Raw genomic sequence first — 72,089 nt, 5'->3', positions numbered from 1 at the left:
ACTCTATTTGTTTTCATTTTTGTACATATACTCATCCATGTGAGCATGCTTAGTTGGTTCATGTGAGGTATATGTTATTTGAGAAAGTCTAGTAGTTTATGATCTCTCATGTTTAGCTCCAATCTATTAATATGAGTAGCATGTCATAGATGTTTGTTTGCATTGTTTTATTCATAAGTAAGTATGGCATTGTGGTATCCTCCTCTGAATAATTCATTTATATCGACTTGGCACATGCTCACGCATGCATATGACTGAACAAAAAGTCAATTAAGCCTCGATGATCTATATTGCTTCAGAGTTCTTGTATCACTTTTATGCCTCCGTTAATTTATTTTGCCGCAAGCATGATTATGACAGTTACTGCTCTCTTGATTTGTCGCTCCCTAGTCTATTGCTAGCCTTCACTTGTACTGAGCGGGAATGCTGCTCGTGCTTCCAAACACCTGAAAACCAAGTTATTCCAGAGTGTCCACCATAAATACCTATGCATGGCATTTCAAACCATTCCAAGTAAATTCTCATGCGCTACCTTTAAAACCTTCAAAATGCTTCTCAATTTGTGTTTATGTTTCATAGCTCATGAGGATGTATGTGGTGTTTAGCTTTCAACCTTGTAATTTACTTTTGACGGACTCTCATATGGACTAGTGGCACATCCGCTTATCTAATAATTTAGCAAAAAGAGCTGGCAATGGGATTCCCAGTCCCAAATTAATTAACTTAAAAAGACACTCCTCCATGGTTTGTGATTGTTGGACGGCACCCGAAGGATTCGGTTAGCCATGGCTTGTGTAAGCAAAGGTTGGGGGGAGTGTCATCATCATAATAAAACTAAAATAAAAAGGCACTCCTTCATGGTATGAGATTGTTGGCAGGCACCCGAGGATTCGGTTAGCCATGGTTTGTGAAAGAAAGGTTGGAAGGAGTGCCAAATAAATATGCAATAATTCATGGGAGCCGCTCTTGAAAGTCCGGTTGGCGAGGTAGTTAGTGTACCCATTACCATTCGTTGACAACAACAAACACTTCTCAAAATAATTTTTCTCCTGTCTTTATAAAAATGAAAAGCTCTAGCGCATGTTAATCCCTGCTTCCCTCTGCGAAGGGTCAATCTTTTACTTTTATGTTGTGTCTCCATTATTTCTTTGAGCACTATCTTGAGAGCACAACTGTCATTCTTAGTATAATATGCTTGTCTCAAAATATGATTGATTGTGGTATAACTTTGATGCATTTATCTTTTGACAATCACTACTTCTAGTCTTTCTATGAACTCCAGAGGTGCCCGGGCATTTATGTTTTGCCAATCAAATACAGGCAAGCGAGATACCACTTTATCATACTCTCTTATGAACATTGCAATTCTGCTTATATACATGATTCATGATGCTTATTATTAATTGTTGGTACCTCTCCATGATTGACATAGCTGTTAGATGATCTTATTTGCATGTATCTCATTATGAACTGCTTAAGTATTAGCCATTGCATGAGAATATATACATCATATGAGCAAATGTGTTCGTGAAAGTTCTTTTATCGCTCAGTTGTTAACTGAATTGCTTGAGGACAAGCAATAAGCTAAGCTTGGGGGGAGTTGATACGTCCAAAACGTATCTACTTTCCCGAACACTTTTGCTATTGTTTTGCCTCTAATTTGTGTATTTTGGATGCAACTAACACGGACTAACGCTGTTTTCAGCAGAACTGCTCTGGTGTCTCGTTTTTGTGTAGAAATCCAACTTTCGGGAAAATCCTCGGAATTTATGCAGAAGGCCCTATTTTCCCAGAATAATGACGGAGCCAGAAGGACAATTAAGGTGGAGGCCTGAGGGCCCCACACCATAGGGCGGCGCGGCCCAGGGGGGGCCCGCGCGGCCCTGTGGTGTGGCCCCCTCGGCCGGCCTCCGACGCCCTCCTTCGGACTATTTATCGGCCTCGACCTAAAAACGCACGGGGAGAAGTCGAAGTCGCCAGAAACCCTCCAGAACGCCGCCACATCGCGAAACTCCGTCGCGGGAGCCAGAAGTCTCCGTTCTGGCACTCCGCCGGGACGGGGAATTGGAGGAGATCATCGCCGCCATCACCGCCATCACCTCTACATCAACCAGCCATGTTTCCCCCATCCATGTGTGAGTAATTCCCCCGCTGTAGGCCGAAGGGGATGGTAGGGATTGGATGAGATTGGTCATGTAATAGCATAAGATTGTTAGGGCATAGTGCCTAGTGTCCGTAATTGGTACTTTGATGATATTGTTGCAACTTGTTATGCTTAATGCTTGTCACTAGGGCCCGAGTGCCATGATCTCAGATCTGAACATGTTATTGTTTCATCATGATATTCATTGTTTATGGTCTTACCTATAAGTTGTATACACATGTCGCTGTCCGGAACCGATGGCCCCGAAGTGACAGAAATCGGGACAACCGGAGGGAATGGTAGCGATGTGAGGATCACATGTGTTCACGGAGTGTTAATGCTTTGCTCCGGTACTCTATTAGAAGGAGTACCTTAATATCCAGTAGTTTCCCTTGAGGCCCGGCTGCCACCGGCTGGTAGGACAAAAGATGTTGTGCAAGTTTCTCATTGCGAGCACGCACGACTATATATGGAACACATGCCTATTGATTGCTTTGTACTTGGACACCGTTTTATTATTATCTGCAAATGCCCTGCTATGATTGTTACATGAGTTTCTCTCATCCATGCAACGCCCGTCATCCGTCCCCGTGCCTACAGTATTTTAATCCTGCTGTTTACTAAAATCACTACTGCTGTCTTTGTTACTCTGCTGCTGTTATTTCACTACTGCTACTGCTATAAACCTGTTACTACTGATAAACCCTTGCGAGCAAGTCTGTTTCCAGGTGCAGCTGAATTGACAACTCCGCTGTTAAGGCTTCCAAGTGTTCTTTGTCTCCCCTTGTGTCGAATCAATAAATTGGGTTTTACTTCCCTCGAAGACTGTTGCGATCCCCTATACTTGTGGGTCATCACCACCACAGCCGACGGCCGGCCTCGTTGAAGTTCGAAGGAGGCGGGCCGCCTTCCTCGTGCCTGGCAAGCGCCCTCTCACGCCGATTGATGAAGAAGCTTTCCCAAGTCGGGCTGTAGTCGGGATGCCACTGGGGATTCCTCCGCTGCTCTGGCGTGAGCTCGAAGTAGTAGTGGTTCGTGATGGCCATCTCGCGCACCACACCTAGAGGGACTGGAGGGACTGGTACGCCTCCGACGCTTAGCAACCAGCCGGTCGGGACGCGGTAGCCCGGCGGGCAGGGGTAGTTCGAGGCGCAAAGCGCCTCCGCCTCCCGGGGGGTTAGAGATACGATGGAAGCCATGGGAGAGAATGATGAGGTTTGCAGATATGAGTCTATATGTGATATGTAAATGGAGGCCAGGCCTACATATATATAGTGAAAAACTGGCGGGAAGACAGAGGCGGGAACCGGTGGAAAGCGCGGGAAGAAAATAGGCGGGAAACCTTTAGTACCGGCTGGTGGGTGCAACCGGTACTAAAGATGGTTTTTCTATCATGTAACAAAACTGTCGGTGGGATAAGGACGCGTGGGTAACCTTTAGTACCGGTTCATGTCTGCAACCGGTACTAAAGCTGTCGGCGGGATAAGGACGCGTGGGTAACCTTTAGTACCGGTTCGTGTCTGCAACCGGTACTAAAGCTGTCGGCAGGATAAGGATGCTCTGCCTATAAAAGGAGCATCGATACACCATGGGAAGCAGCTCAACAAGCCAACATGGATGGAGAGTTTCATCACCATGGATGGAGGAAAGGGTTGGGAAATCTCCCGTGGCGGAACTTGTCGAAGATGCCCTTGGTGCACACGCCCTATGGCATCTTCGGAAGTTCCGCCTCGGAAAAATTTCCCTGCAAGCCCGTGGAAGACTCCATCTCCTCTAACAATGTTGGGGAAAGGGTTGGGAAATCTCTCGTGGCGGAACTTGTCGAAGATGCCCTTGGTGCACACGCCATATGGCATCTTCGGAAGTTCCGCCTCGGAATATTTTTCCTGCAAGCCCGTGGAAGACTCCATCTCCTCTAACAATGTTGCGGAAAGGGTTGGGAAATCTCCCGTGGCGGAACTTCTCGAATATGCCCTTGGTGCACATGCCCTATATATGGCATATTCGGAAGTTCCGCCTCGGAAAAATTTCCCTGCAAGCCCGTGACTTAACTAGTAAAACAAGCCAACCATCTCCATTGTTAATATCTTACATACAGTAACATCATTACACAAAAGTGATTTCCATATTGAGATACACAAGTTATGATCCCTATATGTAGCTACCTAGTCTTCTGAGTTTTCTTCGCCCGTTTCCCTTTCTTCTTACTGCGACGCAACCATGGACAATCTTCATTGTTTAAGATGATGCTTGGGTCAATTTTTACCTTGAAGGGTGGAATATCGTCAAACTTATTATAATCTTCTGACATGTCTGTCTTGTCCTCTACTCCCACGATGTTTCTTTTTCCTGAAAGAACTATGTGCCGCTTTGGCTCATCGTATGATGTGTCCTCTTGCCTTTCTTTTCTTTTTTTCGGTTTTCTAGACATATCCTTCACATAAAAAACCTGAGCCACTTCACTGGCTAGGACGAATGGTTCGGTGTCGTACCCTAGATTCTTGAAATCCACTGTAGTCATTCCGTACTGCGGGTCTACCTGTACCCCGTCTTTCAGGTTGAACCATTTACACCGGAACAAAGGGACCTTGAAATTAGGTCCATAGTCAAGTTCCCATATCTCCTCTATGTACCCATAATATGTGACCTTGTTCCCATTGCCATCTTCTGCATCAAAGCGGACACCACTGTTTTGGTTGGTGCTCTTTTTGTCTTGGGCGAAAGTGTAAAATGTGTTCCCATTAATCTCGTACCCTTGAAAAGTCGATATAGTATAAGATGGTTGCTTGGCCAACAAGTACAGCTGCTCGTCATCGGTGACATTCATGAGAGGTGTTTGCAACCAACCGCCGAAAGTCTTCATGTGTTCTCCATCAATCCAATCTTCACGTTGCTCCGGGTATTTAGAGCGTAAGATCTCCTTGTGTTCCTCTTTGTACGGAGCCACCAAGATGGAATTATGTAGAACTGTATAGTGTGCTTGAGTGAAAGAATGTCCGTCCATACACGTTGCTGATTTCTTTCCTAGTGTGCCTTTTCCACGCAGTCTCCCCTCATAGCGCGATTCAGGAACACCGATCGGCTTAAGGTCAGGAATAAAGTCAACACAAAACTCAATGACCTCCTTTGTTCCATAGCCCTTGGAGATGCTTCCTTCTGGCCTAGCACGGTTATGAACGTACTTCTTTAAGACTCCCATGAATCTCTCAAAGGGGAACATGTTGTGTAGAAATACAGGACCGAGAACGCCAATCTCTTCGACCAGGTGAACTAGGAGATGTGTCATAATATTGAAGAAGGATGGTGGGAACACCAACTCGAAGCTGACTAGACATTGGACCACATCCTTCTGTAAATTTTGTAGAGTAAGTGGATTGATCACCTTCTGAGAAATTGCATTGAGGAACGCACATAGCTTCACAATGGGTACTCGAACATTTTCCGGCAGAAGCCCCCTCAATGCAACCGGAAGTAATTGTGTCATAATCACGTGGCAGTCATGAGACTTTAGGTTTTGAAACTTTTTCTCCGACATGTTTATTATTCCCTTTATATTCGACGAGAAGCCAGACGGGACCTTGATGCTACTCAGGACTTCAAAAAAGATCTCCTTCTCCTCTTTGGTAAGAGCATAGCTGGCAGGACCTTGATACTTCTCTGGATTCAGGTTGTTTCCTTCGTGGATACTTTGCTGGTCCTGCCGTGCATCCGGTGTATCTTTTGTCTTCCCATACACGCCCAAGAAGTTTAGCAGGTTCACGCAAAGATTTTTCGTCACGTGCATCACGTCGATTGCAGAGTGAACCTCTAAGAATTTCCAGTAGGGTAGCTCCCAAAATATCGACTTCTTCTTCCACATGGGTACGTGTCCGTCAACATCATGCGGAACAGATTGTCCGCCGGGACCCTTTCCAAAGATCACTTTTAAATCCTTGACCATATCATATATAACTTCCCCATTAGGGCAGGTAGGCTTCGTTCGGTTATCTGCCTCACCTCCGAAATGCTTTCCTCTCTTTCTTACGTGATGTTGTTTTGGAAGAAATCGACGATGCCCAGGTACACATTCTTGTTTCCCAAATAATTACTATCAGTCTCACCTAAACAGTGTGTGCATGCATTGTATCCCTTGTTTGACTGCCCTGAAATGTTACCAAGAGCAGGCCAATCATTGATGGTTACAAATAACAACGCTCGTAGGTTAAATTCCTTTTGTTCGTGCTCATCCCACACAGGTACACCTTCGTCACGCCACAACTCTAAAAGTTATTCAACCAATGGCCTCAGGTACACATCAATGTCGTTGCCGGGTTGCTTCGGGCCCTGGATGAGCACTGGCATCATAATGAACTTCCGCTTCATGCACAACCAAGGAGAAAGGTTATAGATACATAGAGTCACTAGCCAGGTGCTATGACTGGAGCTCTGCTCCCCGAAAGGATTAAAGCCATCTGTACTTAGACCAAATCTTAAGTTCCTTGCGTCATCTGAAAATGACTTGAACTCTCTGTCGATTTTTCTCCACTGCGACCCGTCAGTGGGGTGTCTCAGCATCACATCTTTCTTACGGTCCTCTTTGTGCCATCGCAACAACTTGGCATGCTCTTTGTTCTGGAACAAACGTTTCAACCGTGGTATTATAGGAGCATACCACATCACCTTCGCAGGAACCCTCTTCCTGGGGGTGGACTCACCCTCAACATCGCCAGGGTCATCTCGCCTGATCTTATACCTCAATGCACTACATACCGGGCATGCATTCAAATTCTCGTAGTCCCCGCGGTAGAGGATGCAGTCATTGATGCATGCATGTATCTTCTGCACCTCTAATCCTAGAGGGCAGACAACCTTCTTTGCTTCGTACGTGCTAGAGGGCAACACGTTCTCCCCTGGAAGCATCTTCTTTATTATTTTCAGCAACTTTTCAAATCCCTTGTCAGAAGTACCATTCTCTGCCTTCCACTGCAGCAATTCCAGCGTGGTACCCAGCTTTTTCTAACCATTTTCGCAATTTGGGTACAACAGTTTGTTGTGATCCTCTAACATTTTCTCCAACTTCAACCTCTCCTTTTCATTTCCGCAGTTCATCTTCGCATCAAGAATGGCCCGACCCAAATCGTCGTCCGGGTCATCAAAAATCGGCTCATCGAAAATGGGCTCTTCTTCAGCTTCGTCTTCCCCCATTCTACTACCACCGTCCAGTGAATAAGGGATAGTTGTCACTATCCTCTTCTTCTTCGTTGTCTTCCAATATAACCCCTCTTTCTCCGTGCTTGGTCCAACAATTATAGCTGGGCATGAAACCATTCTCCAGCAGGTGGACGTGAAGGGTCTTCGAGGTAGAGTAATCCTTCATATTCTTACAGGAACTACATGGACAATACATGAAACCATTCGACCGCCTGTTTGCCTCAGCCACGTTGAGAAAATAATGCATGCCAGTAATGAACTCGGGATGGCACCGGTCACCGTACATCCATTGTCGACTCATCTGCATTTTATATGTATATCAAAAATCATTAAAATCACAACATCATGGATATATGAGTGACCAACTTAATTAATATTCAAGTTCATCACATAAAACTAATTGTTTTTTATAAAAGAAGAGGGGCTCACCGAGGTGGTACCGTGCCGGCTAGGGGACGACGCTGGCGATCAACAGCGGTAAGGACGGGGATGATACTAATTAAAACCTACAAAACATACCATAATTTCAGCTCAAATTGCATATAAAAAAATAAAATCACTAACTTAGGCATTTCATCGAACACCTTGCTTGCACTACAAAAATAGTACGAGTTAAAACTACCAAAGAACTGAGCTAAATTAGGAATGCCGGAAGGAAGGATGATATTGCTAACCCTTGGATAGATGTATGCCATTAATCTTGTTAAAATGGTGGAGAAAAATAAAGATTATTGGAGTGTGAGAGGTGGAGAAAAATTTAGAGTGTGAGGAAGAAGAGAAAAATGAGAGCCAGCAGGGGGCTCGGGAAGGGATCTGGCGATTTGATATAGCTGGGTACCCTTTGGTACCGGTTCGTGTTACGAACCGGTACCAAAGGTCCAGCCCGGGCCCCACCACGCGTCTGAATTTTGGCCGAAGACCTTTCGTACCGGTTCCTAACACGAACCGGTACGAAATCTCCTCACGAACCGGTACCAAATCTCCTCGCCCGCCAGAGCCCTTGAACCGGTGCAGATGACCCCATTGGTACCGGTTCGTAAGGGAACCGGTACCAATGGCTTAGATGGATGAGAGGTTTTCTACTAGTGATACCCTGATTCACTCATCAATGGGAAACACCAGACCTAGTAATAAACAAATCAACAGGCCAAGAGCACATTAGTGAGGGTATGACACTTTATACACCCCTCATCTTCAGAGTATACATAATCGATTGGAGCTTTAATCTACACAAACTGGCATTACCGGCATATATACTCCGTAAAACGCTCAATCCTCTATGCCCCGACCGGCTGCGGAGAGATTGAAGCGCCGAGTAGAGCCAAGCCGCAATGGTACATCGCACCACAGCGCCTGGCATGCATGCTTCGCCGGCTCGAGGCACCGGTACCAGATGGCGGTATCCAGTCTTTCTTGGCGGGCCGAGTCCACCGGCCTGACTTGGCATACCATACGCAGGTGCTGCACCCAGAACTTGAACTCTCGGAGCACGTCGCCGCCTCGCCGGAAGCGTCAGCAGTATCACCGCCTCAGAGATTCGTATTTGCTAGGCCTCCTTGCTTATGTTGCCGATGCCGAGATGCTCACTGCTCTCCGCATCGCCTGCAATTTTCAAGGCCTCGGCGGCACCAAGGCCGGCCGGCCGTGACCAGCTTACACTGCCTCGCTCTGGATGCACGTACGCCTCGCACCCAGCCATGCATGCTTGTCCTCAACTCCTCATCTTGGGCCAATTCCACCATGGACCTTGAGCAGCACCCTCCTGAGACGCCCACCACCCATGAGCCAATCGATCGACTGCCACGCAACAAACGAACAAAACACGACCTGCCTCGGAACCTAGGGGTGTCGTGCAATCCAGAACTTCCTATCGAGCAGCATCACTGGTCCCGGCTCTGTGCGCCCAATATTGTCAAACGCTACACCGGAGAGCCCGTCAACGGCAATCGGCAAGCCCTCGGTGGCGCCACCATCGCAGCCCGCAGAGCTTCTCCACATGGAAGTTACGCCTCCACGAACTTTCTCTCGCTCAGATCCCATCACAAAAGTCAATCGATTTTTGGCTTGCTAGCGCTGATCGTGTTACGATGGCTGGATATAATTTGAAGATTGGAGATTGTAGAGGAGGGGTTGCTCGTTTCCTGGCTATATGAGGACGCGGCCATGGCGTGTGGCGTGTGGCGTGTGGCTCATGGATTCGGTTCGGGGACGGAGCCGGAAGCACGTACGAAGCTTGGACGGATCGAAGGAGGAAAACGCGATGATGAACCTAGGAAAAAGATTGAAACGTTTTTTCACTTACCAGGTGGCAGTGGTGGGTAATTTTGTACAACTTTGAGGGCAGTTTTAAGTTGAACGAACGACCGAGGGAGAAACCCTTTTGCTTTTATTATTAGGTATAGATATATGTAGTTACACCCACGCGTGTTTCTCATAATCTAGAGAGTATCTATCATACCAGAGAGTATGTACATGTAGTATGAAGTATATATAAGATTATTTTTGGAAGTATATATACTACTTTGTAGTTAGTATGTACATTATTCGCAAAAAAAGTTAGTATGTACATTTTTTTTACGTAGAATCATTTTTTACGTATACATATCCATGTATTTCGGATATATAGTGCAAACTATGGGTTCCCTTGCATTTTTCTCATGAAAAACTTGGTTTGGAGTATCTTAGATATAATATACGAAAATACTGAAACCAATAAAGTATATTATATACTTCCGTATGGTAGTATATGAGACGTGGGTGTAGTTACACCCAGGAGTAGGAAGTATTTATCATATATATATATATATATATATAGGATAAATACTTCCTACTCCTGGGTGTAGTTACACCCATATCTAATATACTACCATACAAAAGTATATACGATACTTTATGAGTTTGAGTATGTTCCTACACTATATCTAAGATATTACAAACCAAGTTTGGTGAAAAAAAATATAAGTGAGCATGTAGTTGGCACTATATATGCGAAATACATGCATATGTATACCTAAAAAATTAGTCTACGTAAAAAAATGTGGATACTGCTTACAAAGTATTATATATACTACCAAAATAGTTTTATATACTTCATACTATATGTACATACTCTTAGGTATGATAGATACTCTCTAGATTATGAGAAACACGCGTGGGTGTAACTACACCCGGGTGTAGTATGAATATGCCCTATATAGGATATATATATATATATATATATATATATATATATATATATATAGGTCTGCTATTCTCGAACCAGTTCGAGAATAACTATTCTCGAACCTTTTCTGAACTTCCCGCTGCAGGGAAGTGAACTTCCTGGCGGAACACCAGAATTTCATGTGTTTTGGCGGACAGTATTTTGCGGCCAATTTTCGAACCTCTTATCGGAATGACGCATATGATATGGCGTTGGAAAGATATACAAATTTCGCATCTTTTTTGTTTCTATTTGTTTTCGAAATCATGTATGATTTAAAACTAATTTTAAATATGCCAAACTATGTTTTCACGGATTTCTCGATTTTACTGAACTTGTTTGGCTCTAGTTTTTAAACCATTTGTCGGATTGATGGAAGTGATATGTCGTTGGAAATATATTAACTAGGCGAAACTTTTTCATGTTGAACATTTTACCAAATTCATCACGCTTTAAGAGCAGATTTGAAAATGGTTGTTCCCATTTTTCCAAACTTCACGTTTTTTCAACGGTTTCTTAGGTTGTAATTTTTAACCGCTTGTCGGATTATTACAAACGATATGTCGTTGGATAGATATTGATTAAGCGAAACTTTTTCATGTTGAACATTTTTCGAAATTCCAAACTGTTTAAAATTAATTTCAGAAATACCCACAATCGGATGCAACGCCGACTCGGAACATTTTAAAATTGTCTCACCTAGATTGATTAAGTGTGGCATGTCACCACCCTGGAGTATGAATATAGTCATATCATTGCCAATTGCATGGGGTGGCGGTCGATTTAGGAAACCGGAGGCTGTACACAAGATTTTCATGTATATGATTTCCGCCCAGGAAATGAAGACTAGTTGAACTGCCCTGAATATGAGAGTGAACTTCTCACGACATGCTAGTGAACTTCCTGACGGAGTATGTAAATTGTCGATTTTCCTTTCAGCTTTTGTGATAGTTTTCAAACTTTCGATCAAAATGATACAAATTATACATCGCTGGAAAGTTATGAAAAAAGTGCAAATTTTCATATAGAATATTTCCAAAATAGTTATGGTTTAGGAGCAGTTCAAAATATACTAAAGTATGGAATTTTCAAACTTCTTTATTTTTATTCTATTTCTCTTAGTGGACTTTGATGTTTTGTATATCAAACCGCGGAAGCCTAAACAGTGAACTTCATTTCTTTTTAAATTTATAGGAAAAAGATACATGTGCTTTACATTAGATATTTTGAAGCACATGGTAACAGGATGCGTAGTACAAAGTGTAGACTGACATACGTACATACTGAACTTTCACACATATATAAAGTGAGCTTCCAGAAACAAATTCGACAAAAATCTTAATAATAAGGGATCTTCACATACATGCAAACCGAAGTTCCTAACAAATAAAGAGGAACTTCACAGAATAATATCAATATACAAAACAAATAGCTAGCAGCATCACAAAATACAAAATATCAATATACAAAACAAACTTCCAAACTAAAAATAAGCTAACTTCATATGGGGACGAGGTGAACTTCTTTTTCTATTTGAAGCGAGTGAACCAATCGATGCAAATATAGTGCCCGTGTGCTGCAACACAATTTACAAAAAAAGAATGAACTGCCAAGAGAATAAAAGTGAACTTGAAGTTACAGAGTGAATGTGCTGCATAAATAATCATCCAAGAAAAACAAAACTTTCAGCAAACACAGTGTACTTTTTGGTACTTAAAAAGTGAACTTGTAAAATTCATACAATGAACCGCATCCATTCGGTCTCAACACTAAACCATTAACAAAGCGAGAGAAACAAAACAATAGAAAGACAAATCTGGTTCACATCACTTATTCAATTTGTCAACCAAAACTATAAATTGAGATCTCTCTGAACTTCAAAGCTATAGCTTTCCCGACTTCACAATTCTGTCTCCCAGGGCTGCACAGCTCCAGCGTTGAGGGCAACTCCTCAGTGAACTGCTGCACAGCATACGTGAACTGATGCTCTGTAAAATGTGAACTGCTGAGCTCTAAAGAAAGGGCAGAGTACGCTTGGTCGAGCTTGAGGCGGCACCTGGTTGATGCAGCGGCTGAATGCTTACTGGACAGTGGACACTAGACCCCTTTATTCTCCCAAGCTAGCACCATCGCACATGAAACTGCAATATAAAAAGAACTACATCAGGCTGATTACTAGTATACAAACATCAATGCTGGTTAGCAAATAGTTGCTCACATAAGAGAATTTTGGAACTGCTGTTTCATCTATTCCAGAGATGTGAACTTCATGAATTAGGAGAAGTGAATTACAAGGTTTAGAAGAAGTGAACTTCACCCATCGTCCTTGGCATTGGTTTGAGATAATTCGACCCAAAATTAGTTGCTTCAGATAATTTCATTTGACCAATATCTCGCTGAATCCTTGGCATTGCTACTGTAAAGCAAGTGTCAAGAAGGTTTTAAGTTCTCAAGGGGTTGCTTAAACTGAATGTACATTAGAGGAAGTGCGGTGAATGTAAGGATGTACCTACCTGCCCCATTGTGGACTCCCAGAGCGCTGCCTCGTGGACTCCTGCTGTGTTGGTGTAGACTGCCACAACGGGGTGCTATTGTGGAGAGGCACAGCCACGGCGAAGGCCCAGTGGTATTCCGCATAGGCTCTGCGGCGGCGGCTGGTTGTGGTGAACTTCAGAGTTCATCCCTACTTCACTACTTATCTGAATTTCACAAGTTCATCATCGTTCCTGCTTGATTACTCGCATCTCAGCAATCATGTCATATCCCCGATATGCATTGTGCACTCTGTATATGCACATGGTTTGTTGTACCTGGACGGATCATGCCATCTTTCTTACCATGGATAAATACCTGAAAAGGAACAACAAAAGCAAGTTAAAACAGTTGACTTTCTTTGTAAAGAAAAGGAACCTCTACTTCTTTTTATAGCCAGACATGACATCAGCACATACTTGTACCATATTATTCCTAGTTCTGATTCATTTTTTCCATCAAAAAGAGAGAGCAAATACAGAGAAAAGAGAGAACAAATACAAAGAAAAGAGAGACAGATGCAAGGACAATATACAGCTGCACTTCACAGATGCAAGGAGTTGCATTTTCAATAAAAGTGAACTTCACATTATGGACAAGCTAATTTGCTTTTTAAATAAAAGCGAACTTCAAAATTTTGTGCTTATGTGGACAAGCGAACTTGCATTTTAAATAAAAGTGAACTTCACATTTTAAATAATAAAAGGGAATTTTACATTTTAAATAAAAGCTAATTTCATATTTTTAAACAATATGTGAACTTCCAGGTTTGAAAATAGTGAACTTCATGACAACAAAATTGAACGTTTTCCTCGTGGGTGAATTGAACCTTTTTTGCCGGAAAAAATGAACAATGGATGAACTAAATAATCAAGTAAAAATATGTGTGAACTTCATGAATTAGGAGAAGTGAACTACAAGTAGCACTATGTTCTATTAACAAATTAAGCATGTCCGATTGGAACTGTTTCTACCAAACAAACTGAAATTTTGAACTTCAGAACATGTGTTACAACTACCATTTTTTGAGAAGTTAACTCACTAGCTAACTTCAGAGTACCGTGATACAGTACAGTCTGCTCAAGAATTTCGGATTGCACAACTGAAATAGAACAAAAGCAAGCACATCACTATGATTTTTTAGCTATATGAATCTGACCACTATTCAAGAACAAGAAGTGAAAAAATTACATCTCAAAAAATGGTCAACGGAGGGCGGGCGCGTGTGTGAAATCCCCTGGATATGCATGTGAACTCCCGGGTTGGGCATCGCCGGACTCGCATCGATGCAGGTTAACTACTCAAACATTGTTTTTTTTTTTACAGGACCGGGAACTTCTTTGTAGCCTAATTGAACTACTCAAAGTTAACAAGTGAACCACTCGATGCTGTAAAATCCCTATGAAAGAAATGAACTTTTTCATACACGCCAAGAGAACTTTTTTAACAAGGCGTCTACTCCTATAATAGCATACATCCTCAAAGTATATCGGAACTATTGCAATGTTCTGAATAAGGAGCAAGGAAGAAGTTCAGATAAGGGCACCGACCTCTACCCGGGCATTCCCTGTTGGCTGTTACTGTGAGACGAGAGCACTAGTGCATGACAAGTGAACTTGCTGAAAAGGACAACACAAACTCATAGCATGAGTAGAACTGGACTTCGGATTTAAAAGTTTCTGAACTTATAAAATAAATCCATTCTTATCAATAAAAGTCAGCAGCTACCAACCAACCAGCAAATCAGATAGAACAAGAAAATACATAGCATTAAGTCTCCATCGATGCATTTCAAGGAGTTGACAAAACCTCGCTGAGAAGAAAATTGTAAAAATCTCCAGCGGTTCACAAATTCACAAACTGCTTCTAGGCAGTTTTTAAAAAGATTTTTAGTAAAGCAAAGACAGGCGGAGAAAATAGAAATTATAGATCAAAGAAAGAGGTAAAAATCAATTTCCAGCTAATATGTTGCACCTCCGGTGGGTTTTCACCTTGTAATTGACGAACTGAACTTCGTGACAATATAAGGTGAACTTTCACAGAGCGTAAAAGTGAACTTCGTGACAATATAAGGCATGTACCCTTACACGTTTACTTTTTAGATTAGCATGGAAAAGGACAACGAATGGAGAAACACTTTAAAATTAGATTCCTCCTGGCATAGGTATATGTTTGCAGCATGTCCGATTATCTTATTACAAGATTATGCTGACTGGAAGCAACTAGAGAACCATATTTAAGGACTCTGAGATGGTAAAATACACAAGGCAACAACAGGTTATGTGCAGATAGTTATCGTTTGATTCCTGTGACTCATCATGCAATTATGAGCAATAAACAGAGGAATAAAAACCTTCCCGAACTGCCTAGTTTATTTCCCCCGGACTCCTCATGTTGCTGTCTATTTTTAACAATGAGTACGATCACTGTTAGTCACAGAAGAAATCTAGATACTGACCAATGGGCATCAGGAAATGAGGTGGTCTTTTCTATATCACACATTTTTATATTACCCTCTCACCACCATCCCAGTAACTGCATCTTTCTTTTCGGGTGTGCACTTGTGCTCCAGCTGCTACTTCATCCAAACAAAAAGAAGAGCACGACTTAGAGCTGCACTTCAACCGTCGGAGGACCTGCAGCCCGTTGTGCTACTGCTTGTGGACACTGAGCAAGATCCTGCTGCTTTGTAAGGGCTCAGCCCACCACATGACTTCTCCACTCATTGAGAGGTGGAGAGGGGCAGCAGAGTCCAAAATAGTTTGAACTTTTGTGAATTCTAAACTACTCGCTAGCAAAACAGTGGACTTCAAGCCAGATGTACAGTTTAGAGGATGTATCGTCCTCGTCACTGTATGTTTGGCCTCCACTATTTGGTGTCGCTGCAGAACAAATGCATGCTCCACAACAACACACTGAACCTCCTAACCAGAATTTGTGAGCTTCCACGGCAAAAGTACACTCCTAGATAATTCATAAGAAAATGATTTTTTTTGTTAACAAAGTAGATTACGCATATGTACATACTGAAATTCCAAATAAGTTCTGAACGTCATATGGCATCGAATACAACAGAGAAGGTTTCATATGGAATCAAAGTATAGGCAAGGGGGATCCACTTGTAGACCTGTCAGTACTCTCACCCAATTACGTGTAGACCTGTCAGTACTCTCACCCAATTACTTACATTTTCTGGTACTACAGATAATATCAAGTGCAGACTGCATCCTCGTTTTGCATAATTATCTAGAGTCATGATGAGGTTAGAGAAGGTACCCACAGACCTGGTCCAGAAAGCTTGAGGGCACGGTTGAACGCGGCCAGCGCCATGTCCTCTGTGGGCTGCTTGCTTGTAAATTGCAAGGGCAACTGTAACATCAAGTGGTCAGTCCGACGAGTGTCCAGACAAGAACGAATCTGCGAGTGGCCGGGCGGAGGGATTCGGTCGATTCGGGTGCTGGTGTGCTTTACCTTGCCGAGTAGTTGCGCCATAGAGGCCCTGGAGTAGGGCACGACGACCTCGAGGATGCTACCGGACGCGCCGGGCATGGAGAGGAGCCAAACCGAGCGCCTGCGGAGATCCAGGTGTTGAAATTACTGTGGAGATGTCGCGAGGGACGGAGGGAGGGAGCGGAAGAAGGGGGCGAGGTGGTGGCCCGTACCTGGGAGGCCCCGCCGGCGAGGTAGATGACGGATTGGGCGCGAGACAGCCGCCCTATCTTAATCGGTTTTACAGGGGATGGTGACGGAATCGATGGGGATCGCGCCGGCGGCCGCCGATTTACAGGGGATGGTGGCGGCGTGCAGGGCTCTCTGGGGCGGCGCGTAGAGGCTCTCTGGGGACGCGCACGACGGGGATCTCCGGAGAGGCAGACGGCGGGGATGCGGGTCGCCTGTGGAGAAGGGCGGGCAAGGATGCGAGCCACCGCCGAGGAAGGATGCGGGCGGGATAGGGGAAGAAGGTGGGTCGCGGATGCGGTGCCGCCGCCGGCAAGAAGGCGGGCGGAGATTCGGTGTTGCCACCGGGAAGAAGGTTGGGCGGGGATTTGGCGCTGCTGCCAGGGAAGAAGGTGGGGCGGGATTCGGGGTACCTATCGATAGGGAAGAAGAAGCTAGGAGGAGTTCACACCCACGACCTGGGGTCGGAGGATTTTCTCGGGCAAGTTGGTTTGGTTTGGTTCGGTTCGGTCGGATGGGGGTTCGAGAATAGGTATTCTAGAACCCTCTTAAGGGGGGTTCGAGAATAGTTGGGCTCTATATATATATATATATATATATATATATATATATATATATATATATATATATATATACCAGCACTATTCTGCAACCGGTTGCAGAATAATATTCTGAGCACCGACTTGTACTTTTCTGGACACAAGGTTGTACTTCTTGGATAACAGGGTTCAACTTTGTGTCGAACTTACCTGAACTTCCCGTTTTCTTCAGAGGTATTCATTATACCTCAAGTTTCCCAACCATTTATCGGAACTATGCAAATGATATACCGTTGGATAGATAATGAAAAACCGCAACTTTTTCATGTTCACACTTTTCACAGATTTTGCGCAGTTTAAATTTAATTTTGAAAATACGAAAACGCTTCTATATGGCTAGAAAACGAACTTTTAGTTCGATTTTCGAATCGATTATCGAAACTATGCAAATGATATACCATTGGAAAGATAATGAAATTGCGCAACTTTTTCATGTTTTATGTTTTTTCGAAAACCTCACAGTTTTTGAATTATTTTAAAAATACCGAAATTTGGACGTACTCAAAAAACGAGCGGACAGTAATTTGGACGATTTGTTTCAACCGTATGTCGGAATGACGCAAATGATATGGCGTTGGAAAGCTATGGAATAGGCGCAACTTTTTTATTCCAACTGTTTTCTCTAATTACTTACAGTTTAAGAGAATAACTCGATTTACTGTCCGCCCATTTTATGTGACGGGCACCGAACGATTCTCCCCTCGATTTCCATGCGGTATATTTAAACAATGGAAATGATATACTGTTGGAAAGGTGTCAAAATGGCACATCTTTTTCGTATCTACCATTTTTTCCCAAATCCGAACGGTTTAAAAGTAATTTTAGAAGTTTTGAAATCATGGTTCCGGTATATTTTGTGGGATAACGATTTGAATTTGATGGATTAGATCCATTTATTTGTTGTAAAATGTTGTAGGTAATGAAATTAGACATATACTCTACCATATAAAGCTTTTGGTGACAATGGTTGAAGTGGTTGGTGATCAAATCGATGAGATTTGGACAATAGATTTCCGCCCTGTAAAAACAGAGCACTGAACTTCCCTCGACATGAACTTGTACTTATCGTGCAATGCGGTTGTACTTCTTGGTGTAGTTTCTCGTACACTTCCCATTTGAGGTCCACGACCACACAAAATGTGTAGCACAACCATGCGCATCTGAACTTCTCGCGACATGTCCTTGTACTTCTTGGCCTTCGTGGTTGTACTTCCAGGAATGTTGATATTAGTGTGTTTTACAATAATTAAACATCTGTTATGGAAAGATAATTTTAGATTTTCCTTAGACTCTATTTAAGAGATTCTGCACTTCATGGATCTTAATATTTGAACTTCCCAATATTGCTATGTGAACTTATGTGTGAGTATATTCTTTGTACAATATGCAGTTCCTGTAATTACTGCTTGTACTTCCTATAGTCTTTGCTTGTACTTCTCGGAATAACTCCTTGTACTTCCTCGTGGATGACGGGATTATTTTGTTATTTCAACATTTGGATTTTTCTTGGGTTTCTTGTACTTCCTATATTAAGTGGGTGTACTGCTCGTGGCGAATGGTTGTACTTCTCGGAATAACTCCTTGTACTTCCTCGCGGGTGATAAGATTATTTTTGTTTTTGTACATTTTTGGATTTTGTGCGATTTTCTTTGTACTTCCTATATTAAGTGGATGTATTGTTCGTGTTGACTGGTTGTACTTCTCGGCATCAACTATTTGGACTTCCTCACGGATGACGAGATTGTTTTCTACATTTTTTTTTCACAATAGATTTCCATCCCGCAAATACAGTGCATTAAACTTCCCTCGACATGGTGTTGTACCTCTTGGGAAGCGCGGTTGTACTTCATGGCGTGGTTTCACGGAAGTGTTCAGGAAAAATTCTAAAATTTTCTTTTACTCTTCTCAAACCGACCATTTGTACTTCTCGTAGCTACCGCGTGTATTTCTGGGAATCACATCTTGTACTTCCCATGAGATTAATTCGGACGTTTTTTTTTTGTTTTTTTAGTGTACTACAAGATGAACCGTGTACTTCCCAAAATTAATCTGTTGTACTTCTCAATGTTGACGTTTGTACTTCGTGATAATCTTTTAGAGCTTTCCAATAAATGGCCATCTATACTTCCCGTAGTCACAACTTGCACTGAAGGTACCTCCATACTAAGTGATTGTACTGATCGTATCAATTGATTGTACTTCTCATCATTGATTATTTGAACTTCCTCGCAGATGATGAGATTATTTTGATTTTTGTATATTTGGATTTTTTGGTTGTCTTGTACTTCCTATAATAAGTGGTTGTACTGCTCGTGTCGAATGGTTGTACTTCTCATCGTAAAATATTTCAACTTCCTCTCGAATGATAGGATTATTTTTTATTTTTTGCACATTTAAGTTTTGTCAATTTTCTTGTAGTTCCTATGATAACTGGATCTTGCCGATAAGGGACGCGGGTAAGCGGGATAGCGGTGCACGGGCTAGGGCCGACGGCTCGTGGGTTAGGGGCGGCCGCATGGGGGCAGAGGCCGTCGGTGCGCGGATCATGGGTGGGCAGAGTGGCGCGCAGGAACCCGACGATGGAGGGGCACCAGTGGATCCAGCCGGCAATAGGGTGTCGCGGAGGCATACCGGCAATGACTTGGAGCGCGGCTCCAGCGTTAGAGCGGGAAGGGCTTGTACTTCTTGATGCTTCTCGTGTGTACTGCCGACGCTAGACGTTTTGCACTGTTGATGTTGCTCATGTGTACTTCTCGACGGGACAAATTTCTATGTAACTTCTTGGTAGGTAGAAGTAAACTTCGGTATGTGTTTAGGGTTGCTCGATGGGTACTGCTCGGATCTAAATTTTTGTATTGCTGAGACTATGACAATTTTAGTCGGCACTAAAATGAATTTACTATTGTATCGTTTATCCTATATTGTTTTAGCATGCCACAATGATTTTTGTTGTTCACGATAATGTTGTAGCCATGTCTCCGAGTCCCAAGTATGTGGCGAACTGCACGCCGCATTTCCCCTTCGGTTGGTGAGATGTCACACTTCATGACAAACCCTCTTGCTCGACAAAGGCAAGTGTATGCGAACTTGCAGGATTCACGTCCAGTCTCTCCTGGGCATACAATTAGAAATAAAATTTTATTTTTGGATTTTTGTTTTGAGCGGGAGGTGTACTTCCTGTTAGTAAACTCATGTACTTCTCGGTACCAAATTCTTGTACTTATCCGTAGCAATCTCTTGTATTTCTGCATACAAATCTTTTTATTTCACGCAGTACACTACATGGAAAAACTAAACTGTATTTTTGTACAGTAACCTGAAGCTCTCCTGCTGCTGCAAGTAATAAAAGAGGATGGAGAAACTGCTCCGGACGATCGATGAAATCGGAAGTAGAGGTACGTGTCTCATGACAGAAAGTACAAGCTGATACTTATGGGAAGTGCAGGTTGAGACAAAATAAAAGTTCATGTAAAAGGATGAAATTTTAGCACGATGCACTTCGTCGTCGTTCTGCACATCATGGCCTCAGAGCCCCCGGCGGTGTTGGTTTGGGGCCGGATCTCGGTTGGCGGTAATTGCTGACAGCAGGGATACGGAGCAGGAGCTCCAAGTGAACGAGCGGCGGCGACCTTCACAGTACGCCTGTACAAGCAGGAGCTCCCGTAGTCATTGCTTTTTGTATACTCGTGTTTTTTGTATATTGTAAGAAAGCACGTCTGCACTTCTCATGTTCTCCATGCGTATGTGATAGTGAGTAGAACTAACTGAAGAATACAGGAAACCACATCAAACTTGCTTGTGGCTACCAGCAGAGCTGCCCTTCTACGAGCGGCAACACGTCTTTCACACCATCCACCACGCTGTACGCCAGGCCACCGCCTGCCGTATGGCCGTCATGCCGAAGCCCCTGCGCAGCAGCATCGTGGTTGTCGGCAAGATGCAGTATGCATCTAGTAGGAATATAAATCAAAACCAAAAGGACATCCACGAGAAAAAAAAGAAGGAAATGTCTCAACCATGAACAACAGGAAACTTCACTGCTGGCGGACGACATCCACAGATGTATCTACGCGTAAGGAGCAAACTGTACTTCATGTATAAGAAGCTGTAAATAGAAACAAGAATAGCATCTTGAGTAGCATCACGTGAAGCAGCCGGCCGTCAGCGGACCATCAACGAGAGAGAGAGAGCGCGCAACAGGAGCAGCAAGAAAGCAGCAGCGGGCGTGTGACGCCGTATTACTCTCGTCGGGAAGATGCAGGATCGGAGCAGCCGGACGTCGGCAGGGGAACCAGAGCATGCACAAGGGATAGCGCCGTGAGGCGGCGGCGCGAGGGCTCGGCCGGCACCACCGCAGGGGACTATCCAGCGGCAGCTCGGGGAACCGTTCGGCGGTGACGCGAGGAATCATCCGGCGGCGGCGCGGGGGAGTGGGGGACCCTCCCGTGGAGGCGCGGTGGCGGTTCATGCGGCGGCGCGGGGGACCCTCCGGCGGAGGTGCGGGTGTCGTTCCTGCAGCGAAGCGGGGACTCTTCGGCGGAGCGTTGGGAGCCGTCCCGGCCGGCGGTGAGCAGAAGCAGGGGATTGGAATTTGGACGGGCTGGAGGTACAGGATAGAGTTCCGACGGCTGTAGTTATTTTGGTGTTTTCCGTTCGCTGCCCATATATATGGTGAAAAGGTGCTCAAAATAATATTCTGAGCACCGGTTTCAGAATAGTGTGACCCTATATATATATATATATATATACCAGCACTATTCTGCAACCAGTTGCAGAATAATATTCTGAGCACCGACTTGAACTTCTCTGGAGACAAGGTTGAACTTCCTGGATAAGAGGGTTGACCTTTCTGTCAGAACTTACCTGAACTTCTCATTTTTCTTCAGAGCAACTGATTATACTACGATTTTCTCAACCATTTGTCAGAACTATGCAAATGATATACTGTTGGATAGACAATGAAAAACCGCAACTTTTTCATGTTCACAACTTTCGCAGATTCAGCATGGTTTAAATTTAATTTTGAAAATACGAAAACGCTTCTATATGGCCAGAAAACGAACTTTCAGTTTGATTTTCGAATCGCTTATCGGAAATGTACAAATGATATACTGTTGGATAGATAATGAAATTGCGCAACTTTTTCATGTTTTACGTTTTTCAAAATCGTCACAGTTTTTGAATAATTTTGAAAATACCGAAATTTGGACGTACTTAAAAACGAGCGGACGGTAATTTGGATGATTTGTTTCAACCGTTTGTCGGAATGATGCAAATGATATGGCGTTGGAAAGCTATGGACTAGGCGCAACTTTCTTATTCCAATTGTTTTCTCTAATTCCTTACAGTATAAGAGAATATCTCGAATTACTGTCCGCCCATTTTATGTGACGGGCACCGAATGGTTTTCCCCGCGATTTCCATGCGGTATATTTAAATAATGCAAATGATATACGGTTGGAAAGGTGATAAAATGACGCATCTTTTTCGTATCTACCAATTTTACCAAATCCGAATGGTTTGAAACTAATTTTAGAAGTTTTAGAATCACGTTTCCGGTATATTTTGTGGGATAACGATTTTAATTTATTGGATTAGTTCCATTTATTTGTTGTAAAATGTTGTAGGTAATGAAATTACACATATACTCTATCATATAAAGCTTTTGGTGACAATGATTGAAGTGTTTGGTGATCAAATCGATGAGATTTGCATAATAGATTTCCGCCCCGTAAAAACAGAGCATTGAACTTCCCTCGACACGAACATGCACTTCTAGGAAAATGTGATTGTACTTCTCGGTGCTGTTTCATGAAAGTGTTCAGTAAAATGACTAAGTTTCTCATACGGTGTTCGTTTGAGGTCCACGACCACACAAAATGCTCAGCACAACCACACGCATCTAAACTTCCCGCGACATGTCCTTGTACTTCTTGGCCTTTGTGATTGTACTTCCTGGAAATATTTTGATACTAGTGTGTTTTACAAAAACTATGCTTCGAAATGATAATTTTAGATTGTCCCTATATTCTATTTAAGGGATTCTGCACTTCCTGGATCTTAATATTTAAACATCACAACGTTGCTAGGTGAACTTATGTGGGGGTATTTTCTTCATGTAATTACCGCTTGTACTTCCTGTTGTCTCCGCCTGTACTTCTCGTAAGCACAGCTCGTACTTCCTTGCAGATGACGGGATTATTTTCTTTTTTTCTAAATTTGAACTTTGTCGGGTTTCTTGTACTTCATATATAAAGTGGGTGTATTGCTCATGTCGAATGGGTGTACTTCTCATCATCAAGTATTTGAACTTACCAGCGGATGATGGGATTATTTTATTTTTGTACATTTGGTTTTTTGTCTTTTTTTACTTCTTATATTAAGTGGGTGTACTACTCGTTGTGAATGGTTCTACTTATCAGCATCAACTATTTGAACTTCCTCACGGATGACGGTTTTATTTTTATTTTTTGTACATTTGGATTTGTCGGTTTTCTTATACTAGCTACATTAAGTGGGTGTACTACTCCTGTTGAATTGTTGTACTTCTCAGCATGAATTATTTGAACTTCCTCGCGGATGATTGATACGTCTCCGACGTATCGATAATTTCTTATGTTCCATGCCACATTATTGATGATATCTACATGTTTTATGCATACTTTATGTCATATTTATGCATTTTCCGGCACTAACCTATTGACGAGATGCCGAAGGGCCAGTTGTTGTTTTCTGCTGTTTTTGGTTTCAGAAATCCTAGTAATGAAATATTTTCGGGATCGGACGAAATCAACACCGGATATCTTATAATTCCAGGAAGCTTCCAGAGCACCGGAGAAAAGTCAGAGGGGAGCCAGGGGGCCCCACCCCACAGGGCGGCGCGGCCCGGGGGGGGGGGGGCGTGCCCCCCTACTGTGTGGGCACCCCGTGGCCCCTCCGACCCCGCCTCTTCGCCTATTTAATCTTCCTTGACCTAAAACCTCGACCCAGTTCGACGAAACCCGAGAAAACCATCCAGAGCCGCCGCCATCGCGAAACTCCAATTCGGGGGACAGAAGTCTCTGTTCCGGCACGCCGCCGGGACGGGGAATTGCCCCCAGAGCCATCTCCACCGCCGTCTCCACCGCCATCTTCACCGCCATCGCTGTCTCCATGATGAGGAGGGAGTAATTCACCCCCGAGGCTGAGGGCTCCGCTGTAGCTATGTGGTTAATCTCTCTCCCATGTACTTCAATACAATAATCTCATGAGCTGCCTTACATGATTGAGATTCATATGAGTTTTGTATCACTATTCATCTATGTGCTACTCTAGTGATGTTATTAAAGTAGTATATTTTTCCTGCACGGTGTAATGTGGACAGTGTGTGCATCGTGTAGTACTTGGCGTATGCTATGATTGTGATCTCTTGTAGATTATGAAGTTAACTATTACTATGATGGTATTGATGTGTTCTATTTGGTTATGTTGATCTATCTTGCACTCTAAGGTTATTTAAATATCAACATTGAATATTGTGGAGCTTGTTAACTCCGGGATTGAGGGTTCGTGTAATCCTACACAATGGTGTTCATCATTCAACAAGAGGGTGCATAGTAGTCCTATTATGTGATCATTGTTGAGAGTGTCCACTAGTGAAAGCAGGATCCCTGGGCCTTGCTTCCAAGCATCGAATCTCCGTTTGTTTACTGTTTTGTTACATGTTTGCTCGCTGCCATATTTTATTCAGATTGCTATTACCACTCATACTCATCCATATTACTTGCATCTCACTATCTCTTCGCCGAACTAGTGCACCTATACATCTGACAAGTGTATTAGGTGTGTTGGGGACACAAGAGACTTCTTGCTCCGTGGTTGCAGGGTTGCTTGAGAGGGATATCTTTGACCTCTTCCTCCCTGAGATCGATAAACCTTGGGTGATCCACTTAAGGGAAACTTGCTGCTGTTCTACAAACCTCTGCTCTTGGAGGCCCAACACTGTCTACAAGAATAGAAGCTCCCGTAGACATCAAGCACTTTTCTGGCGCCGTTGCCGGGGAGGAAAGGTAAAAGGCACTCATACTCCGGTTCCAGGTAACAGTACTTTTCTGGCGCCATTGTATTTTTGCTCGAAGCTATTTCCTTTAGATCATGCAATTGCATCTTTTTGTTTCTTGTTTTACACTAGTTAGGCATAATGGACAACAATGAGCTTCTTATTTTATTTCCTGAGTTAAGACATGAATTATGTGATGTGAAAATTAAAGAACCTATGGAGCCTCAATTGCATGCTAGTAGCAATGTTATTAGTATGAACGCAATCACTACTAATGCTATGGATAAGTCTAAGCTTGGGGAAGCTAGTTTATATAAAAATAATCCTTTTTTCTCCTCATCTTTGGAAGAAATATTTTTCTCTGATAATGCTTTATCTCCCATATGCGATAACTCTAATGATGCTTCTGATATTTTAAATCCACCTGCTGAAAGTATTCCGTATAAAATACCTATGAAAATTATTGAACGTGTTATGGATAACCGCTATAAAGGGGATGGAACTGTCCATCCTGGAGATCATTTACTATTTTTGCATGAATTATGCGGGTTATTCAAGTGTGCAGGTATCTCTATGGATGAAGTGAGGAAGAAGATATTCTCTGTTTCACTGTCTGGTAAAGCGGCGCATTGGTATAAGTTGTTGAAGAATAGTCATTCTCTTGGTTGGGAGGAAATTGTATCTCTCTTTTACTCTAAATTTTATCCTCCTCATGAAGTGCATATTGATAGGAATTACATTTATAACTTTTATCATCGTGATGGAGAGAGTATTTGTCAAGCGTGGGGGAGATTGAAGTCACTAATGCTCAAATGTCCCATTCATGAGCTCCCCCGTAATGTTATTGTTAACAATTTTTATGCGAGGCTTTCAGGACAACACAAGGACTATCTGGACGCATGTTCGGAGGGATCTTTCACAAGCAACGAGGTTGAAGCTAGGTGGGATCTTCTTGATCGGATTGAGGAGAACGCTGAAGGATGGGAGAACAATGAAGGTAAAGAGTCAGGTATAAATTATGATTATGAATGCATTGAAGCTTTTATGGATACTGATAAATTCCGAAATATGAGTGGTACTTATGGTCTTGACTCTCAAGTTGCTGCAAATCTTTATAAAGCCTTTGCTTCTCATTTTGAATTGCCTAAGAAGAATTTTGATAAGTATCATGAACCTTTTAAAGAGGCTTGCATGAAGAATGAAATTGTTGTTAATTATTGCAATAAGCATGCTCAAACTCCTAAGAGTGCTATTTCCTATAAGCATGTTAATTTTTGTGGAATGCATAGACCTTGTGAAATTAATCAAATCAAAGATGAATATTGTATCCATCATATTAATGAGAAAACTAGAAAGTGGGCTAGGACTCTAGATGATCTTGGTAAAAAAGTTTGTGCCCTCTATCCTTTTATTTGTGAAGTTTGCCATGAAGTGGGTCATTTTAATTTTCAATGCTCCTCCAATGATAATTTGAACCCAATGAGTGCTGCAAATTTGTATTGTGATGATGAAATTACTCCTAATCAGCATGATGAACTCACTTTATTTTTGTGGTGTGAAGAGTTATCAAGGAAAATTTCTTTGTTAGATATTAATGATCTTGATATTGATGATGTCCTGCATGGGTGTTTTTCTTATTGCGTTGATAATAGCCATACAAATACTTACATACAAAATATTTTAGAAGATGACACCTTGCCAAAACATGATAGGACCGCTGTGTGTTTTCAACTAATTAATGAAAAGGAGGAATCCTCCCAAGTTTCTTCTATTGTTTCTGAAAGTAAATCAGGTTATGCGGACAAGCCACCCTTCAAGCCTCTTCCTCCTAAAGAAGGGAACGAGGAGAAGGAAGAGAAGAAAGAGAAGAAGAAGGGAACGAAGAAGAAGAAGATGAAGAAGAAGGAGGAGAATAAAAAGAAAAAGGTAACGGCATATCCCCGCGTGAATGAGATAACGCTAGGTAACCGTAAGTATGTTGCTCCTAATGATTATTATGATAATGAATCTGAATACGATGATCTTCCTATGCTCTTTACATACATTAGTGATCATGATTTGAATGAGCACACTACTTTTGATATTGCAAATCTCTGGGAAACTAATTCTGAAAATGAGGATGACAATAATTGCCATAGTATCAGTGCTATCTATGCTTCCTCCCATAATGATATAGAAAGCTCTAAGCTTGGGGAAGAGGTGTTTGAAAATCCTTTTGCTACTGATCATTATGTGTTTGATACATCTCCTTCCAATAACAATGATGGTATGGTCAAAGATAAACCGACTGTGAAAGATAACTATTCTATTTCTTATGATGACACTGTGCCTCCGACCTTTGATGATTATTATAAAGAATGCTATGATATAGGTTATAACTATCCTTATGAAACTTGTCATGGTCATGATTGGATTACCAAAAATAATTCCCTTAATATGCAACTTCTTTACCATGTTCAAATTCTTGATAATAATTTTGCTCCAATTACTGTTAATGAGAAGAACTTTTCTTATACCAAAATTAATGATACTTCTATGCATATGAACCATGATAAGAATGTTTTAAGTGATGGGTATATTGTGGATTTCATCAATGATGCTACTGAAAGTTATTATGAGAGAGGGAAACATGGTTATATGCATCCTAATAATATTAAGTTTCCCCTCTTTATGTTGAGAATCTTGAAGTTACTCGTGTTTTATCCTCTTATGCTTGTCACTTTGTTCTTCATGAATTCATTTGTGTACAAGATTCCTTTGCATAGGAAGTGGGTTAGACTTAAATGTGTTTTGAATTTTCTTCTTGATGCTCTCTTTTGCTTCAACTCTTATTTCTTAGGAGTGCATCATTGAAATTACTGAGCCCATCTTAATGGCTATAAAGAAAGAACTTCTTGGGAGATAACCCATGTGTTTATTTTGCTACAGTAATTTTGTTTTATATTTGAGTCTTGGAAGTTGTTACTACTGTAGCAACCTCTCCTTATCTTAGTTTTGTTGCATTGTTGTGCCAAGTAAAGTCTTTGATAGTAAGGTTCATACTAGATTTGGATTACTGCGCAGAAACAGATTTCTTGCTGTCACGAATCTGGGCCTAATTCTCTGTAGGTAACTCAGAAATTTATGCCAATTTACGTGAGTGATCCTCAGATATGTACGCAACTTTCATTCAGTTTGAGCATTTTCATTTGAGCAAGTCTGGTGCCTCAATAAAATTCGTCTTTACGGACTGTTCTGTTTTGACAGATTCTGCCTTTTATTTCGCATTGCCTCTTTTGCTATGTGGGATGGATTTCTTTGTTCCATTGACTTCCAGTAGCTTTGGGCAATGTCCAGAAGTGTTAAGAATTATTGTGTCACCTCTGAACATGTGAATTTTTGATTATGCACTAACCCTCTAATGAGTTGTTTCGAGTTTGGTGTGGAGGAAGTTTTCAAGGGTCAAGAGAGGAGGATGATACAATGTGATCAAGAAGAGTGAAAGCTCTAAGCTTGGGGATGCCCCGGTGGTTCATCCCCGCATATTTCAAGAAGACTCAAGCGTCTAAGCTTGGGGATGCCCAAGGCATCCCCTTCTTCATCGACAACATTATCAGGTTCCTCTAGTGAAACTACATTTTTATTCCATCACATCTTATGCACTTTGCTTGGAGCGTCGGTTTGTTTTTGTTTTTGTTTTGTTTGAATAAAATGGATCCTAGCATTCGTTGTGTGGGAGAGAGACACGCTCCGCTGTTGCATATGGACAAGTATGTCCTTAGGCTTTACTCATAATATTCATGGCGAAGGTTGAATCTTCTTCGTTAAATTGTTATATGGTTGGAATCGGGAAATTCTACATGTAGTAATTGCTAAAATGTCTTGGATAATGTGATACTTGGCAATTGTTGTGCTCATGTTTAAGCTCTTGCATCATATACTTTGCACCTATTAATGAAGAAATACATAGAGCATGCTAAAATTTGGTTTGCATAATTGGTCTGTCTAAGGTCTAGATAATTTCTAGTATTGAGTTTGAACAACAAGGAAGGCGGTGTAGACTCTTATAATGTTTACAATATGTCTTTTATGTGAGTTTTGCTGCACCGGTTCATCCTTGTGTTTGTTTCAAATAGCCTTGCTAGCCTAAACCTTGTATCGAGAGGGAATACTTCTCATACATCCAAAATACTTGAGCCAACCACTATGCCATTTGTATCCACCATACCTACCTACTACATGGTATTTCTCCGCCATTCCAAAGTAAATTGCTTGAGTGCTACCTTTAAACAATTCAAAATTTATCACCTCTGATTTGTGTCAATGTTTTATAGCTCATGAGGAAGTATGTGGTGTTTATCTTTCAATCTTGTTGGGCAACTTTCACCAATGGACTAGTGGCTTCATCCGCTTATCCAATAATTTTGCAAAAAGAGCTGGCAATGGGATTCCCAGTCCCAAATTAAGTAACAAAAATAGACACTCCTCCATGGTATGTGATTGTTGGACGGCACCTGGAGGATTCGGTTAGCCATGGCTTGAGAAAGCAAAGGTAGGAAGGAGTGTCATCATAATAAAACTAAAATAAAAAGGCACTCCTTCATGGTATGAGATTGTTGGCAGGAACCCGAGGATTCGGTTAGCCATGGTTTGCGAAAGAAAGGTTGGAAGGAGTGCCACACAAAAATAAAAATAATTCATGGGAGCCGCTCTTTGAAGGTTTGTCTGGCAAGGGGGTTAGAGTACCCAATACCATTCGTTGACAACAACAAACACCTCTCAAAACTTTACTTTTATGCTCTCTTTATGTTTTCAAAACCAAAGCTCTAGCACAAATATAGCAATCAATGCTTCCCTCTGCGAAGGGCCTTTCTTTTACTTTTATGTTGAGTCAGTTCACCTATTTCTCTCCATCTCAAGAAGCAAACACTTGTGTGAACTGTGCATTGATTCCTACATACTTGCATATTGCACTTGTTATATTACTTTACATTGACAACTATCCATGAGATATACATGTTACAAGTTGAAAGCAACCGCTGAAACTTAAATCTTCCTTTGTGTTGCTTCAATGCCTTTACTTTGAATTTATTGCTTTATGAGTTAACTCTTATGCAAGACTTATTGATGCTTGTCTTGAAGTCCTATTCATGAAAAGTCTTTGCTATATGATTCAGTTGTTTACTCATGTCATTTACATTGTTTGGATCGCTGCATTCATTACATATGCTTACAATAGTATGATCAAGGTTATGATGGCATGTCACTCCAGAAATTATCTTTGTTATCGTTTACCTGCTCGGGACGAGCAGAAACTAAGCTTGGGGATGCTGATACGTCTCCGACGTATCGATAATTTCTTATGTTTCATGCCACATTATTGATGATATCTACATGTTTTATGCATACTTTATGTCATATTTATGCATTTTCCGGCACTAACCTATTGACGAGATGCCGAAGGGCCAGTTGCTGTTTTCTGCTATTTTTTGGTTTCAGAAATCCTAGTAAGGAAATATTTTCGGAATCGGACGAAATCAACACCGGAGATCTTATAATTCCAGGAAGCTTCCAGAGCACCGGAGAAAAGTCAGAGGGGAGCCAGGGGGCCCCACCCCACAGGGCGGCGCGGCCCGGGGGGGCGCCCCCCTACTGTGTGGGCACCCCGTGGCCCCTCCGACTCCGCCTCTTCGCCTATTTAATCGTCCTTGACCTAAAACCTTGACCAGTTCGACGAAACCAGAGAAAACCATCCAGAGCCGCCGCCATCGCGAAACTCCAATTCGGGGGACAGAAGTCTCTGTTCCGGCACGCCGCCGGGACGGGGAATTGCCCCCGGAGCCATCTCCACCGCCGTCTCCACCGCCATCTTCACCGCCATCGCTGTCTCCATGATGAGGAGGGAGTAATTCACCCCCGAGGTTGAGGGCTCCGCTGTAGCTATGTGGTTAATCTCTCTCCCATGTACTTCAATACAATAATCTCATGAGCTGCCTTACATGATTGAGATTCATATGAGTTTTGTATCAGTATTCATCTATGTGCTACTCTAGTGATGTTATTAAAGTAGTCTATTCCTCCTGCACGGTGTAATGTAGACAGTGTGTGCATCGTGTAGTACTTGGCGTATGCTATGATTGCGATCTCTTGTAGATTATGAAGTTAACTATTACTATGATGGTATTGATGTGATCTATTTGGTTATGTTGATCTATCTTGCACTCTAGGGTTATTTAAATATGAACATTGAATATTGTGGAGCTTGTTAACTCCGGTATTGAGGGTTCGTGTAATCCTACACAATGGTGTTCATCATCCAACAAGAGGGTGCAGAGTAGTCCTATTATGTGATCATTGTTGAGAGTGTCCACTAGTGAAAGCAGGATCCCTGGGCCTTGCTTCCAAGCATCGAATCTCCGTTTGTTTACTGTTTTGTTACATGTTTGCTCGCTGCCATATTTTATTCAGATTGCTATTACCACTCATACTCATCCATATTACTTGCATCTCACTATCTCTTCGCCGAACTAGTGCACCTATACATCTGACAAGTGTATTAGGTGTGTTGGGGACACAAGAGACTTCTTGCTCCGTGGTTGCAGGGTTGCTTGAGAGGGATATCTTTGACCTCTTCCTCCCTGAGATCGATAAACCTTGGGTGATCCACTTAAGGGAAACTTGTTGCTGTTCTACAAACCTCTGCTCTTGGAGGTCCAACACTGTCTACAAGAATAGAAGCTCCCGTAGACATCAATGATGGGATCTTTTTTGATATTTGGATTTTGTTGGTTTTCTTGTGCTTCAAATATTAAGTGCGTGTACAGATCAAGTCGAAAGGTTGTACTTTTCAGCGTCAAGTATTTGAACGTCCCCGCGGATGAATAATTATTTACTCATTGGAAACAAATATGTGTACTTCCCGCGATGAATAATTACTTCCTGCTCAAGTATTTGGATTTTTTACTACACTTCATGTATATTTTTTTACAAATATGTGTACTTCCCGCGATGAATAATTATACTTATTTTGCGACGAGTAATTGTACTTCTTTGTGATGAATTATTGTACTTCTCTGACTGCATTGGTGTACTTGTCGAAATAACTATTGTGTATTTATCATACCAAATTAAGATAGACAAAATTACTTCTCATAGCTAGAACATGGAGTGTTTGATGGACACCGGATAAAAACCGAGGCCCCTTGTAGCAGCCACCAAAGGCCCTTGTAGAAGTCCCGGCCATCACGCCCTGTAGCAGTCCCGATTGTCGCTTTGTAGCATCCATGGAGGCCTCTTGTAGCAGCCACCAAAGACCTTGTAGCAAATCGCCGCCACCGCCCCATGTAGCAGTCACATCCGCCGCTTGTAGCATTATTCGCTGCCACTTGTAGGAGCCGTGAACACCCCTTGTAGCAGCCACCGGAGGCCTTGTAGCCAATCGCCACCGCTGCCTCCCCTTGTAGCAGCCGCTGACGCGCCTGTCCATCACAGCTCCGGCAAACTACGGCCATAGCAACGCGCCCTGGCAACTCATCTGCACCCTCTAGCATCTGCGGCGGCGTCACCCAAATCCGTAGGCCTCAACCTCGTTGAGGAGCTCAAGCCCATGAGGATAGAGCTTGGCAAAAGGAGCCGCTGCGGTTTGGGCTTGCGGCTGGGCGGCGCCACAACGCGTGGTGGGGAAGATCGTTGGGTTCGAGTTTTCCGCAAGGAGCGGGCGCATGGGAGGAGACGTAGTCAACCAGGAGGACGCTGCAAGGATGCGGAAGATATATGTGTGGAGGAAGAAGAACGAAGAAGGATAAGATTTGTGGGTCCATCCCTACCGGTCGCTTCTGCCACGGAGAAAGACGCGTGGCGCGCTACCGATCAGGACGGTGGGAAACGAACGATTGTTCGGGTGCTTTGAAGCATTTTCCTTTTCAATATTTGTCAATTAAACTTCTCGCATATTTTGTTTCTTTATTCACGGCAGATAGATGTACTTCCTAAATACAAAGAGGTGTGTTGTCCAAATATTACTATCCGATACAAAATTTTCAATATAAGCAAATAGATGAATCATTCTAGTGACGAATGAAGTTATATTTGCAAGTGTGCTTTTATCACTTCGAATAATTTTATATTTCTTCTCGGACCAAGTTACTTCAATGTTATTTAATTTTCTCCCAAATTCCTAATCTTAATACCGTTTACTTTCTTGCCGCAATAATATGTACTTCCCAAAAGATGTGTATGTCGTAGGTATATGTGCAGTTTTTCTTGTCAGATCACACAAAACTTTGCAAGCTTTTGTATAATTTTGAATTCTAAAACACCGGACAAATAAAACAGAATATATTCACCAACAATAAATGACCTGAACTTTCCGGTGTGGCGGTGTGTTCTGCCATCAGTTCGGGATTGTACTGCCCAAAAAAAAAACCGTGTATTGCAGCTACACTGTAATTGCAGGTACCAACAGAACTTCATACGAACAGCAAGAGCACACGCCGCCTGCATCTGAACAGGTTATTCAAGCAAATACATAGTAAAGTCATGAATAAGACATAAACCTGCATCATCCAAATGTCACTTTCAGATGCACTTTTTAATACATGAAAACTTCTAATCTGCACTTCACGAAAGAACGGATATACTTCTTGCCTGCACTGCTCGCACTTATTAGATTGTACTGCTTGCACTAGTGCGTATGTTCCTCGGTATTTATCTCCAACTACACTTATTTTTCTGAATGCATATAAACTGCCAATGTCTGCTCACGGTTGTGGCCGCCTGGAGGCCCGATGCTGCACGACCTCCTCCATTCGCTCATGACGTAATTCGTCAGCTAAGCATTGGTTTCGTGTTCGGCCTGTAGAGCGACCTCACTCGCGTGGTAGGAAGCAAGCGACGCCATCCCATCCCACTTGCTTTGCTATTCTTAGCATATCTATACCTAATAATAAAAGCAAAAGGGCTTCTTGTTGGTCCGTTTTTTATTACCCCTAATTCTCATGTAAAATTACAAACATTGCCACCGTTAAGTGAAAAAACGATTCGTACAGCTTCTGTCGCGGTGCGCCCGTCCGACCTCCTCTGCGCGCTTCGTGCTAAAAGGCCGCTGAAGTGCTGCGTGGCTGGAGTCTAACGTGGCCCAACATTGGCCCGTCTTCTCCCATTGTTCTCTTTTCTTTTTCTCCATCACTTGCCTGATCCAAAACGAGTTCTGTACGAACTCGATTCTTCCCAAATTGAATTTGGTACAGATCGGTCTGAAATCCACCAATATATACGGCCGGTCTCCCCACGTGTGATTTCAACAAAATCGATCACACAAACTCGCCGGAGGTCGCTGGCCACCGAAGCTCGAAACCGAGCTTTCCGTCGGCAACGGAAGCCACAACAAGTAAAATTGAGTAGACCGGCTCGAGTCGTGGCTGGCCGGAGTTGTCGCCTCGCCGGAGTAGACGCCCTGCCGGTCACGTCCGAGTCGTCGCCTTGGCACTGCTCGCGGCTAACCTGCGTGGGCTGAGCGGCCTTGGCTGTGCCTCGCTCAGCTGGCGGATGGGGGCGGTTGCCGTCGTCGTCTCCACGTCTTGCCGTCCGGCTGGAACATCGAAACAACGACGCGCGCGGTCGCTGGAGACGTAAATAAAGGTCTTCACTGCTTCGCAAGCTACAGGATTCGGGGATTGATTGGAACTCTATTTTTCCGAGAGGATTGATCGATGGGTTGTTTAGTCTGGTCGTTGTGTGGGCGCGGTGATTAAAGGCCCGGGAAGAAGCTTTGTACAGTAGTAATTGCTAGCTTTCGGCACATTGGGGCTTATTACCAACTGAAAAATTCAGAAGATGACAGATTGCCGAAGACCTGACCACACCGATGTATTTTCAGATCATTCAATAATTAAAAACAAACATCTCTGATGACGAACATGCTAGCAGATCGCATTCAATTTGAGATCATGCAAGCCAAGAAGCTAGACAGTAGTTCTCACCAAGAAAAATTCTTCTCACGCAGGGGAGGCACGGAGATACAAGCTCCACCTTGTGGTTCTTGTCGATTGCATGCGGACCTCAGGGAGAACCTCATGAATGAATCTCAAGCAACGGCTGCTCCTCACAGCGCCACAGAGAGAGGAGCTCCGGGAAGGCAAGGTGTGCGGGAGCTCGGACCTGACTGTAGAAAGTTATAGAACCCACACTGACATGCTAACCTCTGCCGCCGGGAGTTGTCGAGGAGGGGGAGGTTGCCCAGTAACGCCGCGATGTGCCGACATGAGATGGAGCGGAGACTGGGAACCGAGGCCGTCGCCGTAGCGCCTACAAGAGCACCATCGACAACTCCGAATCCAGCTTAGCACGGAGTTGACTACGGCTCAGCCACCGTCGATGCTCTCGGTGGTGGAATTTGAGGATTTCTTGAGTTGGTCAGAGGTAGGAGGATAACGGTACACGGTTGAGGAAAAAAAGTACTCCAGTGACCGTTTTGTAGACCGATTGTAATTTGTAAATTAGACTTTGCATGTTTGAATGATGCATCTTGGTTTGATTATACACTAAATCCGTTAAGATCTATAAAATATAGGATGTATAAGTTTATTTAAAAGTTAAAACCTACTATGCTTGTCCAGATTTTTATTAAAAAAATATAAATATCCATATCATTGAATAGATATATTAAAAAAATACTTTGCGGTGAATATATTGATATTGATTTAATATTATAAATATTCATATTATTTATATAAACTAGGTTAAACTTACAAGATGTTGATTTTTAACTAAACTTATATATCTTGCTTTGGGATGGAGGGACTAGAAGAAAAAAATAGTATTTATCTTCCAATTCTTAAATAGGAGTTTATCCCATTTTACACACGCAACTGATCTTAGCATGTGTTCACGGAAGTAGCAGGTTTTGAGTTGATTATTTCCAAACTTTATCTTCACATGTTTATCTCCAACGATGTTTTTTATTTAAATAAATATGCTTATATAAAAACAAGGAGTTAGTGTAAACCTCATTTGTTCAACATGGTTTTCCAATTTTCTTCACCTTTATCTCTTTTGAGTACCATGACAATATATATTCTCTTATAAAATTTACTTTGTGTGTGCTTGCGTTGCTAAATTTTATCTTCCGGTGCAACGCACGGGCACGTTTACTAGTCTATATAGAAACAAAATCAGCAACTTAGTTTCGTACCAGCAATAACAGTCCAACGTCATCCATATAGAAACTGTAAAAGAAAACGCAGAAGTACAAGCGCCCTAGAAAACTAAGTACAAGCGTCGTGGCCAAATAAGTGCAGCGACAGGGCTTTTGTAGGAGATGCAGCCGCCGTGCAATGGTGGGTGGGAGACGCTGCGACATTGGCGGGAGGCGCAGGGGCGACAAGCGTTGGCGGTAAGGCTCTGCATGGAGGGGAATTTCGAGGACGGTGACAGGATTTTCGCGGATTTGCAACAATTCATTTTACAAATTTTGCAATCACAATTTTTTGTCCTCCAAGTGCTCAACTTTCAATTGTTCAGAAAATTGTACTTAGCTTTAACATCGTTTTGTACTTTCTGGACCTGCGCCTTGTACTTCCCGTGTGGTGTGCTTAACATTCTCTGAAGAAAAAAATAGTAATGAAAGGAGAGCTTCACCCAAGATGAACAGAATTTTAGGACTAAAAAATGTACAATCAACAATGCATTGCTCCTTCCTGTAGTGAAAAAAACGAAGAATATCTTCACCCCACTCAATAAGAATTGAGGTTGTTTATTTCCAGGCACCGTGGTCAAGGGCCATTTGATGCAGGAGATCGCCTGCACACCCAGACGTTCTGAAATTATAACCAACGCGACGTTCAGATCTGACGCCGAATAAGTTCAGTCGTGAAGGGCGCAGCAATTCGATCCTGGCAGCAACACCGGGATCCAAGGAGGCTGACGGCGTGTGGGGAGCTGGGAATCTACGGACGGCTGCTGTAGGAGCCGAAGGTCAGGCCATGGGCGGGAGGTGCAGCGGTCGCCGGAGATCGGTAACATTTCAACAATGTACGTGTACTGCCGCCCGAGACTATAATGATTGTATTGCCGATACTATAATGATTGTACTGTCGGGTCTGCTCGGTTATTCCCGCAGCTAATAATTGTACTTTTTGTGGCGAATAGTTATACTTCTTTGACTTAATTGTTGTGCAAGAGGACGGCTCCTAACTACTGCCTACTGGACATCGACGCGGTGGCGCCCTCGAATACATGGCCTGGCTTGTGGCATGCTCGAGCACGCGACCTTGCCGGCAATGCCTTGGAGCACACAACCTGGGAGTTCAAACGTGCAGATCGAACAAGCTATCTATTCACACTTCAACGTATGGACAACGAAATTTGGCAGGAGCGAGCTTTGTTTTTGCCAATGAATAAAAATACCAGGTGCTTCGGCATGTCTTTCGTTTATCTGGTTCTATTAATGGTTGCTCTTCTCAGCAGTTTGCACATAAGAAAAGTCCATCCAATCAACGAGTAGACTGATACTTTTCAGTATGGATATTTCTTTTCCATGGTCGGGCATCAAAGAATATGAGCTACTGAACGAATACTAATTCTCATACGGACATATACACAAACAACTTCACAAACCAACCTCTATTAGCTGAGCACAAAATAAGATTTTATTAGTGTATATACTTCCAGAAACATGCAGCGTGATATTCTCATCCCTTAATATGTGCACTTCCTGAGTTAAAGTATGTAATTCCCCAAAATTGTGCCCTCTCCAAAACCAAAAACATGCACTTGCACTTCTTTCCACCATGCGATTGAACTTTTTTTCTAAACCTACCTGTACTGCCTAGCGCCAAAAACTTAAAATGTTCAGGGATAGAACCGGGACCAGTCTGCCCGGGCGTTTGGTCTATTCGGTTTGCTCGGTTTGGTCTTTTCAGTCTTCAAAAATTTCGGTCATCTACAAATGCTACCCATCTAGAAATGGAAGGTATATAAATTTTGCAGCACAACACGATGATAATTTCAGTCATTTCACTTTACAATTTGCAGCGCAAAAACTAGAGAAGTATTTCCCTGGTCATTCCCTCTATATTGGCAGAGCTAAGTTGCAAAGTGTTGCACCAACACAATACCTAACGGTGGCAGTAGAAAATAGCAACACTGATTGTCAACGTGACTCCGTCAGTTATTGCCTCATCTGCTTCTGTATGTGCAAATGCAAGTTCTTCACGCCTGTTCAACTAATCCTCATCTACATACTGGTGCAGCTCATCATCCGATTCAGATGTAACCTACAAAAAACATCAATACAAATCTCTTCTTCACTCTCCATTAATTCATTACAGCCGACGGATACATCATCAATCTAGATGAGCAGTTTAGCAGAGCAAAACATTGGAAGGGTAGGCCCAGGATCCGCCAAATGATCTAGCAGAGCAAAAGGTAATCAATCTAGAAGAGCAGTCTAGCGGCTGCATAGGGGCATGCAGACGCGTACGCTGGTACCTGGTGGTGAGGCGTGGCGACCTGGCGGGGGCGAGGTGCTGCGGCTGCCGTTGCCCGGGGTCTGAGATGCAGTTGACCGTGAGGGTGGCGTGCTGGCGGCAGGGTGGTGTGGTGGCCGCGCTTGCAGCTGCTGGCGACCAGGGATGGAGATCATGGAGATGTGGCGGCACTAGGGCATGTCTCCTCTCCCCTGGCTCGCCCCTGATCTCTACAGGACCAGGAGGCCAGCCTCTCCAAATCCCCTTGTCCGTGCTGCGCACCATGAGGATCTTCCCAACAGGAGATTTTTAACACCGAATGCGGGAAGAAAGCTGGTGCTTCCGTCAGGCGCACAGGGTCGTGGCTGCGCCGGGAGCAGTCGAGCAGGTCCAGCCCGGCGCGAAGCTCGGTCAGGGGCGGCGGAGCGCAGGTCAGGGGCGACGACGGGCGGCAGCGCTCGGGTCGAGGGCGGAGCGCAGGTAAGGGGCGGCGGCGCGCGGGTCGAGGGCAGCGGCATGCGTCTGTCCGGCGGCGCGCAGGGCAGGCGGTGGCACGCGTCTGGCCGGAGGTGGACGGTGGGTTGGGTGCGGTTGGTAGGTTGGGTCATTTTTCAAGAGACCGAATGGAATCGGGTCCTATATAGAATCGGTGATGCTCAGAATAATATTCTGAGCACTGGTTGTAAAATAGTGCGATCCTATATATATATATATATCTATACCTAATAATAAAGGGAGAAACGTTTCCATGGTTTGGTACGTTTGGTCCGTCGTGCGTGTGTTTCCTTTCCGTCGTCGTCCGTCGTCTGTGTTTCTTTTGGTTTCTTGCATCGTTTTCGTTTTGTTTTGCGCAGCACATAAGACCAACCCGTTTACGTCAGCCCAAAGCGATATGTATCAGGGCAGGGTCTCCAGCTCTAGGCTGGCCCAAAGATTCACGTTTGGTTTAGTCTACTTTGCACGCACTCATATAAACACGGCTGTGACCTAGGTATCCATGACAAATCGATCAGCAAAATCTTTGCCGGCGAGTGGCCAATAGATCGACTTTCTGAGGATTTCTTCAACCGGATGTCCGGATCCAATCTATTAGATGAATTTGGGAGGCGCACTTGCTAGCGAATCTGACCGGCCGGGAACCCAAACACGACCACTGAGAACGTCCCCAAGATCCTCAAGCTGATTCGTGCCATGTCAAGCTCTCCGCTCTAGCCTTCCCAGCAGGCTGCACTGCAGCTGTTCATGCCTCGGCATCGCACATATGCTCAAAGTGTAGGACGCGGCCATGGACGATCCCAACGCTACGCCGCTGAACCCGAGACGCCCGTCGTCGCTCTATCGATATTTTCATCACTGCAGACGACGAACTTCGTGTCGTTGATTGATTCTTCGCCGATCTGAGACCATCATCCTTCTGTGGCGCCGTCGAAACACGGCCTCGATTCCTCCCGTTACAGTTGTTGATCAGCTTCACCTATTCAGCACCAAAGGGATCGCCCCAAGTCATCGTTATCGTTGACCTTCTCGGAAGGGTTGTCATAGAAACCCTCGCCGTAGTTGTGTAGTCTGCCATGGATGGAGAGTGAAGCGGCCGTGCCTAGAACCACCACTAGCGGGGGCGCCAAGTCGTCCTCCTTGGGCGCGCTCCAGGTCGCGCCAGGCTGTCTCCTGCACCTGCTTGGTGCTTGGTCGCGCTCGATTTCCCAGCTAGCGCCTCCGGAGATTCATGTCGATCGGATCATCGATGTATAGCTGCGCTGTGCGCCTCCGGAAATTCATGTGGATCCCTTCTTCTACCGTCGGTTGATTACGATGAAATTTGCCGTTGATTGGTTGTACTACTTTAGAAGTGACGTTGTTTTCTGAATTCTGAGTACAGGATGCACTTGACGTGGTTCCGCCTATGCATGCAGCCAACATGGCATGTAAGTTGATGCATAATTCTTGCTTCGGCTATTTAACGTAATGACACTGATGGTAGCTGCCTGCAGGTTATCTTCACTCACCAGCTCGGTGTACATCTTGTCAATTCTGTCTTTGTTGTCGAAAAGTAGGCTAATATATTCAAAACTTATCAGGAGTGCCGTATTTGTACACTTGCATTTCAGGTATTAAGTTTAAACTAAAGATCTGATATAGTGTCTAGAGGTGGATTGGTTAAGCTCTCTTTATGGTCTTTTTGCTTAATCTCGTGTCAATAACACACTAAAGTGTGGGTAATTATTTAGTGTATGGGTACAACCGTACAAGATTTCAATTGAAAATCGCTTCATTATGTTGTGATCCTTTCGAAACTGGGTGTAATTTTCTATCCATATGTTCTTTAATTTCCGTTCAAAAATTAAATGGCTTATATCTAAGAACGGAGGGAGCACGTATTTCTATGACACGATGTACTGGAAATTTTGCTTTATGCGCCTCTTCCCGGTGCAACGCACGGGTATTTTTCCTATCTATACCTAATAATAAAGAAAATAAGGTTTCTTGTTGGTCCGTTTTTCTCTTTCCGATTTTACCCCTGCGTACTCTTTGTCGCTAGAAAATAATTACAAGTCTTGCCACCGCCCAGTCAAACGCTGACTTCGTACTTTCCCTCTCTACCGTCCGGTAGGGACTCCTCCAGTCCTCCGCCCAGCTCCGCGTCCGGCAATAAAAAGGGATCAAGCCAAACGAAACCCCACATCAATTGCAAAATTCTCTTGTCGATTCCGTCCTCTTGGAGCACTGGCCGGGAAAACCCTGTCTCCTTGCCCAAGCATGCTGCAGTCAGATCCCGAGGGGACGCCCCATGAGAAGAGGGGGATCAAACGTGAATCGGACGAGGAGTTCGTACAATCGTCGGCTGCCGATCGAAATCTCGCCGGCCGTCCAGAACCGTGCAAGCTCCTCTATAGCCGCGCATAGCTCCTGTTCATCGTCAGGAGCAGGCTGTTGTAGTCGCTGCTTTCCTCCACATCTAGCCCAACGAGCAGCAGAGAGCGGGCAGGCGACTGGACAGGCGGGCCAAGAGATACCGCGCCGAGGGCGGGGGTGAGCCCGACGGGACACATAAAGCTATGGTGTGCTGGTGACGACGGTCGGAGGAGCAGTCATGGATATCAATCTCATGGGCGGAGCAGAATTCGTTGATAGAGAGAAGGCATCAGAGTCTACCTAATCTCCTAGCAACAATCTAGCAAACCTGCAGATAAACTGGCGGATGCACGGCCAGGGATCCAACAGAAGTAAGACAAAGATAGAAGCAAGAAAACGAGGAAATATATGGATTGGTGGATTTGATATTCAAATTTCAAGATTTGCTAGATTTCCTGCCGATTTGGAACACGAATTTGGTCTGGGCTCTAGAGGAGAAAATGTGTGGTGCCATAGGAGGGACCTCGAGAGGTAGCAGTGGGAGGGGTTGGCGCAGGATGACACCATGGGACACGAACAGGATCAAGGGGAAAGATTGAAGAAGGGAACTGGGAATAGAGAAGGAGACCGGCCTGTGCAGAACCAGGAGTTGGGAGGGTAGGTAAGATAGAAAAGTGAGAGATGGGGGATAGTTCGGCAGATGAATAGAGAAATTAGAGAGAGAAGAAGAGGGGTAAAGCAAATAGTTTCTCTAAACCAAAGAAATACCGCTCCACCCACCCACAAAAGGATGCAGTATCAACTTTGTCAAAGTACAGATATACCGGATGCGTGCAATTTTTAATAAAGTTAAGATATCGTTTTGTTGACGGAGGCAGTATTAAAATTCTCGAGCACTCTTGTGGATCCGAGTGAGTAGTAGTACTAAAGAGTAGATCAAATGAAAAAACATGATAAAAAACAAGACTAATATTAGTTTCAATTAAACATGATGAAACAATATAAATAATAGCATTTGATCGAATTAAATTACTAAAGGTTTTATTGGTGCTCGATTGTATCCAATATATAAATTGTTATATTTTGGGCACATAAATTATTATATTATGTTGATTTGGTAGATGTACGATTTTTTTATTAATTGTCGATTTAGAGAGTGAGATATAGAGATTATGGAAAGCGAGGCAATCCAAATCGCAAGTTTGTTTTAGGAGTGTCTCTAACTCTCAATCGACTAAGACTTAACTTATAACTTACTAGTTGAATGCCCGTGCGTTGCTACGGCTCCTATTTTTTCTTGCAATATACTATATCAATACAATAGATGTAAAAATTTGCATGTATATAAAAGACAACCATTAAATATTCTGAAAACTCATAAGATTGTCTCAAAGCATATTTGACAACCGTTATAATTGACATCGAGATAAGCTACAGTGCTGAAAAATTCTTATACAAAAATCTCTTTGTCACGCCTAAACATTTAAATGTTTTAAAACAGCCCGAATTGCCAACTTGTTTTGCAACAGGGAACAAACGTAAGTAGCTCAGTGTAATCTGGGAAAAGTAGGAAAAGGGGGATACAGTTGTGTCTTCTGAGAAAAATAAAAAAGGGGCAAAATAGGGCTATGCAGGCTTCTGCAACAACACACCCTTTTCTTCATTTGCTCCCTTGCGTCCCTTCCTTCGTTTCTCTCCGAGAGACATCACATAGGAGATTTGGCATGCATCAATAAACTGAAATCACCTGGAAGGACATCCATGTCTCCTATTTTCTTAGATCATCTCTTTTCATCCTTCTTTAGGCTGAGATAGGAGATTGCAAATTATCGTAAACCTTGGACGTACAAGATCTCTTGGCAGAACAGGTAGGTTTGGTTCAATATCTGAAACACAGGCGTGTTGAGTATGGCAAGACATCAAATGAAGAAGGTTGCAGTAAACATGCCACAGCACCAGGCCTGCCTAGATATTGTAGAAGGTGTACTATTTTGGAGACCGTGCAGATATTGGATTGGTATAATACATACCATGGACTAATAAAAAGGTCAACAATTTCTGAATTTTTTTCTAACAATTTGACATCTTTTCAAGAAGTACCATATCACCAGCTAGTTAGTTCATTATGGTTAAGGTTCATACCATTGTTTGATCTCCGTAATTCCCATGCAATAGGAATACCATAATGAGAAGAATAAAGTTTTATATATTGTATACTTATGCGGACTTTTGTGGTCTACAAATAACATTTGCACAAGGACAATCTTGGTATCAGCCATATTAATTCTCAAGGTGATTTGGACAAAAGAGCTAGCATCTAGTTATGAGTACCAGGAAATAGTGGGGACAACAATATTACCTCCATTTCAATATAATACTCCCTCCATTCATAAAAAGATGTCGAAGATTTGTTTGAATTTGGATGTATCTATACACTAAAGAGTGTCTAAGTATATTTAAATTTAGGCAAACTTGCAACATCCTTTTATGGACAGAGGTAGTACTGTACTGAAGCACCATATGTGTATGACGAATTGGATTCGGAGTGGAATGTAAGAAAAAACAATCTGGTTAATAAGAAGTAAATCAACTTACAGAGATTAAAGCCTAGTCATGAGAAACATGACTTAAGTGTCCTTGCCGATCAATCCAACCATCTGATGCCTCTATAACATCCTCCGAGCCCTAAGATGCCTCAGATTGGAGAATAGATAATGCACAAACTCATGCCACAATAAATAGACGGATTGTTTTTTCGGCGAAGGAAATAGCAGAATTACCAAGAGATGATAAAGGGGACAACGGGTTTTTTGAAAGGCTATAAGAATGAGCTGGACCTTACAAGTTGGATCCTTCAAGAGGGACAGCTAGTATTTATTTTGTTCGTATTACTATGGGATTAAAAATCGAAGGGAGTCTGCCCCTCAAAAAAATGAAGGGAGTCTGTAACTTGCATGGTAATAGTTAGATATAATCCAAATGTGAATATATTCTGCTAAGTTAAAAAATCAGAAATATTATTGCTACAACATGACCAGAATGTTTCAGTTTGGTGTACTCCTTGTTCAATGAACTTTAAAACTACATACAATGCAAATTACTTGTCATCATTTAACGTATGTAAATCAGTAAATATCAAGCTGTAAGAATTTTAAATTGAACACCTTTATTGAAGTGTTTGACAGTACTTTCAGAAAAACCTGCCTGCACATGAACATAGAACAGTGAGTTTACAATCTAAATAAATATGAACTTTTACTTTTCAGAAACCAGATAAGGTTTAAAGCGGAATTGTTCTTGCAAAAAGAAAACTGGTAACTATGAGCACTATTTCACACTTCACACAAGCTTGAGTTACCTTTCCTTCTCAAAATTCAACATCGTATCTTCAAGCATTGTCTGAATATCTGCTGCAACACTGTAAGGTTGAGAAGAGTGAAAAAAAAGCAGCAAGGTTATGCACTTGAAACTTCACAACTTGTGTAGTATATAACACAGAAAAAACAAAGAGTTTCTTGATTTAAGAAGTCTTGTATAGCATGAACATATTCAACACCAGCAGCTGTTGCACAGGATGACATGAGTAACTTAGTTCAGTATGAACTGGTGAAGTTATATAGCATGCCAAATGGAAAATCTGGTCACTGCAGACAAAGCCTGTACCTCACAGATCCGAATTTTTTTATACGCTAGCACATACGGAGGTAAGAACAAATTCAGAAGTGAACATCAAGAAAATATTTCCCAGCTCCTCGCGATAACCTGCTTGCACATCTTCTATCCATCCTTGTTGGCACCGCCCTTGATCAGCCGCCTGTAGCAGGCCCACAGTAACAGTGAAGAAATTAAAAATTAGATGAGGATTGCTTCGATATAGATGAACTCATCAAAAACAACTTAATAAAAGAAATGAACTCATACATTCACTCGTGCAGATAAACTGATAGACCATGGCATGGATAAAAAGGGGGAGCCATGAGAATATAACCAAAGTTAGCACAACTGGCCTAGCCATTCTTCCAACACAAACAACAATACGAGTCCCAGATGTCAATGTTGGCCAGATTCAGCTTGCGGGCACTAACAAAACAATGACATGAAGAGCTGATCCTCATACCTGCATGTATAGCTATAGGAACTGTAACCAGCCAGAGCACCAAATGATAAGGACAAAATTTGAAGCTCCCCTGCAAGGAAAGAAATGGAAGAAACATCATGAATCTTGGCTAATGACACCGTATCATTGGCATGTCATCAGGTCTATGTCTTATTGAAAGAGACACAGCAAATTGTTAACAATCGACAATGACACACATGTATGGTTGATCTACAAGAAAAAAATCTTACATCCGGGAGCCTTTCTGTAAGCCTGTAGCAAAGACTTAAAAGCTACTTAGATATATGAAAGGTTCAAGTACGACCATCATGAAATTCATACATGACCAGAAAATAGATTCATGAAAGTTATACTCCCTCCATCCAAAAAAGACTCAAACTTTGTCTAGATATGGTTGTATCTATACGCGTTTTTAGTGTGTTCCAACTTTTTCCTCATTGACTTTATAAAGCAATAGAGGGTCTCTACACAGCAGTAAAACCTTGAACAAAATGTGATCAACCAAGTTGCTGGGAAACGAAAACAAGAGCTAGTAACAAGATAAGGGGAACAAAAAGGAAGTAGAATCCCTTCGTGGAGAGCCCATACCTGAACCAACAGTGCGCCTCAAGCACACAACAAGGGCGACTGCGACATGGCGGCCCTCCCAAAAGCGGCCGCCATGAGCTCCGGGACGGTGCGTTGGCGAAGTCGTTGTGGCCATCTCGGCCTATTCGGTGGTGGTGGCGCTGATGGCGTCGGATGGGCGAGGAGCCGAGGAGGCCCGGGTGATCTACATCTGGAGGCGTCGGAGCGTTTTGCGGGAGGAGAGAAAGGACGAGCGATGCACCAGTAACAAATGTCTTGATTTTGGCAACTAATATTTGATTGCTTCTAGAAAGGAAATACCATTATGACTAATTAAAGGAGATTTGATTTGATTGATCCTCTCATGTGGGAGGAGTGGAAAAATGGTCAAACGAAGCAGAGACCTTGGATCAGATTGAACGGTTTAGATGCTCCGAATCTCCTTCACCAAACGCGTTGTATGACGTACGACCAACTGGAATATAATAGTAAAGATGTGTCTTAATTGAATTAGGACATCTCCAGAGGCGCGACGAAAACAGTCGCTCAACGTCCGCTATAACTGGAATTGGGTCTGGCACTACCTCTAGCGGGGCGACGCAAAGTGACCGGGCCGTCCGCGGAGACGCAAACCTGCCCAAATATACGCCTCGGATGCGTCTTTGCGGACGCTGCGCGGACGCGCAAAGTGTCCACTCGCGTCTAGCGGACGTTTCGTCGGGCCTGCCTGGCAACGACTCTGTCTCGATGCGTCTTCTCAAACGCGTCAGCGACTGCGCCGCTGCGTCGCTTCGGCAGCCAGCGTCACGTTAATGGCGATGTCTCGGCTGCCGAGCGGCCAAAGCCCACCTCCGCCAACCACGTTAATGGCGATGCCACGCGTCCCGCGGCCACCGCATGCCTCCGGCCTATATAAAGGGGGCGCGCGTTCTTCTTCCTCATCCACTCCTCCAAAGAAACCCCTAGCGGCCACAAAGCTCGACCGTAGCGCCGCCTAGGTGTTCCTGCGACGCAGTCAGGCCCGCGAGGAAGTCCATGGCCGGTCCTGGTGGCCGGTGAGGTGGTCGAGGCCGCGGCCCTGGGCGCCCCCGTGGCGGGGGCAGGGGCCGCCGTGGTAAAGCAGCTACAGCCCCACGCTCGCCGTCGCCTGCGCCCTCCTTGTCCTCGCAGGAGGAGCGTTGCTTCGAGTTTCTCCTCCGCATCGACGACAACCCACTCGGAATCAAGCGGCTCCCGGACAAGTTCGCCGAGTTCGTCGATGGCGTCGAGCCGGCACATTTGCAGCTACGGGAGGCCAGCTGCAACTTCTGCCGCTGGACCGCTGGAGCAGCCCCCGGACGCAAACGGACGCGCGGATAAAAACGGTCATTTTAGCGTCTGCGGCGTGACACAAACGGACACTCGCGGACATTAAAATGCGTTGTGCCGCTGGAGATGCCCTTATGTCAGCGTATATTCAATACGGGTCTAAAAAATTACAAACAACAAAAAACACAAATCTTGAAGAAAAAACAAAATCCAACGCTGGAGGTGACTGAGACATAAGCTACATCTAAGCTACGTCTTAGCTAGCAAAAAACTTAACAATTCCCTTCTTCTAGAGGGGTGTCCAAATAGATATGATGGGACTCAAATTTGTCATTTTTGGTGTATTTATTTTTAGATAATTATATGTCTGATGCGTTTAATTGGCAACAAAAAAATTATTTTTTGGGCAACTGCCGACCTAGAGCTTTGTTATGCCCGTCGCAACGCACGGGTTTTGTCCTAGTATATATATATATATATATATATATATATATATATATAGGCCTGTTCGAGAATAACTATTCTCGAACCCTTTCTGAACTTCCCGGTACATGGATCAGAACTTCTTCTTCCCTGAATCTGAACTTCCCGACGGACTTCAATATTGTACAGGAAACTTGAGTCTAGCTTGAAGTGAACTTCAGAAAATATAGCGAACTTCCATCGCATCTGAACTTCTCTGGAACTACTTTTGAACTTCTGGATGTTTCCAAGTGAACTTCTCGACGGAATACCAGAATTGCATGTCCGTGCGGACACTATTTTCATTTTGATTTTCATACCGCTTATCGGATTGATGCATACAATATACCGTTGGATTCGTACGGTAATTTCGCAACTTTTTCGTGTTAATTGTTTTCCCAAATTTTGTATTGTTTATAACTAATTTTAAATATACAAAACAATGTTTTCGCAGACTTATCTCTTTTCGTGCAGTTTTGGGGTTCCAGTTTTCAAACCATTTATCAGATTGATGCGTATGATATGTCATTGGAAAGCTAATAAATAGGCGCACCTTTCTCATGAAGAACACTTTTCTGAATTCTTTACGGTGTAAGAGCAGATTTGAAAATACGTGATTGCTCTTTTGAGCTTCTCGGTTTTTCAAACTGTTTTTTGTGGATTATTTCCGAACCACTTGTCGGAATGTAGAAAATGATATTGCGTTGAAAAGATATTGATTAGTCACATCTTTTTCATGTTAAATGTTTTTCGAAATTCTAAATGATTTTAGTTTAATTTTAGAAATACATAAAAGTGAAAATAACGCCGACACGAGAACATTTCGAAATTGGCTCATCTAGATTGATTGGGTGTGGCATTGCGGTATGTTAGAGTATTAATAGAGTTATATTAGTGCTAATTACATGTGGAGTTGGTCGATTTACGGAATGGGTAGTCGTACGGATGGTTTCTATGTGTATGATTTCCGCCCACAAGTGTGTGAGCTGCTCGAATATGAAAGTGAAATTCCCGATATCTATTAGTGAACTTCCCATCGCGGTATAAAAGTTCCGGGCATGTTTAAATAGTTTATGATTAATTTCAGAAATACGCAAAATTTGGATACAACACCGACAAGGAACATTTTAAAATTGGCTCGCTTAGATTGATTAGGTGTGGCATGGAAGCGTCTATGAGTATTAATAGAGTCATATCATTGCCAATTGCACGGAGCAGCATTTGATTTTGGCAACCGGAGGCTTTACACACGGTTTTCATGCATATCATTTCCGCCAAGAAAATACAGAGTAGTTGGTATATGAAAGTGAACTTCGCATTAGGTGTTAGTGAACTTCTTGACGGGGTATATAAACTCTCAATTTTGCATACAGTTTTTGTCCTAGTTTTCAAACTCTCGAGCGAATTGATGCAAATAATACATCAATGGAATACTATGAAAATCTGCAAAATTTCATATGGAACATTTTCCGAAATTTTTCATGGTTTAGGAGTAGTTTAAAATATAAGTATGGAAGTATCTTTTCGTTCGATTTTCAATATGACTTTGATGTTTTCTATATATAACCGTAGAAGCCTAAAGAGTGAACTCGTGTTTGTTTTTTAATATCTAGTGTATGGTTTTGTAGTTTTAAAAACCAAACTTTGTTTGTTTTTTAATATTTTAGGAAAAAGATATAGGTGTTTACATCAAATATTTTCAGATGACGCACATAGTACCAACATGCAAAATACAAAGCGGAGACTGAATTTCACAAGATCACGTACATACATACATATTGAACTTCTACACATATAAAGTGAGCTTCCAGAATCAAATTCGACAAAACTCTTAACAATAAGAGAATTTCGCATACATACAAACCGAACTTTCTAAGAAATAAGTAAGAACTTCTGAAAGAAATAACCAACAAACGGTATTCAATCAATAATTTGTTGAAATAATAAATACCAGCTCGGACAGTCAGACCAAAATGGATCAGCTACGAGTCATATGAAGCGACTTTCTTTGCATAAGAAATATAACTGCAGCTTCCGTAAGATCTAAACTTCAACAAATCAACTGAGCTCCTATAAAAGTAGTCTCATTCTCGCATCTCTTTGGAGGGCACGACTGACTGCCGCATGCTTCATCCCTAAAGGTGCTGGCAGCGATTCCATCAAGTTTATGCTGTCGGTTGACTCTCGTTCCATGCGGGGTGAACTCAGCTACAGGATGGACGCCAGGGATGGCTTCACAGGAAGTCCATGGCCATGGTGAACTTCTGCAATAAAACTGAACTTATTTTGTAAGTGAACTTTTATCGATATAGAAATGCTCGAAAAAATAGAAGTGAACTAACATCAGCGATCTCCAAGGATGATGTAGTGAACGTCCAGACATGTCAGAGGGACCCACAAAGATTGCACAAATACAACTATATTGCTGCCTGGTTGAATAGACAAATACAAACCGTGTGTATATAGAAGAAGACTGAACCCTTCGGGCACAACCAGTGAACTTCCAAGGAAACACTGAAGTTAACTTTTCCACTGTGTACTTTTTCAAATAACTGATTTGCAACAGAACCAAACTGCGGGAGGTGAACTCCTAGGATGCTCACAGTGGACTTCCTAACCGAGCAAGGTGCTTAGTGGAGGGAGACGCTGGCAAACTAGGAGGAGCAAAAATAAATAAATATGAACTTCCAAAAGAAAAACCAACCAATATAGTTACTTGGTCTTTTGAAATACACTCCAGATAATCGAGTTTGTTCTACTGAGAGTGGACTGCCCAGAATCAAGTTTATTTTGTCTTTCCAAAAGTTCTAACTTTTTTTGCTCTCTTATTAAATTGTGCAGAGAGCTCTGGGCAGCATATAGACCTTTCTTAGCATCAAGAATGAGTATAAACACATAAGAATAGGGACCTCGAATGTAATCTTGAATGCAAATATAAATTGTTTACTAGTTAATTACCTTGAGTGTAGCGTTGAAATCCCCGAAGTATTACCGGAGCACCATTCCATGTCTTAGATATAGCATATGCTCGATCAAGTACCTATACAGAAAAAGACCATTCCATGTCTTAGATATAGCATATGCTCGTTCAAGTACTTATACAGAAAAGTGTTTGCGTAAGGATACTAGTGGACATTGGCAGATAGTCAAGAGCTAAAGAAACACTAGATAATGCTTTTATACAGCAAAACAACAGGAGCACGCTGAACTTTCACGGAGAGAAAAAGTGAACTTCCACACAAGGGCGATGTGAACTTGCTGACAAAATAGTTGATGGAGCGAACTCCCAAGAAAAAATAGGCTTACTTCACCCATAGATGAAGTGAATTTCTAGCCATGTGCACCTATATAACAGTGGATCAACAAATTGTGAATTGCATTTTTTCCGAGTATATTATCTCTACCATTTTACCTACAGAAATTGTGAACTTTTCGAGTGCATACGAATTGAACTTGTAACAAAATAAAACAAACTAACCAAATTGAGTAAGTTTATGTTGGTATTGCACTGTACTTATATACTGCATTTTATTTTTGCTTGCATGAATAATAATATTTGTTCTAACAGCAGATTAACAAGCACCTAGGTAGCATCAAATTGCTATGAGAAAACAAGATCATTTTGCATATCTTTCAAAAAAACTCTGCATCACAAGTACACATTTAACATAGATTTCAATCAGGGGAGAGAGAGAGAGAGAGAGAGAGAGAGAGAGCTGCATCACAACAGCAGTGGCATGTATGGTCGATGGACTCCCTTTTCTGACATCAGTGGACTCCCGGGACACCGATAGTAGACTCCAAGAGTTGTAGTTCAATCAACTGGATTGTACTGCAGACAAAGCGAGGTCATGTGATAGAACATGTGAACTTTCACATTTTCATCAAAATATGTAAAACGTAAAATGAACTCAACCTGATAATGCTCGCTGAACTGAACTGCAAGAAAATGTAAAATGAACCTTCACATTTTCATCATTTGAACTTCGTAGCAGATCACAATCTCGACGGCACTAGCAAAGCTGAAACTTCCAACACGTTTAAAATGGAGTTCCGCGGTTGAAGGTGAACTTCCAACTTAATAAACGAACCGTTGTAGCTTAATAAGTGAAACTTTCTGATTTTGTAATCTATAAAGTGAACTTTCATTTTCTTTTCATAGACTAGTATGCAGTGAACTTGCGCAGTTTACCAAGTGAATCTCATGTTTATTAACAAATGAACTTTATATTACATCCATATCTCCCATTTTAATGACAGTTCTGCCATCAAGCGTGATACACAATACACTCGCATGCATTGTGAACCAAATAAGCATGTAGTTACTTCTGGATTTCTGTTGTGATGAAGTACAATATTTTTTATACTTACTGATGGTAGTCTTGAACCAAGCGAAGGCCACAGTATTCACACACAGCAGGTGCATCAAGATCAAGGAAGATATACTCAATCAGATGGCCAAGGTCTGGGTTTCTATCTGTAACACAAATGAAAACAGTCAGCTTTGCTGAAAATGCATAACCATGAGTAAATAAGTATATTCGCAAGCAATAATATTGTGATTTTCATCAACTAGAAGCATCCTAGGTTTCATTTCCTCCATTTTGGCAGCATGCATTTAGTATTGGGCCTGCACCAACAAGCAACATCTTAGTTCTAAATTAAAGTTCAGTGTTCATAACAGTTTAACAAACTCACTGTCAAGAAAGAGCGAACTTCGAGGCATTAAAGAGTGAACTTTTGCAAAACCTTTTCTCGACATACAATTTTGAATTTCTAGGAAATTAAATGACCCTTGCGAAAATATGAGACCCAATTCATAATAATATATAAGAAAATCATGAAACAGATTTATTTTCAGAAAACATGTATGTTGCCAGCAATAGAATTGAACTTCCATAAAGATGCAAGCATACTGTTACAACTGAATGAATTACTGCGTAAAAAAATAAAGTGAACTCCCTTTTGTTCCTAATCCGACTGCTATAAATAACCAAGAGATCTGCTCGATGCTGCACTCAAGAATATGAGAAAACTACCTGAGCGACCTGCTGCTTCGTGCCATGCTCGTGATCAAGCTTGACGATCTATCTGCAGCAGTACAACATGATTTTTTACAATCACCAAAAATGCTATAGGTAATAAAAGTGAAAGCTAAGCAACTACCATACAATTTAATATGCACTTCAATTTAGAAATACAACACAAGTAAAACTGAAAACACATTAAGGATGTACAAGAATATTTAGATTGAACTCTCAAAATATTTCCCAACATATATAAGTAAACTTCGGATATGGATGAGGTGAACTTCTAATTTTTGAAGCTATATATATCTGGTTGAATATCCATGAAAATATGACATAATATTCTGACACGTGACATGATTTTATAGAACTTACACGACCAGTGTTCACATCATTTTGACATATGAATTCACACATACATGAAGCGAACTTCTGGACTAAAAAGTAAGTGTACTGTGTGAAATAGATTATGCGAACTTCCAGAATGATAATCTTGAGCTCACATTCATATATTTTGTAAAAAACTCTCACTGGCTATCATGTCCAAAAATCAAAACATACACATCATAGGTTATTATGAGGACTTGGCATGTTCGTCTGTAAGAAATAGAAAATTATGACATGCGTCTCATCATAAAAGTAAAATTATAACCGCTTACTAACATTAAACTTGCTGACCGAAAAATATGAAATTTTTCCTCACAGATGGATGTGAACTCCGCCAATAAAAGATTTGAGCTCGGGGCAGGCCTCTCCAGTGAGAAGGTAACGGGCAGCACGGACCGCGCGGGGACGTCCGGTTCAGATCGGGGAGAGTTCTAGCTCGGGTAGGGGGGAGGGGGATCCAGGCGGGATTGGGAGGTCTTACCGTTGCGCACGAGATTAGAGGGCGGCGGCCGGTGCTGAGGACGTCGGGAAGAAGCACGGTGGCTGGAGCCTGCAGATCGCGGCGGAGGTGGGCGTCTGCTATGGAGCCGGGAACCTGCAGTGCCCGGTGGATGGTGCAGCCTGATGTCTACTTCCCCCTCCTTTTCCTGTAGACAGTGTTGGGCCTCCAAGAGCAGAGGTTTGTAGAACAGCAGCAAGTTTTCCCTTAAGTGGATCACCCAAGGTTTATCGAACTCAGGGAGGAAGAGGTCAAAGATATCCCTCTCATGCAACCCTGCAACCACAAAGCAAGAAGTCTCTTGTGTCCCCAACACACCTAATAGGTGCACTAGTTCGGCGAAGAGATAGTGAAATACAGGTGGTATGAATAAGCAGTAGCAACGGTGCCAGAAAATAGCTTGCTGGCGTGTAGTTGATGGTGGTAGTATTGCAGCAGTAGTAACGCAGTAAAACAGTAAACAAGCAGCGATAGCAGTATTTAGGAACAAGGCCTAGGGATTACACTTTCACTAGTGGACACTCTCAACATTGATCACATAACAGAATAGATAAATGCATACTCTACACTCTTGTTGGATGATGAACACATTGCGTAGGATTACACGAACCCTCAATGCCGGAGTTAACAAGCTCCACAATTCAATGTTCATATTTAAGTAACCTTAGAGTGTAAGATAGATCAAAAGACTAAACCAAGTACTAACATAGCATGCACACTGTCACCTTCATGCTTATGCAGGAGGAATAGATCACATCAATAGTATCATAGCAATAGTTAACTTCGCAATCTACAAGAGATCATGATCATAGCATAAACCAAGTACTAACACGGATGCACACACTGTCACCATTACATCGTGCAGGAGGAATAAAACTACTTTAATAACATTGCTAGAGTAGCACATAGATAAATTGTGATACAAACACATTGCAATCATAAAGAGATATAAATAAGCACCTCACTATGCTCTTCATAACAGTGAATAAGTATTCTGTGAAATATAGCCTAAGAGACCCACACGGTGCACACACTGTCACCTTTACACACGTGGGACAAGGAGTCTCCGGAGATCACATAAGTAAAATTCACTTGACTAGCATAACGACATCTAGATTACAAGCATCATCATATGAATCTCAATCATGTAAGGCAGCTCATGAGATTATTGTATTGAAGCACATATGAGAGAGATGAACCACATAGCTACCGGTACAGCCCCGAGCCTCAATGGAGAACTACTCCCTCCTCATGGGAGCAGCAGCGGTGATGAAGATGGCGGTGAAGATGGCAGCGGTGTCGATGGAGAAGCCTTCCGGGGGCACTTCCCAGTTCCGGCGGCATGCCGGAACAGAGACTCCTGTCCCCCAGATCTTGGCTTCGCGATGGCGGCGGCTCTAGAAGGTTTCTGTGGGTTTCGTCGAACGTATCAGGGTTTTCGCGACGGAGGCTTTAAATAGGCGAAGAGGCGGCGCCAGAGGGTCGAAGGGGTGCCCACACCATAGGGTGGCGCGGCCCCCCCTGGCCGCGCCGGCCTAGGGTTTGGGTGGCCTGTGCCCCCTCCCTGGTGGCTCTCGGGTGTTCTGGATGCTTCCGGTGAAAATAGGAACCTGGGCGTTGATTTCGTCCGATTCCGAGAATATTTCGTTACTAGGATTTCTGAAACCAAAAACAGCAGAAAACAGCAACTGGCACTTCGGCATCTTGTTAATAGGTTAGTTCCAGAAAATGCACGAATATGACATAAAGTGTGCATAAAACATGTAGATAACATCAATAATGTGGCATGGAACATAAGAAATTATCGATACGTCGGAGACGTATCAGCATCCCCAAGCTTAGTTCTGCTCGTCCCGAGCAGGTAAAACGATAACACAGATAATTTCTGGAGTGACATGCCATCATAACCTTGATCATACTATTTGTAAAGCATATGTAGTGAATGCAGCGATCAAAACAATGTATATGACATGAGTAAACAACTGAATCATAAAGCAAAGACTTTTCATGAATAGTACTTCGAGACAAGCATCAATAAGTCTTGCATAAAAGTTAACTCATAAAGCAATAATTCATAGTAAAGGTATTGAAGCAACACAAAGGAAGATTAAGTTTCAGCGGTTGCTTTCAACTTGTAACATGTATATCTCATGGATAATTGTCAACATAGAGCAATATAATAAGTGCAATATGCAAGTATGTAGGAATCAATGCACAGTTCACACAAGTGTTTGCTTCTTGAGGTGGAGAGAAATAGGTGAACTGACTCAACAATGAAAGTAAAAGAATGGTCCTTCAATGAGGAAAGCATCGATTGCTATATTTGTGCTAGAGCTTTTATTTTGACAACATAAGGAGAGCATAAAAATAAAGTTTTGAGAGGTGTGTGTTGTTGTCAACGAATGGTAGCGGGTACTCTAACCCCCTTGCCAGACAAACCTTCAAAGAGCGGCTCCCATTTTATTTTATTTTGGGTGGCACTCCTTCCAACCTTTCTTTCACAAACCATGGCTAACCGAATCCTCGGGTACCTGCCAACAATCTCATACCATGAAGGAGTGCCTTTTTATTTTAGTTTTATTATGATGACACTCCTCCCCACCTTTGCTTACACAAGCCATGGCTAACCGAATCCTTCGGGTGCCGTCCAACAATCACATACCATGGAGGAGTGTCTATTTAGTTTAATTAATTTGGGACTGGGAATCCCATTGCCAGCTCTTTTTTGCAAAATTATTGGATAAGCGGATGAAGCCACTCGTCCATTGGTGAAAGTTGCCCAACAAGATTGAAAGATAAACACCACATACTTCCTCATGAGCTATAAAACATTGACACAAATCAGAGATGATAAATTTTGAATTGGTTAAAGGTAGCACTCAAGCAATTTACTTTGGAATGGCGGAAAATACCATGTAGTAGGTAGGTATGGTGGACACAAATGGCATAGTGGTTGGCTCAAGTATTTTGGATGCATGAGAAGTATTCCCTCTCGATACAAGGTTTAGGCTAGCTAGGTTATTTGAAACAAACACAAGGATGAACCGGTGCAGCAAAACTCACATAAAAGACACATTGTAAACATTATAAGACTCTACACCGTCTTCCTTGTTGTTCAAACTCAATACTAGAAATTATCTAGACCTTAGAGAGACCAAATATGCAAACCAAATTTTAGCAAGCTCTATGTATTTCTTCATTAATGGGTGCAAAGCATATGATGCAAGAGCTTAAACATGAGCACAACAATTGCCAAATATCAAGTTATTCAAGACATCATACCAATTACTACATGTAGCATTTTCCGTTTCCAACCATATAACAATTAACGAAGCAGTTTCAACCTTCGCCATGAAAATTAAAAACTAAGAACACATGTGTTCATACGAACCAGCGGAGCGTGTCTCTCTCCCACACAAGCATTTATTCAACAAAAACAAAAAAAAAGAAACATACTGACGCTCCAAGAAAAGCACATAAGATGTGACCGAATAAAAATATAGTTTCAAGAGAAGGAACCTGATAATTTGTCGATGAAGAAGGGGATGCCTTGGGCATCCCCAAGCTTAGACGCTTGAGTCTTCTTGATATATGCAGGGGTGAACCACCGGGGCATCCCCAAGCTTAGAGCTTTCACTCTTCTTGATCATAGTATATCATCCTCCTCTCTTGACCCTTGAAAACTTCCTTCACACCAAACTTCTCATAAACTTCATTAGAGGGGTTAGTACATAATCAAAAACTCACATGTTCAGAGGTGACACAATCATTATTAACACTTCTGGATATTGCTCAAAGCTACTGGAAGGTAATGGAACAAAGAAATCCACCCAACACAGCGAAAGAAGCAATGCGAAATAAAATGCAGAATCTGTCAAAACAGAACAGTCCGTAAAGACGAATTTTTAATAAATATTTCCGTTGCTCAGATCAGAAAACTCAAAACTAATGAAAGTTGCGTACATATCTGAGGAACACGCATGTAAATTAGCATATTTTTCTGATTTTTCTACAGAGAAAACAGCCCAGATTCGTGACAGATAGAAATCTGTTTCTGTGCAGAAATCCAAATCTAGTATCAACCTTCGATTAGAGGCTTCACTTGGCACAACAAAACACAAAACTAAGATAAGGAGAGGTTGCTACAGTAGTAAACAACTTCCAAGACACAAATATAAAACAAAGTACTGTAGCAAAATAACACATGGGTTATCTCCCAAGAAGTTCTTTCTTTATAGCCATTAAGATGGGCTCAGCAGTTTTAATGATGCACTCGCAAGAAATAGTATTTGAAGCAAAAGAGAGCATCAAGAGGCAAATACAAAACACATTTAAGTCTAACATGCTTCCTATGAAGAGGAATCTTGTACACAAATAAATTCATGAAGAGCAAAGTGACAAGATTAGGAAGATAAAACAAGTATAGCTTCAAAAATTTCAGCACATAGAGAGGTGTTTTAGTAACATGAAAATTTCTACAACCATATTTTCCTCTCTCATAATAACCTTCAGTAGCATCATGAGCAAACTCAACAATATAAGTATCACATAAAGCATTCTTATCATGAGTCTCATGCATAAAATTATTACTCTCCACATAAGCATAATCAATTTTATTAGTTGTAGTGGGAGCAAATTCAACAAAGTAGCTATCAAATATAGGAGGCATATTGTAATCATAATCAAATTTACTCTCCATAGTAGGTGGCAACAAAAGACTACTATCATTATAATCATCATAAATAGGAGGCAAAGTATCATCAAAGTAAATTTTCTCCTCAATGCTTGGGGGACTAAAAAGATCATGAAAACCAGCTTCCCCAAGCTTAGAACTTTCTATATCATTATCAACAATGGTGTTCAAAGCGTTCATACTAATATTACTACCAGCATGCAAATAAGATTCCATAGGTTTTTTAATTTTCGCATCAAACAATCCATGTTTTAAATCAGGAAATAGAAATAGAAGCTCATTCTTGTCCATTATGCCAAACTAGTGTAAAACAAGAAACAAAAAGATGCAATTGCAGGATCTAAAGGAAATAGCTTTGAGTACTTACGGCGCCGGGAAATAGCTTAGTAGCCGAGATCCGGAGTGTGAGTACCTTTTACCTTTCCTCCCCGGCAACGGCGCCAGAAAATAGCTTGATGTCTACTTCCCCCTCCTTTTCCTGTAGACAGTGTTGGGCCTCCAAGAGCAGAGGTTTGTAGAACAGCAGCAAGTTTTCCCTTAAGTGGATCACCCAAGGTTTATCGAACTCAGGGAGGAAGAGGTCAAAGATATCCCTCTCATGCAACCCTGCAACCACAAAGCAAGAAGTCTCTTGTGTCCCCAACACACCTAATAGGTGCACTAGTTCGGCGAAGAGATAGTGAAATACAGGTGGTATGAATAAGCAGTAGCAACGGTGCCAGAAAATAGCTTGCTCGCGTGTAGTTGATGGTGGTAGTATTGCAGCAGTAGTAACGCAGTAAAACAGTAAACAAGCAGCGATAGCAGTATTTAGGAACAAGGCCTAGGGATTACACTTTCACTAGTGGACACTCTCAACATTGATCACATAACAGAATAGATAAATGCATACTCTACACTCTTGTTGGATGATGAACACATTGCGTAGGATTACACGAACCCTCAATGCCGGAATTAACAAGCTCCACAATTCAATGTTCATATTTAAGTAACCTTAGAGTGTAAGATAGATCAAAAGACTAAACCAAGTACTAACATAGCATGCAAACTGTCACCTTCATGCTTATGCAGGAGGAATAGATCACATCAATACTATCATAGCAATAGTTAACTTCGCAATCTACAAGAGATCATGATCATAGCATAAACCAAGTACTAACACGGATGCACACACTGTCACCATTACATCGTGCAGGAGGAATAAAACTACTTTAATAACATTGCTAGAGTAGCACATAGATAAATTGTGATACAAACACATTGCAATCATAAAGAGATATAAATAAGCACCTCACTATGCTCTTCATAACAGTGAATAAGTATTCTGTGAAATATAGCCTAAGAGACCCACACGGTGCACACACTGTCACCTTTACACACGTGGGACAAGGAGTCTCCGGAGATCACATAAGTAAAATTCACTTGACTAGCATAACGACATCTAGATTACAAGCATCATCATATGAATCTCAATCATGTAAGGCAGCTCATGAGATTATTGTATTGAAGCACATATGAGAGAGATGAACCACATAGCTACCGGTACAGCCCCGAGCCTCGATGGAGAACTACTCCCTCCTCATGGGAGCAGCAGCGGTGATGAAGATGGCGGTGAAGATGGCAGCGGTGTCGATGGAGAAGCCTTCCGGGGGCACTTCCCCGTTCCGGCGGCGTGCCGGAACAGAGACTCCTGTCCCCCAGATCTTGGCTTCGCGATGGCGGCGGCTCTGGAAGGTTTCTGTGGGTTTCGTCGAACGTATCAGGGTTTTCGCGACGGAGGCTTTAAATAGGCGAAGAGGCGGCGCCAGAGGGTCGAAGGGGTGCCCACACCATAGGGTGGCGCGGGCCCCCCCCTGGCCGCGCCGGCCTAGGGTTTGGGTGGCCTGTGCCCCCTCCCTGGTGGCTCTCGGGTGTTCTGGATGCTTCCGGTGAAAATAGGAACCTGGGCGTTGATTTCGTCCGATTCCGAGAATATTTCGTTACTAGGATTTCTGAAACCAAAAACAGCAGAAAACAGCAACTGGCACTTCGGCATCTTGTTAATAGGTTAGTTCCAGAAAATGCACGAATATGACATAAAGTGTGCATAAAACATGTAGATAACATCAATAATGTGGCATGGAACATAAGAAATTATCGATACGTCGGAGACGTATCACAGCCCGGGGAGAAGGTGGCGGCGCGGGATGCGGTGTTTTCGGCGGGGAAGAAGGCGATGCTGCTGCTGAGGAAGGAGGCGTGCGGCGATTTGGTCTGCCGTCGGGGGAAGAAGGATGGGTGGTGATGCGGGCTGCCGCCGGGAAGAAGGCGGGGCGGGAGTTCGGGTCGGGGCGGCGACGCGGGCTGCCGCCGGGAAGAAGGCGGAGTGGGACTTGGGTCGGGGCGGCGGCGCGTTGCCCCCGGCGGTAGGGAAGAAGGTGCAGGAGATCGAAGGGGCGCAACCAGAGGAGGGAGTTCGGGGAGGAAGAAGGTAGGGATCGACATGGGGTTGGGTGGGCTGGTGGGTTTTCCTGGGTAGGTACTTTTCTTCGGGCCGGTTTGGCTCGCTGGACTGGATAGGTGGTAGGGGGTTCGAGAATAGCTATTCTAGAACCCCTCTTAAGGGGAGTTCGAGAATAGTTGGGCTCTCTCTCTCTCTCTCTCTCTCTATATATATATATATATATATATATATATATATATATATATATATATATATATATATATATATATATATATATATATATATATCCAAAATAGTCTGCTACCATGGGTGGTAGCTACGCACCCCCATCTGGCCATCAGATCAGACTATAGGGTATTTTCAACCGTAGATCTATTTTAACGCCGTGCAATCTCCGTTACCTCCTACCGCCTGTCTTTTTCTCAAACCTACTGGACGCGACCACCACATCCCCACCCGCTCCCATACGAACAGTCCCTTCCATACCACGACCGCACCCACCACCAACCTCCCTAGCATCTAGCTCGGCCACAGGCCCGCTGCTCCAGGGCTCCTCCCGCGCCAACAACAAATCGACGGCGAGGCCCGCGAAATTAGGAGGCTAGGATGGCGTTCATTTTCCACTGATTTTTCTGCTGGTCTCCACGCGTTTTGTTTAGTCCAGATCTCGATTTGTTTGGGTATCTCTCTCCATGATTTCTTCTGTGTTGTGCTCCCCTCCAAATCGCACGTTTTTTTTTACATGGTCCCAAACCCGATCCAGATCTCATATTTCCGCTCAAAATTTTTAGATCTGATTCACTACACTGTGTTGATTTTTCTTGTCCATGATGTGTACCCGATCCAGATCCAATGTTCATTCCAAGGTCAATTTTTCTGATTTTTCGTTGTGATTCTCTTGTTTCCAGGTCTCTTGCGCCAAGGTTGATCCCCTCGACATCCAGCACCTCCACGCGCGGTCGCCCAGAAGCCTCACCTTGTTGCGGCTGCGCGCGCCCCGTACCTCCACGCTGCGGGTCGGGAGCCATCGACCTCTGGTCCACCGCGTGGTCGCCGCGAGCATCACCTAGTCGCGTTTGTTGGCCGGTGCTAATCCGCGAGGTGGCAATACCGTGCAAGATGCACACCTTAACGCGCGGCTCGTTGATGCTGCTCCGGAGTGGTTCGAGGAAGCCAGGGCGTCCGGCCGCGTGCACGGCAACGAGATGATGCGCTTCCAGTGCCGCCGGCCGCCAGCGCCATGGTCGGCGTCATTGGCGTGCCGGCGTTGCTACCTGCCAACTTTGCCCGTCGGGCACCATGGCTGCCTGCAGTGGCGCCAGTCACGCCAGGGCCGCATCGTCACTCTAGGCGTGCAGCACGGCCATGCTGGTGTGCCGGGTCATCGTCGGACGCATCTGGCCGGCGCATGGCCAAGACCAGTACAGCCGAAGTCGCTCCTTGGACGACAACTCCGTGGACATGGGCCAAGCCCGTGTGTAAAACAGTAACGATTGCTTCTTTTCTTCGCTTTGAATCTTGGAATGGTACAGAAATATTTTCGCTTATCTCGACCTTTTTTGCCATCCATTTAAATGTGTCTGGCTTCACTCTCTCCCTCTGCATGTATGTATGAATTTTTTTCTGAAATTTCATCTTTTGTGGCATATTTTTGCCCCATTTCGGCGCAGCTACTTTGCCATCAAATCAAGATTTAATTCTCCACGGTTTTAACAGTGATTAGGTTACAGGTTCAATGAATTTTGCCGCTTCCCTAACATGGATTAGTCAATGTTTCTGTAAATTTTAGAGCCAGATGAATAAATTTGAGTAAAAAATGCTACTATTTGCAGTTTCCCTGAGGAATTACTGGTTATTTCTGTATTGACAGCTGTGACAGTTGCATCTCCGGCAAATGTGTCTGTTGCTGATCCAACTGGTTGAGGACATTGAGTTGGAGTGGTGTAGCCAGGCACGGATCCATTTTTTGTTTTTTCCTTGATTAGTAGCCATTTGGATTTTTGAGTTGCTGTCTGATTTGGTAAAATATGTCCCGATATACATTTCTACTCTGGGAATAGATTAGCAAATTATTGTCCCAGCCAAAGCTAGTAAAAAATTCCAGCTAGCATGTATTGTGTGTGAATCATCCGATAAGCCTCTAATATATGTGAATCTCAACATTCCAACCTTTTTGTTTTTGTTAATATTTTACTGCCACTACTATCATCATTTTTTTCTTAACATCAGCTTGCTATCCTTTATTATCCACCCCGCTAATCACTCGCTTAATTTGATATCCTATTAAAATTTTCTTCTTCTATTTCAATTGTCAATTGGGCAAGTCTGGATATCCAATGCACCAAAATTTCTCCTTTTTACAAATTTTAATGAAATATTCATTTTGCAATTCCAAACCATAGGGAAATCATTTGATTACGAGTCACTGCTTCTATAGAAGTTCATATTTGACTACGGTAATGCCACTGTAAATACATGAGATTTTTTTTTTGTAAATACCACTATAAATCCTACTGTACCTACAAATGAAAATATGTGAGCTTTTTTTTTCATAAATACAACTGTATGTATGTACCGCTATGAAACTATTGTAAAATACATATTTTTTTTTGTAAATTCTGCTATTAGTTCTACCGTAAAAACATGAGTTTTCCCGTTAGTACGACTATAAGTACATGAGTTTTTCCGTAATATCGTGTAAATCCACTATAAAACATGAGTTGTCCATAAAATAATGTAAGTTTATTACTTGTTTCAAACGTCAATCTAATGTCAAATGAAAGTGCATTTTTACCAGCTGAAATGAATGCAAACTTCACTGTACAACATGTTCACTCGGCACATGCATGGAAACAGCATGGAGGAAACGAGAATTGACCCAGCATCCGAAACCACCGTGGAAGTAACAGAGCTCAGCTAACGGACGTTTTCTTGCACAGATCATGGCGCATGATCCAACGACTACAATAGGGTGCGTAGCTAGCCACCATGGTAGCAAATCCGCGTCGATATATATATATATATATATATATATATATATATATATATATATACGAAACTTGGTTTGGAGTATCTTAGATATAATATACGAACATACTGAAACCAATGAAGTATATTATATACTTCCGTATGGTAGTATATGAGACGTGGGTGTAGTTACATCCAGGAGTAGGAAGTGTATATATATATATATATATATATATATATATATATATATATATATATATATATATATATATATATATATTTAAATCTATATATATATATATATATATATATATATAGGGTCACACTATTCTGAAACCAATGCTCAGAATATTATTCTGAGCACCAACCGACCCTATATAGGTGAACGGACGGGAATTAGGAAAAAAATGCCCAGATTCTACCCACCCACCCGCACGATCCAATCCCCATCGAAATGTCCCAGTTCCCACGCATCCCACCTGAAGCTCCTCGCCGACCGGCCGGCCGGCCACGCGCCGCCGCTACCCCCTCCTCGCATGTGCCTCCGTCCCTCCCCAACCTCCTCACCGGCCGCCGCCGCACGGTCCAGCCTCGCCTGGAAGCTCCGCCGCATGTTCCGGTCTCGCCTGGAAACTCTGCCGCCGCCTAGAACCTCCGCCGCCGAGGGCCTGCTTCATCCGCTATGGCCGAACGGCCTCCTTTCTCGCGGGTGGCGCTAGCCATGCCCCCGAATTACCTTACCTCCCCTGCTCTTTCGTCCGTTGTCCCTGGCATCTCCTCCCGTGAAGCCCCTCCTGCTCATCTCTTTTGTTGCCGTGGATGCTCGTGTCCTGTAAGGAGATCGAGAAACGCTGCCCCGCGAGAAACTTCCACCTGAGATGAGGCCTCCGAGCTAGCCGATGAGTTTGTTTCTAAACATGGTTGTACTTGCTGAGATACGAAGGTTGAACTTCCTTCACGCGATGCGCTGGCCAGTTTCTTTGAGCTTCCATGGCGTACTGGCCTTCCACGCGCATCAGCATGCAAGAAAAACTGAGACTGCTGGGCAACTGCTCGGCCGCGTGCGTGTAGAATTTGATCCACCATCCGGGTTGGGCGCGGCCGGACACGAACGGAGCTGCTCTATTTTCTCCTGCATAAATCACCACCTGCAACCTGCAACCTCCGGCGTCTTCGTGATGCGCGGCGGCCGGCATGGCTCTCTTTGGCTGGCGCGTCTCGCGGCCGGCGGCGTGAGTCCTTGCCGCCTGTGCCGGCCAGTTTCGCCGCCGCCTCCCCAACTGCGCAGACACCATGGGGATCTCGACTGCCTAACTGCAGGGGGGCCGACCATGGCTGATGCCTGTTTCTTCTACTCTCTCAATTCTCTCTTTTATGGGCAGTACAAGTTTCGTTATTTAGACAGTACAGGCAGTACATATGTTTTTTAATTGGTAGTACATTCTTCCTCCATCTCTCCGCCCGTGGACAGCTGAGCTCGACAATGATCCGTGGTGATTACTTTCTCAGTTTCGTCGTTGCTGTTCGTGTAGGAAATTTCCAATTCAGTCACTTCTCTGACGCTGCTGCAAACGCGGACAAAAACACCTCTGTTGTTAGTGTTGTTGGACAGTCAGCTCTCTTTGTCAGTTTCATTGTTGCGGCAGTTGTTGGGTTCCTTTCCGCTCCACTCCTTTTCAAATAAGCTTCTGGTTCTGTTGATTTGGTCGTATGCTAAAAGATAAATAAAAGCAGCATTTTTGGAAAAGCAGGTTCTTCTTGTGCGTATTATTCAGTTCAGAAATTACTTCCGAGGCAATACACTAGCAGCATTTTTGGAAATGCACTCGGTCAGTAGTGGCAAATTATTTTTCTCATAGACGATTAGCTTCTCAAGCGGATGATTTTTTGGATGCTGGTCGTTGGCTTGGCAGTACAATCAGATTGAGCGGAAAAGTTCAAGCACCCATTTTTCTTTTTGCAAACCATGGACATGAGTTGGCCACGAGGTGGCCAGGATGATAACTTTTGTATTTTCCGTGAATTTGAAGTATGATCAATTTTGTTTCTCTCGCAGGCGCAACAGCTCTTCTCTATGTCTCGCGTGCAAGTGCGCAGCAGTTGTTCCTATCTCTCTTTGTCTAGCGCCTATTGAAGCAACCCTCCTATATCTCTTTCATGTGTTCTACATAGGCTGCAGCTGCTCTCTGTTTTTCTACTTCATGTAGACTATAGTACTAGTAAATTGGTCCTTATGATTTATTGCTTTGTAGTGCTTGCTGATATGCCAAAGAGAACGGATGGTAATTTTTTTGCCAAGTTTGTATGCAACCCTGTCAATTTATCTCCCCCCCATAAGACATGTGTTGGCATATCAGAGCTAAGAAATTGACAGGACACTCGAAACACACCTTGCTTGACATTGGAAATTCAGAAAAATAATGATGAAAATTATACGATAGGAGTTCAAGTAGTAATCATCTACAAGTACAAATAAAGGGAGTACAGGTCCAAGTGAATGCTAAACTGAATGTTGCTTATGCACTTCAGTTCGAATATTCATCAAATTAAGCCTTATCTTCCGGGAAGTTCAAAGTACATGTAAAGTTTTGAGTCTTATTATTTACGGCGCGAAACCATGCGCGCGTGGGGAAAGTTCCACCACGCGATGGAATTGGAGAATTTCTTCCATGTGTTATTTTTCTGAATTTTATTGGTGATGTTTGAAAATTATCATTCCTACACAGTTAATTCTTCGTTGGGAATTAGAAGATATTGGTATTAGGAAGTATAAGAAACAGCGAGGGAGAAGCACAAGAACTTGCTAGCAGGAAGTACAACTCTCCGTGCCATCCCCCGCCACCCCCACCTACTTCATCGATGGCGGCCGCCGCCTCTCTTTCCGGCGTCGGTAGTAGCCCAGGATGGCGCCCTCTCCCACTCCTCCTTCAACTCCGGCGAGACGTAAGGGGCTCGGGTTGCCCCTGTGACCCTGTCTGTCACAGTTTTGTTTTCACTTTCTTTTTGTTCGTCCGCATACTATTGGTTGCGAAGTTGCAGAATTGTTATGTATACTAGTATTATTTGTTTTTATGTTCTAGTAATTTGCATAATACATCTCAGAGTACAACGTGGTCTTCCTATTCTCTTTTCTGTCTAGGGCAGTACGGCAGGTCAGTTTTGCTTATACAGGCAGTACAATGTTGCTCAATAGATACGTATGTGGATTTAGTCTGCCAGCAGTGAAGTTTGGTGTTCTTCATGGTCGGGGCATTTCTTTTTTCTTTTCGTGTATGTCCTTTTTGTTCTGATTCCAACTTGATGCATACTGAATCTTGCCGACGTCCACGGTGCAGCTGGGCAGGGGCTTCAGCATGACGGACGTGCGGCAGGCGGTGGCCCGGCGAAATACGACAAGGCCGAGGGTCTAAAACACATGGTGCTCACTGGTAGCCCCTACAAAGTTCGGTATGCATTCCCTTTTTTTCAGTTAGTTGTGCTCACTACCTCATACACATTGAGGAAAATGAGAAGTGCATACCTGCTTTATAAAAATATATACTACTAGAAAACACGAGTATACTGCTGGTGCACCCTTTCAATTTAGAAGTGCACAACTAGCCATGAAACCTGCTTAATTGATCTTGTATTAGGAAAGCAGCTTGATTGACCCTGGTGGCCTACTCATGTTTACTTTACATGAACTGCTATTTGGCACTGACCTGAACTTGTGATAGGCATCGACTTGTACTTCCCTGTGATTAACATTGGTTAAGCGATACTGCAGCGAGAGCTGTCCCCGCAGTCGGTCGTGAAATTCTTCAGCTTCCCCTACCGCCGAGGCTCCAATTGAAGCTGCACCAATTTGTTGCGCTGCCCAGTTGAATCGACGAACGCGGCCGCGAGACCTTACAGAGCATGAGGCTGTTTTTCTCTCGGTCTCTCCGTTTCTTTTTCTGCGGGCAGTGTACCGGAAAGTGCAGTTGTGCAGCTGCAATCATGATTGTAAAGTTAATGTGAATTATTTTCCCCTGCAGTCGGAGTTGTGGGGAAGCTCTCTCCTAGAGCCAATCACTCGCAACTCTGCAGCAGTGCATTATATTTGTGGATAGCTAAGTGTGCAAAATGTTCATACCAGGTTGTGCTTTTCTTAATATAATGAAGTGTAAGTATACTGCATCGAGAGCGCTCCACTATGTAGTAAAATGGGACATTGTCGAAGAAAGTGAAAATATGGTGTAATGTTGTCCGTAACAAAATACACACAAAAAACACACACTGGGAAGTACATCAAGCAACTGTTGGTAAGTACAAACTTACGTTAAGGGAAGTCTAGGCAAAAGAATAAATTTAAAATGATTAGGTGGGGTAGAAGAGAACTTAGGCAAGTACACAAACAAACGTTGAGAAGTACAAACCCTGGTAATAGCTCAAAAGTACATTGCGTCAATCTGGGAACTCCAAAAATATACCAATGAATTTTCTTTACACGTTTTTCATACAAGCACTGAATAAATATTTCCAAACAAAACAACAGTTCCCCTATTTAGGGTTGGCTGATAGGTCTAAATAAATTATCTATTAAATAAGTACACAAATATTTATTTTCGAAGCTGATAGAAACTAAAAAAACCATCTACATGGAAGTACAATATGCGTATTGCGGGCAGTACATAGAAAATATGACAAGAAGTAGAATGTACAATTTTAGGGAGCACACATATCAAAAATAATAAAAACTAGCGATCTAAAAATCGGTATGAACAAAAAACATTTATCCCGTGGGAAGTGCAAGTTATGATTCCGAGGAGTACAAGTGGTGACTAGAAGAAGGACAAATGATCAACTTTGAAAGAGCAAAGTTCTTCGTGAAGTGCAAAATAAATAATAAAATATCTAGAAGAAGCTCACATAGCAACGTACAAACTTCATCCTTAAATTTTCATATGTTTCTTTTAATGTGGAGTGAATGTGCACCCTAAAAAATATGGCGAGGAGAAGTACACCCATTCCACATGAGTAGTACAACCCACTTAATATAGAAAGTACAAGAAAACAGACAAAAAACAAATGTAGAAAAAATAAAATAATCCCGTCATTTGAGGAGAAGTTCAAATGCTTGACGGTAAGAAGTACAACCATTCGGCACAGTACACCCACTTAATATAGAAAGTACAAAAAACAAAATAATCCCGTCATTAATGAGGAAGTTGAAATATTTGATGATGAGAAGTACAACCATACAACATGAGCAGTACAACCACTTATTGTAAGAAGTACAAGAAAACCGACAAATTTCAAATGTAAAAAAGTAAAACAATCCCGTCATACGCGAGGAAGTTCAAATACTTGACAATGAGAAGTACAACCATTCGACACGAGCAGTACAACCACTTATTGTAGGAAGTACAAGAAACCCGAAAAAACCAAAATGTACAAGAAAATAAAATAATCTCATCATCCGCGAGGAAGTTCAAATACTTGACAGCGAGAAGTACAACCATTGGACACGGGCAGTACAACCACTTATTATAGGAAGTACAAGAAAACCGATAACAATCCAAATATACAAAAAAACAAAATAATCTCGTCATTCGCGAAGAAGTTCAAAGACTTCAAGTTACGAAGTACGACCATTCGACACAAGAAGTACACAAAATTAATATAGGAAGTACAAAAAGCCGACAAAATACAAATACACAAAAAACAAAAAAATCCCCTCATCTGCGGGAAGTACAATTAGTGATTCCAAGAAGTATGAGTGGTGATTGCAGGAAGTACAAGCGGTAACTACGGGAAGTAGAAAGTGTTTAGATAAAAATTTATTAATTTTTCTGAACGGTTTCGTGAAACCGCACCAAGAAGTAGAACCGCGTTGCCCGAGAAGTACAAGCACATGTCGAGAGAAGTTCAATGCTCTGTTTTTGCGAGGCGAAAATCTATTGTGCAAATCTCATTGTTTTGATCACCAACCACCTCAACCATTGCCACCCAAAGGTTTATCTGATAGATTAGGAGTCTAATTTCATTACCTACAACATTTCACAACAAATAAAGAGATCTAATGCATCAAATTCAAGTCGTTATCTCGCAAAGTATACCGGAAACATGATTTCAAAACTTCTAAAATTAATTTTAAACCATTTAGATTTGGCAAAAATGATATATATGAAAAAGATGCGCCTTTTTTACACCTTTCCAACCGTATATCATTTGCATTGCTTAAATATACCGCATAGAAATCGCGGGGAAAATCATTCGGTGCCCGTCTCATAAAACGGGCGGACAGTAATTCGAGTTATTCTCTTAAACTATAAGGAATTAGAGAAAACAATTGGAAGATGAAAGTTGCACCTAGTCCGTAGCTTTCCAACGCCATATCATTTGCATCATTCCGACATACGGTTGAAACAAATCGTCCAAATTACTCTCCGCTTGTTTTTTGAGTACGTCCGAATTTCGGTATTTTCAAAATTGTTCAAAAACTGTGAGGATTTTGAAAAAACGTAAAACATGAAAAAGTTGCGCAATTTCATTATCTTTCCAACGGTATATCATTTGCACAGTTTCGATAAGCGGTTCGAAAATCGAACTAAAAGTTTGTTTTCTGGCCATATAGAAGCGTTTTTGTATTTTCAAAATTAAATTTAAACCGTGCAAAATCTGTGAAAAGTGTGAACATGAAAAAGTTGCAGTTTTTCATTATCTATCCAACGGTATATCACTTGCATAGTTCCGACAAATGGTTGAGAAACTTGTGGTATAATCAGTACCTGTGAAGAAAACGGGAAGTTCAGGTAAGTTTGACAGAAAGTTGAACTCTGTTATCCGGGAAGTACAACCTTGTGTCCAGGGAAGTACAAGTCGGTGCTCAGAATATTATTCTGCAACCGGTTGCAGAATAGTGCTGGTATATATATATATATATAATTTGGTCCGCTAAAGTGTATCTAATTAGCAACTACTACCTATTTATCTAAACCTTAAAATATGTCTAAAACTCTAAATACATGTTAATCTAGAAAAAATCGTCTCAATTAATTTGGAACGGGGAAGTATATGTAAACAATGGATCATGAATTCACTTCTCTGATACCACACAGATGTGCAATGTAGTGGTCATGCATGCACGTACAACATTAATAGCCCGACGCAGCCTCTCTCCTGATACGTACACAAGTACATGAGTGATTTCTCTGCTACCAGCCTTTAAGGATAATTTGTCTCCATCTGTAAATCACTATTTTTGTTAAAATCGTAAGTATCAATCAGGGAAAGAGTAGCAAAGACTATGGGATTTAATATTGATTATTAACACTGGTAGAAAAATGGCCTTCCGTTCAGCCCCATTAGTCACCAAAATATAGGAACCGTGACTAATGGGGTCTTTAGTCGCGGTTCGGGTGGCGAACCATGACTAAAGAGCTGGGCCCAGTGCGCTCGATGGCCAGCTGGTGGACGGGAGGGGCTTTAGTCGCGGTTGGCTAGGCCAACCGCGACTAAAGGTCCTCAGGCCTGGCCCGAAGGCCTTTAGTCACGGTTGGCCAGGCCAACCGGGACTAAAGGCCCATCCCTATAAAAGGGCCTCAGCTCACAGCACTTAGCCATTTGGTGCCACTTCTCTTCACAAGCTTCACAAGGGGGTGTAGGTTTGCTTTTGGTTCCTCTTATGCACACAAGGTGTTTGATAAAATGCCCCAAGGGCATGAAACAAACATGATATGAAGTGTTGGAGCCACACTTGAGCTTCCTCATTTATTTTTTCCTCCTCGATCGCGGTTAGCAACTTGAACCTTTCATGCATGTGTGTCATTGATAAAATATGCATGTGTGTAGTTCATTGTTTAATTTATATTGTTTGTAGCTAGTTAGTTTAACAAATGCATGATGGTTAATTATATATTTTATATTATAATAATGCAAATGAATCGGCAATGGATGTACGGTAACCGACTCTCCG

At 42.6% G+C, this 72,089-nt stretch overlaps 2 long non-coding RNA genes across 2 annotated transcripts; both read right to left on the bottom strand.

Moving 5' to 3' along the window:
• Positions 1 to 38,317: 38,317 nt before the first annotated feature.
• On the bottom strand, positions 38,318 to 39,471 carry LOC127298606 (uncharacterized). The gene is made up of 2 exons (XR_007849945.2): positions 38,850 to 39,471; positions 38,318 to 38,635 (listed from the first exon to the last, which is right to left on the bottom strand). It is a non-coding gene; the product is annotated as an uncharacterized lncRNA (long non-coding RNA).
• A 5,699-nt stretch (positions 39,472 to 45,170) lies between these two features.
• Positions 45,171 to 45,870, bottom strand: LOC127304494 (uncharacterized). The gene is made up of 2 exons (XR_007853409.2): positions 45,798 to 45,870; positions 45,171 to 45,494 (listed from the first exon to the last, which is right to left on the bottom strand). It is a non-coding gene; the product is annotated as an uncharacterized lncRNA (long non-coding RNA).
• Between the last annotated feature and the right edge of the window lie 26,219 nt (positions 45,871 to 72,089).

Source organism: Lolium perenne, chromosome 5 (assembly GCF_019359855.2).
Source record: "Lolium perenne isolate Kyuss_39 chromosome 5, Kyuss_2.0, whole genome shotgun sequence".
NCBI classification, from domain to species: domain Eukaryota; kingdom Viridiplantae; phylum Streptophyta; class Magnoliopsida; order Poales; family Poaceae; genus Lolium; species Lolium perenne.
This window is presented reverse-complemented; position numbering and strand designations above follow the sequence as displayed.